We start from the raw sequence: 60,948 nt of genomic DNA, 5'->3' as shown, positions 1-60,948 counted from the left end.
CCTCCCGTGTTGAATCGACATCTTGTGATGACGCTGGAGTGTCCTCTCCAGTGAAGCTGAAGCTACAGAGCCTGGGCAGGGTGATATGGAGGGTCTGCTGTTGTATATTAAATTGTATATTAATAACATTACTAATTGTATGATACAATATAATAATTGCATTGTATATTAAAATTATTTGGTTGAACCAAGAATGAAGCTCTGGTTCAAAAACCCAGAAACCATAATGAAGGCATTACCGATTTTTTCGGTCAAGAACTTGAATGAAGGACAAGCAAAGGGTTGAACACGCACCTGCTGGTGTCTGGGGTTTCAACTAAGCCACAGGATGGCATTATTTCTTCAGCTGTGTCCTTCTTCTTTGTGAAGTTAGTGCTTGACACACAGTCGTGGCCTCTCAGGACAAATTTATTCAATTTGACTGAATTCGACTGAATTTCAGGTCACCCAAATCAACGATAAACACAGCCAATTCCCTCATAAACGGAGACAAAGAAAAGGAAAACCTCGCGCGTTGAGGACGCTGGGCATTGTAGTCCCACGCCCGGTTGCACAGGCGCACTGCCGTGCCGGCGGCCCGCCCCGCCGCGCCGGCGCCATTGCTGGACGCGTTCCCGCCCTGCTCTGCGAGCGCCCTCAGTCGTCCGCAGTCCCGCAGCCAGGTACTCGCTGCCCCAGGCGCCAGGGGCCAGTTGCCCGCCGCACCTCCCTCGGCGCGTCCGCGGCGTCCGGGGCGTGGCCGTTCCCCGCACAGCTCCGCCGTCGAGCTGCTGCGCCCTGGGAGGCGCTCGGAACGCGGCCTCTGGCCGGCCTGGTTTTCGCCTCAGTCTCCCCTCGGCCTCCTTGGGAGGCTGGTCGGTGGCCAGGGCGGCGGGCGTCGCCGCGCTGGGGCCGGGGAGCGCCGGGCGCGGGGCCAGGGCTGGGGGCTCAGCCGGCCCTTCCCGCTCTCTGCAGTCCCCCTGGCGGGCGGAGGAGGGCAGTCAGGGACGAGCAGGGCTGGCGGAGGGACCGCCTCAGCCCGGGCTGCTGCCCCCGCAGGCTGGTGCCCGGGCGGGTGGGCGGTCTCCCGCCCTCGGGCAGCCCAGGCAGCTTCTCCGAGGCGGCTCGCTTTGCGGCATTTCACATAATCTCTCTGAAGTCGCTCATCTCTCCGTGACATGACACTAGTATTGTTTTGTTTGGGAAATGCGTGTCTGGTCCGTGGCGCTGACGTTCTCATCATTTTTAAGTAACTGCGCTGGCTTAGGAACCACAGCAAGTGGTTTCTCCTTAAGTCTTCGGCACTTCTGCAATCGTTGGGAAGACAGGCCATGGGTAAAGTCGCAACATCCAGAAAAAAGAGACCCAGGAAATTATGACTCTGGGGAGCTCTTCTGCATGACGGCAAAGGCAAAAGTAGAAACATGCAACGTGGTTAGCTTCATTTGCGAATGTCTGGTTCATTGTGCCTAAGCGACTGGCTTATAATCCCACTTCCACAGTAGCCAGACCAAGCTGGGGGTGAGGTCAGCGACTCTGGAATTGTACTCCTGTACCGAACTCCTGTGTATGTAGAAATACTTCTTCTTGTCTACTTGGAGAGCATGCAAGAATACAAAGAAGGGTGAACATCACAGACGCAGGTCTCCGAGACCCCAGTAGTTTTGGCTTAATGACTTGCAGTCTTTCTCTGCATTATTTTACACAAATGAGATCAAACGTTGTATTACATTTCAAATAGCATTATTTATTTTTAAAAATTATTTGTTTATTTTATTTTTAGAGAGATGGGAAAGGAGAAAGAGAGGGAAACATCACTGTGTGGTTGCCTTTCACAGACGCCCCCAACTGGGGACCTGACGTGCAACCTACTCATGTGCCCTGACTGGGAATCGAACCAGCAACATTTGGCTCGCAGGCTGACGCTCAATCCACTGAGCCACAGCAGCCAGGCCAACATTGTTTATTTTGATTATAAAGTTAAAAATGTGTTTACAGTTTGGTGGTTAAACATATTAGACTAGCATTACCTACATGGCATGTTGACAAGGAGTTTATTAATCTTTACACACTTAAAAAGAAATGATAACTCATATCATTCTTACTAAGTTTTAACGATGCAGAAAATGTCTTAAGTCACTCTGTAGGTCTGCTTTTGTGTTCTGGAAAAAATTAGTTTTCACTTATTTTTTCTTGAGCCATTTTTTTTTTCTTTCCAACCTCATGAAACAGGACTTCTTAACTTGAGGTCAGTATATGGGTTTGGAAGGGTCAGGCTTCAGACTCCCTGAAATAATAGGCAACATCATATATTTATGTGCATTATTTTGTGGACAAGCTCAAAGTGTCAGATGGATCCCCCCAAAGTTAAGATCTACTAGTGTTGATATGTGGTCATTGTTAATATTTGTTAGACTAGCTTCAATTATTGTTTTAAATTGTTTAAACTTGGCACAAGTATTGCTTCTGCGCTGTGAGGTGGAGAATGGTTCGAGAAATGCCAAAATGAAGCAGCCTTGCCTGAACTCTAGGATCCTCCCGGTAAAACACTTCAATTGGATTTTCAGGTTTGTAAAGAAGGGTCTTTAATTTGGGGTTCAAGAGTTATCTTTAGAACAGTATTTCTCAATGTTCTGGTTGGAAATGTAGATTTCTGTGCCTCATATCTATACAAGAGATTCTGATTTAGCTTTTGGAAGGAGACAAATAATTTTCTTTTTAATAATTATGCCTTGTGAGCTTTTTCATTCCTCAGATGTGACACCCTTCTAGTTATATGTGAGAGTTTTCTGGGAGAAGAGTCATCATTTTCACTAGATCTGCAAAGGAATCCATTACCTGAAAAAAAGGTGGAGAAACACTGGTGTAAAGAAAAACCTCTTTTATTGGTAGCCTTGAGACTTCAATATAGGGATCGTCCTCCCAGATGATTCTTCCTTTATTCAAGTCTTACCTCCATGCTTTTTCCTCCCTCAACTTACTGTCTGTCTCCCACCAAAATCTTCATTCTGTCTAGTGAAACTACCTAGTGTCATGGAATAAACTACTCTACATTCTTAAGATAGTCACATTTTTTTCTTGATTTAATTAAGGCCTGCTCTCTCTTTCTCTCTCCTGCTTGCCTGATACCTTTAAAATTTTCTTCTGTGATCATTCACTCTATTAGTTAGGAATTTAATTTTGCAGCTTTGACAGAGTCCAAGTGGTTTGGACAAGAATGGCAATTTCTCATATAAAAGTCTGAGTTGGCAGGTGGCTGGCAGCACTGAGGGTGGGCAGGGGTAGGCAACTCTGGTTCATTAGGCCAACTAGAAACCCAGGTTTGAGCCATCTTTTTGGTCTACCACACTCTAGGGGTGTTGTCCTCCCTAAGGTGAAAGCTGGGCAACTCTTAACACTGGATTTCAGGCCACTGGAAACGGAGATGGAGAACTGGAGGGCAAGCAGCTCCCCTTTAGAGATGTGACCTGGAAGTGGCATACCGTCTTTTTTATTCTAATCGCATTTGCTGAAATTCAGTGACATGGCTCACCTGCCAGGGAGGAGGCTGGGACATGTTTCTAGCTGGGCGACCCTGTGGCCCCTGAGACTAAGCCTCTGTCAAGTAGGAGGAAGGCAGGGAGCTGGAAGGAAGCAGTTTGGCTACACTGGTCTGCTTAAGTTTTCTGCTGTTTGAGTCAGTTTTAGAAAATGTTTAAACAAAAATTGTTCTTTGGGAGATTTTATTTTTATTGCCATACAGTTTTAAAAAGTTTTATCTGTTATAGCCCCTTTCTTATTTCTATTTTCAGTTTATTGGCATTTTTTCTTTTTGACTGGTGTCTGGCTTGTGTATTTCGTTGTTTAGAGAATCAGCTAGTGCCTTTGACAGCTGTTTTGGTTTGATTGTTTTCCTAGCATTTGTTTCTTCCTTATGGCTTGTTAGTTAATTTTCTTCTTTAGTTGAATGTTTAATATTTTCATTATTTTTAAAAATTTTACTTGAAAGTATTTAGGGATATAAATTTATTCTCTTTAAAGCTCTGGCAGCAACCCATGCATTTTAAATCTATAATACTCTTATTTTCTAATTCATAGACAATTATATTTTAAAGTCTTCTCTTTGACTTACTATCTGTTCAGGAGGGTTTATTTTAATTTCCAGGTGATAGGAATTTTTTCCCCTCCCTTCAGACTTCCATTTACTTTTGTAATTCTACCACATCATGGTCAGAGAATGTAGTGTATTCAGTTTCTTCTTTTTTATTGATCTTTTCTTTGGTCAGTGGTAAATGATTAACTTATCAAATGTTCCATAAATGCTTGAAAATAACTTTTGAGCTTCAATATACTCATATCTGTTTATATTCTATATCTCTGATGTTCTTTGAATTTGTAATAGCCTTGCTTTATTTATTATAATTCTTGGTTTTTCAGAAGATAGCAGTATCATTTCAGATGAGCTTCTGATTGACACAAACTGTAAGATTAGATTAAAATCTGCTATGTTTACAGAGCAAAAGCTCCATACTGAATCCTATGGGAAGCGAGGTGCCCCTTCAGGGCAGGAGCAGACTTGGCATGTTAATTAAGCAGAGCAAAGTCTCTGATTGAGGGCCGTGCAGCTGCTGGTAACAGCTGCGTTGCTCTTCAGCCCCACATGGCTGGTTACAGGTTCTGTCCTAAAAAAGAGACTCCATAATCTTCAGTCTTTGTGGTCAGGATGTCTGCTCCTCCTGTTGGTTTTATAAACGGTTGTTTGTAAATGTTGCTGTGGCCCAGTCCAAAGGTTCTTTTACCCAGTTCAAAGATTCTGAAGGTTCAAGGAGCAAGAGGCACAACGTAGTTCCTCTGGAATGGCGCTCTGGCTCCATTTTTAAAAGGGCTCCGCATTTAACTTTTCACTTCACAACAAGCTGATTTATTGGAAAAGGTGTGGGCCTTGGAATTAGATGGATTTGGAGTCATGGCGGCGTTGGATAAGTAGGTTAATTTTTCTAATCCTCAGCGTCCTCAGCTGTATATATAATTCCCGTTGGGTTGGTGTGAGGATCAAATGAGAAAGTATTTAAAAACTCCATGTGCAAATGCCTGGCCTGCTAGCTGTGACTACGTTAGTAGTATTAAACATCTCAAGATCTCCAGGAACAAGAATCTTTTGCTCTCCCTGATCTTGGGGGTTACTCTTGCATTCTTTGGAAGTCATGCTTACTTGCATGTCGGGATTCCAACTTGGGAGTCTGAGATTACCAAAGCAGGACTGGTTTTCATGGCTTATTTCTCTTTCTCAGATATGTCTTTGTAGGACTCCACTCCTTCTAGAGAGGGGACAAAGAGGAGGATACAATGGCTGCCGTGCTTTCTTCAGTCGGACCTCTGGTAAGTTTGGGTTTCCTTTGTTTCTCATCTGCTGTGTTGGTTTGAGGACATGTCTGGTTTTGAAATCTTGTGATTGCTCTACCTTACCCACACCCCTCTGGTAACTGAATCAAATTGTTTGATTTGTGAATAAAGGAAGGCTGTAATCTATAGGAAGATTCACTATATATATTGAACCAAATTTCAAGATCTTTCAGAAAGTATCGGGGCTATCTTTAGATATGATAGGCAATCTGGGAAATGTACTTATGATGTTACATTTGTATTGTTCCCAGGAAATTTCAGTCATTTTTAGGGTAGTGAAATGGTATATTTTTCAGTTGGAAAATTTCATTTAGGAAATTTTGGGAAAAATACATGTACACACACCCTCATACTCTTTAATTCATAGGAATCATTTTCTTTCTGCCCACTCTCGGTGATTTCCTCTTTTTTACTCATTAAGAAGAGATCAAGCTTAATAGATGACATTAATCTGTTTGCCTGTCTTATACCAGTACCAGACTATTTTGATTACAATAGCCTTGTAGTATAGTTTGATATCAGGTATTGTGATCCCTCCAACTTTGGTCTTCTTTCTCAAGATTGCTGAGGCTATTCAGGATCTTTTCTGGTTCCATATAAATTTTTGGAATATTTGTTCCATAGGTGAAACACGCCATTGGTATTTTAATAACAATTGTACTGAATCTATAGATTGGTTTGGGTAGTATGGACATTTTAATGGTGTTAATTCTTTCAATCCATGAACAAATAATATGCTTCCACTTGTTTGTGTCTTCTTCTATTTCTTTTTTTAATGTCCTATAATGTCCTATAAGTTTCCAAGTGATTATTTTCTTAGTTTCTCTTTCTGAGACATCATTATTGATGTATAAAAGTGCCACCAATCTCTGGATATTAATTTTGGACCCTGCTCCTTTGCTGAATTCATTTATTAAATCTAGTAGTTTTTTGATGGAGTCCTTATGGTTTTCTATGTACGATATCATATCATATCATCTGCGAATAACAATAGTTTTACTTCCTCCTTTCCAATTTGGATGTCTTTTATTTCATCTTCTTGTCTAGTCACTGTGGCTAAGACTTCCAGTACTATGTTGAATAAGAAGTGAGAAAGCAGACATTCCTGTCTTGTTCCTGATCTTAAGGAAAACGCTTGTAGTTTTTGCCAATTTAGTATGATGTTGGCTGTGGGTTTGTCATATATCACCTTTAATGTGTTGAGAGTTTTTTTCATAAATGGGTGCTAGATTTTATCAAACCTTTGGTGCATCTGTTTATATGATCATGTGATTTTTATCCTTCAGTTTGTTTATGTGATGTATCACATTTATTGATTTGTGAATATTGTACCAGCCTTGCAACCTGGAATAAATCCCACTTGGTCATGGTGTATGACCTTTGTAATGTATTGCTGGATCCTATTTGCTAATATTTTGTTGAGGACCTTAGCATCTATGTTCATGAGGGATATCGACGTATAATTTTCTATCTTTGTAATGTCTTTATCTGGTTTTGGAATTAGGATAAAGCTGGCCTTGTAAAACGAGCTTGGAAGACTTCCTTCCTCTTAAATTTTTGGAATAGTTGGAGGAGGATAGGTGTCAATTCTTCTTTGAATGTTTGGAAAAATTCTCCAGAACTTCTGTTTGGTGGGATTTTCTTGATTACTACTTCAATTTCATTAGTTGTTGTTGGTCTACTCGAGTTTTCTGATTACTTCTGATTGAAGATTTTGTGTTTCTAGGATTTGTCCATTTCACCCAAGTGGTCCAATATGTTGCCATATAGTTTTTCATAGTATTTTCTTTTCTGTTTTTTTAAAGTATATTTTATTGATTATGCTATTACAATAGTCCCATTTTTTTCCCTTTACCCCCCTCTGCTCGGTACCCTCCTTCCCTCCAGCAATGCCTCCTGTCCCTTAGTTCATATCAATGGCTCATGCATATAAGTTCTTTGGCTTCTCCATTTCCTAGACTATTCTTAACATCCACTGTCTATTTTGTACTTATCAATTATGCTTCTTAGTCCCTGCACCATTTCCCCATTTCTCCCCCTTCTGCCTCCTTACTTATAACCCTCCATATGATCTCCATATCTATGATTATGATTCTATTCTAGTTGTTTGCTTAGTTTGTTTTTGTTTTTATAGATTCAATTGTTGATAGTTGTGTGTTTGTTTTCATCTTACTGTTCATAGTTTTGATCTTCTTTTTCTTAAATAAGTCCCTTTAATATTTCATATAATATTATGATGAGCTCCTTTAGCTTTACCTTGTCTGGGAAGCACTTTATCTGCCCTTCCATTCTAAATGATAGCTTTGCTGGATAGAGTAGTCTTGGTTATAGATCCTTGCTTTTCATCACTTTGAATACTTCTTGCCAGTCCCTTTTTGCCTGCAAAGTTTCTTTTGAGAAATCAAGCTGATGCTGTTATGGGAACTCCTTTGTAGGTAACGATCTTCTTTTGCTGCTTTTAAGATTGCCTTTTCATCTTTAACCTTTGGCATTTTAATTATGATGTATCTTGGTGTGGGCCTCTTTGGGTCCAACTTGTTTGGGACTCTCTGCTTCCTGGACGTGTGTATCTGTTTCCTTCACCAAATTAGGGAAGTTTTCTTTCATTATTTTTTCAAATAACTTTTCAATGTCTTGCTCTTCCTCTTCTCCTTCTGTCACCCCTATGATTCAGATGTTGGCACGTTTGGAGATGTCCAAGAGATTCCTAATTCCTCGTTTTTTTTGAATTCTTGTTTCTTCATTCCATACTGGTTGACTGTTTATTTCTTTTTTATGTTCCAAGTCACTGATATGAACCCAGGCTTCCTTCCCTTCACTATTGGTCCCTGTCGATTTTTCTATATTTCACTTAGTGTAGCCTTCACTTCTTCTCTCATGCATTTGCTGCACTCAGTAAGTTCTCTGAGCATCCTTATCAACAGTGTTTGAACTCTGCATCTGATACGTTGGCTATCTCCTTTTTGCTTAGTCCTTTTTCTGAAGTTTTTATCTGTTCTTTCATTTGGGCCATGTTTCTTTGTCTCCTCAATTTGGCAGCCTCCCTGTGTTTCTGTGTATTAGGTAGATGTACTTTGACTCCCTGTCTGGGCGCATCTGTTATTTGTAAGGAGTGTAGCCTTAGGTATTCATCAGTGTGGGGTGACCTGTTTTACCACTTTGTGGTGCTATATATCGGGGAGGGGTCAGAGAGGGAATAATGCCGCTTGCTTGGCACTCGTCCCTTTTCCAGTCACATCACCCTTTTCTCTTGTATGTAACTGGCACCCCTCTAGCTGTTCCTTTGGTGGTGGTTCCCAGAGTGGGTGAGTGTGTGTATATTCTAGGATGGCGGGGCCCTCTAAATGGAGTCTCCTGAGAGATGGGCAGTTTCTTCTGCTGCCTGAACCCTCACTGACTTTCACAGGCAAAAACTATGAGGCTTTAGTTTCTCGGCACTGGAATCTTGGGTTGCAAGGTCTGGCCTGGGGCTGGGATCACTTCCCAGGTGTCCCTCCGGACTTTATCCACTACACGTGAGTGTGGGACCACCTGTTCCACCGACTGCCACTGCCGCCTTGCTCCCACCACCTTGCCACCCAGGACACATCACACAGTGTCCTCTCCGCCCAGGCTCCCCATCTCCGTCCCTCCTACCCATCTGGATGAGTATTTCTTTAAATCCTTGGTTGTTGGACTTCCATACCGTCTGATTTTCTGGCAGTTCTGGTTGTTTTTGTTTTGAGGTTAGTTTTAATCTTTTGTATGGTTTTGCGAGGAAGCAAAGTATGTCTATCTATGCCTCCATCTTGGCCGGAAGTTCTTACATTCCCTTTTATTACTGTGATGTCCATTATTATTTCTCCTCTTTCATTTCCGATTTTGTTTTTTTGGGTCCTCTCTCTTTGTTTCTTGATTAGTCTGGCTAAAGAGACATCAATTGTTTATCTTTTAAAGAATCAGCTCTTGGTTTCATTGATCTTCCATATTTTTTTTAGCCTCTATGCCATTCATTTCTGAACTCAACGTTTATTACTAATTTTCTTCCTTCTACTTACTCTGAGCTTTTCTTATTGTTTTCTAATATTTTTATTTGTAGGGTTAGGTGGTTTATTTTAGGTTTTTCTTGTTTCTTGAGGTAGGCCTGCTATGAAATTCGTTGTCAGGACTGCTTTCACTGTGTCCCATAGATATTGGGCTGTTCTGTGTTCATTCTTGTTTGTTTCCAGGTAGTTTTTATTTCTTCCTTGAACTCATTAGTAACCCATTCATTGTTTAATAACGTGTTATTTAGCTTCCATATGTTTGAATGTTTTTGAATTTTTATTTGTTTTCTAGTTTCATGCCATTGTGATTCAAGAAGATGATTAATATTATTTCAATCTTCTTGAATTTGTTAAGACTTATTTTGTGTCCTAATATGTGGTCTGTCTTTGAAATTGTTCCATGTATGCTTGAGAAGAATGTATATTCTGCTGCTTTGGGATAAAATGTTTTGTAAGTATCAATTAAATTAATATAATCTAGTGCGTTGTTTAAGGTCGCTGTTTTCTTGTTGATTTTTTTGTTTGGATTATCTATCCATTGATGTTAGTGAGGTGTTAAAGTCCCCTACTATAACTGTATTGCTGTCAATCTCTCTTTTAAAATCCACCAAGAGTTTATTTTAATATGTTTAGGTGCTCCAATGTTGGGTGCATATATGGTCTATCCAGAATGTATCCAGCTATGTAATATGAAAAATAGAAACATTTATTGGAGAAGATACAAGAAACAAGAAACATTCTGCATAGGACAGTGAGCCTCCTTCCCCTTCAAAGTAGCACCTTGGGACCTTACACAGTTCTCCCAGTTGCCATCAGCTGCCCCATTTTATTTTCCTGAATTTTATTGTTGGTCTAAAATATCTTCTCTCTCAAAGGTGATTTTAGTTTTGGGAGAAGGCAGAACTTGCAGGGTGCCACATCTGGGCTGTAGGGGGCTGAGTCACCTGGGTGATTTGGTCTTTCACCAAAAAACTCGGCACGAGACGTGATGAACGAGTGGGTGCGTTGTTGTGATGAAGCTGCCCATCACCAGCTGCCCGCAGCTGTGGCCCCCTGAATCATCCAAATGCTTTCTGCAGAGGAATGCTCAAGCTTAACACAAATGTGATGCAGATTTGTTGCTCTACTCACTCAGTCATTTTGCATGCGATGGCCACATGCTCATTTAGTGGTGTCTGCCGCCCCCACTGACTAGTACAGTGAAGTCGTCATTGTTCACGCATGCACATTCCAGTCCACTCTCTTTGGCTTCCAGGTTACATTGATGTTGCGCGAACCGTTCTCATTATATTGATAGTGGCTGGATTTTTCCAGACAGACCTCGTATGTTTATCAGGATTATATCCGCTTGTTGGATTGATTCCTTTAGTGTTATGCAGTGACCTTCTTTGTCTCGTTATAGCCTTTGTTTTGAAGTCTATTTCATCAGATATAAGTATTGCTGCCCCAGCTTTTTTGTTGTTGTTGTTGTTGTTGCCATTTGCATGGAATATTTTTCCCATCACTCCACTTGAGCCTGTGTGAATCTTTTGATCTGAGGTGGGTCTTTTGTAGACAGCATATATATGGGTCATGTTCTCTTATCTGCTCAGATACCCTATATTCTTTGATTGGAGCAGTTAATCAATTTACATTTAAGAGTATTATTAATAGGTACTTATTTATTGCCATTTTTATTCTTTATGCCTATGTTCCTCTCACTATTTCTTCTTCTTACAGCAATGCCTTTAACATTTCTTGCAATGCTGGTTTGGTTGTAATGAACTCCTTTAGCCTACTTTTTGCCTGGGAAGCTTTTTATTTCCCCTTCAGTTTTACATAATAACCTTGCTGGTTAAAGTAATCTTGGATTCTATCCTTGCTTTTCACTTCTTTGAATACTTCATGCCATTCCTTTCTGGTCTATAGTGTTTCTGATGAGAAATCAGCTGACAGCCTTATGGGAACTCCCTTCAGGTAACTAACTGCCTCTCTCTTGCTGCCTTTAAGATTCTCTTTTTGTCTTTAACTTTTGCTATTTTAATTACGTTGTGTCTTAGTGTGGGTCTTTTTCAGGTCCTCTTGATTGGGAATCTCTGTGCTTCCTGAACTTGTGTGACTTTTTCCTTCATCAGGTCAGGGAAGCTTTGTTATTATTTCTTCAAACAGGTCTTCTATCCCTTGTTCTTCTATTCCTTATGGTACTTCTATGATGTGGATGTTGTTACATTTCATGTTGTCCCAAAGATCTCTTAAACTGTCCTGCTGCTTTTTAATTTTTTTTTCCTTTTGCCGCTGTGATTGAATTACTTTTTCTACCTTGTATTGTAATTTGCTGATTCAGTTCTGTGCTTCATCCACCCTATTGATTATTCCTTTCAGTGTATTCTTTATTTCATATATGATATTTTCTATTTCTACCAGGTTATTTTTCATGACTTCTATGTCCTTTTTCATGCAGCTGAGTATCATTATAACCAATTCTTTGAAATTTATGTCTGATAAATTGCTTGCCTCCATTTCATTTAGCTCTTTTTCTGGATATTCCTCTTGTTCTTTCATTTGGGTCCTGTTTCTTTGTTTTTTCCATGTTGGCTGTCTCTTGGTGCTTGTCCCTATGTATTAAATTGAACTGCTATGACTTCAGACTTGGTGGAGTGGCCTTCTGTGGTAGGTGTCCTGTGGGACCTGCTGGTACAGTCTTCCTTGATCCCCTGAGCTGGGTGCTCTAGGAATGACCCTTGTGTCAGTTGTGTGGACCCTCCTGTGGGAACTGGCTCTTGATTACTGTTGTCTGGACATGTATGGGAGGCAGCCGATCAGTGCTTTTCTCTCACATCGATGTTTCTCCCTCTTCCTTCCTCTCTCCTTTCCCCTTTCTCTAAAACAATGAAAAAATGTCCTTGGGTGAGGATTAAAAAAAAAGAAGAAGAAGGAAAGAAAACCAGATGTTGTACTTGATTAGTAGATCCTAAGTATCTGTCTAGTGTTGGCCTGATCAAACCTATCCCTAGTTCAGAGGTTGAAGTTCACATAATTGTACAAACTTGGGAGGACTAAGATAACATTTTTCTCAGTAAAATTTAAGTAAATACTTTCACCCATATTTTTATTTAATGGCAAAAAATCTAAAATTGAAAAGTGCTGTTAGAAGGTAGAGTAAGTTTCATTTTATTTATAAAATCAGGCCCTTGTAGGGACATAGTTTCTAAGGTTTGTAAGAAAACAATGTTATGAGAGGTCTCTGAAAATATTTTCTGAATACTGAGACATGTCTCCCTCTCAAACACCGTAATGATTCAACTGTAGAAAGCAGATGGTATTAGTAGGTTTTGAATATTATCTTTGAGCAAGATGGATATTTTCTGAGAAATAGATTCCATCCTCATATGAAAAAGGAGAATTATATAGCATCTAAAGGACCCTTAGTAAAAGTTTATTTTTGTTTTGGTAGGTTCTTTGTTAAAAACTTCCTTTAAACACTGCAGTTATATCTTTCTCAGTTTTGTGTGTTTGTTATTGTCTCAAACAAGGTGAAAGGAGATTATGATTAGATATTACTATGGGACCTTGATATCAGCTCTAAATAAAACAGTAAATGAAGTCATTTCTTATATACCATATCCACAGTAGATTCCTGGTGCTTTTTGAGTCTCTGCTATATCTCATAGGCAACCTATCACTGAGTGATCTTACCCTGTATCCCTCAGAGTCCTGAAGTTTTCCGGCCAGATAAAGATCTTCATTTTCAAGTAGAAGAACCAGAATTGGTAAAGGTTATGCTTATCACTGCATGCAGAGGAAATAAAGAGAATGCTCCTCTTTCACTGCTCCTGATTCTTAATGTTCCCAGTTCATTGCAAGTGATAGCTGTGGTAACAACAGGGCGGGTAGCATCAATTTGACAAGTTTCATTTCTTTCGGTAGTGGCAGCCCTAATTTGGTAGGTAGTCACATCATGATTACTAATTATGAAGTATCCTATTAACGCATAGGCTGATTCTTGCTTCACTTGTAAGACCCAGTACCATTAAAAATACCAAGAACACATCAACATCAGTTCCTATTCCTTAAGAATATTTCCATTCTTGCCCTGGCTGGGTGGTTTGGTTGTTTGGAGCATTGTTCCTGTGCACCAGAACATTGTGGGTTCAATCCCCTGTCAGGGCACTAATCTCTAGGTAAGTTGTGGGTTTGATTCCTGGTCAGGGCTTGTATGAGAGGCAACCAATTTCTATCTCTCTCTCTCCCACTTCCTCTCTCTAAAATACATATAATAATATTTCCATCCTTAAGATAAATTTAATTTGTTTAGATATTTTTATTTCATTATATTAAGTTTACAGAAAAATAACAAAATCAGAAATTAATAAATTGTGTTAAGAAAAATTATCCAAAACTTAGAAAAAAATCAAAAGATATGCCTTTTTAAAAGAATTTTTTATTTATTTATTTTTGTATGTTTTATTGATTATGCTGTTAAACTTATCCCAATTTCTTTTCCCTTTGTTCCCCTCCACCCAGCATCCCCCCTCCTTCCAGCAGTCCCCCACCCTTAGTCCATGCCCTTGGGTTGTGCATAAAGCTCTTCTCAGCATCCTCCTGTCTATTCCCCACCCTCCTACCTTGCTTCTTAATTCCTGCACCATTTCCCTCCCTCTTCCCCTTTTCCCTCCCAGCTGACCTCTGCCACATGCTCCCCATACCTATGATTCTGTTCCCACTCTAGTTGTCTGCTTAGTTTCCTTTGTTTCCATTCCCTAGCTTCTGTTGTTGATAGTTGTGATACTGTTTTCATTTTAATGTTCATAGTTTTGATCTCCTTTTTCTAAATAAGTCCCTTTAACATTTCATATAATAATGGCTTAGAGATGATGAACTTCTTCAACTTTACCTTGTCTGGAAAGTGCTTCATCTGCCCTTCCATTCTAAATGATAGCTTTGCTGGTTAAAGTAATCTTGGTTTTACGTTGCTTTTCATCACATTGAATACTGCTTGCCAGTCCCTTCCTGCCTGCAAAGTGTCCTCTGAGAAATCAGCTGATAGTCCTATAGGCACGCCCTGCCCCCGCGCCCCCCCCCCCCCGTAGGCAACTCTCCGCCTCTCTCTTGCTGCCCCCCAGGACTCTGACTTTATCTTTCATCTTTGGCATCTCAGTCATGATGCGTCCTGGTGTGGTCCCCTCTGGGTCCAGCTCGCCCGGGACCCTCTGTGCTTCCCAGACCTGTATGTCCATCTCCTTTGCAAAATTTGGGGAGTTTTCCTCACTTTTTCAATTCTTGCTTCCTTGTTCTGCACTGATCAACTGTGTTTTTCTTCCTTATGTTCCAAATCATTGATTTGAACCCTGATTTCCTTCCCTTCACCATTGGTTTTGTGTGGATTTTCCTTCGTTTCACTAAGCACAGCCTTCACTTCTCTTATGCGTTTGCCATACTCAAGCATATCTGTCAAGCCTTTGAGCATCTTTATCACCAATGTTTTGAATTCTGCATCTGTTAGTTTGTCTATCTCCTCATCTGTGAGGTTGGCTATCTCCTCGTCGCTTAGTTCTCCCACTGGAACCTTGATCCGTTCCCGCTTTTGGGCCATACTTCTCTGTCTCCTCATTCTGACAGGCTCCTGTGTTTGTTTGCCTCCACGTTCCAGGTAGAGCTTTTGCTCCCGTTACGTTGTAAGGGGCAGAGCCTTAGGGATTTGTCAGTACAGAGCGACCTGTTTCACCACGTTGTGGCGCTGTATGTGGGGGAGAGGTCTGAGAGGGAACAATGCCGCTTGCTCAGCACTCGCCCCTTTTCCAGGCACCTCTCCCACTTCCGCACCAGACTGGCACCTCTCTAGCTGCTGCCCTGGCCGTCGTTCCCAGAGTGAGTAGGTCTGCGGACATTCTAGGGCTATGGGGCCCTTTAAAAAAGCGGACTCTGCTGAGAGACTGGCAGTGGCAGTTTCTGCCTCCACCCCAACCCCCACCGGTCTGCACAGTCAGAAGCATTGAGGCTTGATTTTCCCCGGTGCTGGGACCGTGAGCTGCGAAGTCTGCTGAGGAGCTGGGCATGCTCCCCATATGTCCCTCCTGACTTTTTAAAATGTGTAACTGCGCTTTCTGCCAGCCTGCCACCGCCACCGCTGCTGCTGCTGCTGCTGCCACCACACCGCGTCCTCTCCACCGGGCTCCGCCCCTCCTACCTGTCTGGATGAGTATTTCTTCTTTATATCTCTGTTTGCTGGACTTCCATGCAGTTTGATATTCTGGAGCTTCTGGTTATTTCCAGTTTCAAGGTAGTTGCATTCCTTCTTAGTTGTGGAGGGAGACACAGTGTGTCTGTCTACGCCTCCTTCTTGGCTGGAAGTCCCTATAGTTCTGTTTTGTTGCTAGACTCAGTTTGCTAATGTTTTGTTGAGAATTTTGTGTAGAGTCATAAGAGATGCTGGTCTGTAGTGTTCTTGTGATATCTTTGTCTAGTTTGGCAACACTGGCATCATTGATTGAGTTGGAAATTGATTCCTTCTATTTTTTGGAAGAGTTGGTAAAGTATTGGTGTTAGTTTTTCTGAAAATGTATGGGGGAACTCACCAGTGAAGCCATTTGTACCTGGGCTTTTATTTGTGGGAAGTTTGCTTATATATCTATTCAGATTTTCTTTGCCCTGAGTCAGTTTTGGTAGTTTGTGTCTTACTAAGAATCTCTCCATTTCATCTATGTTATCTAATTTGTTGACATACAGTGGTTCATATTTTATTCCTTTATAATCCTTTTATTTTTGTAAGGTCTGTAGTAATGTCTCCTTTTTCATATTGGCTTCAGTAACTGAGTCATTTTTTTTTCGTTAGTCGATCTAAGGGTTTGTCATTTTTGTAAACTTTTCAAAGAACCAAAATTTGATTTTGTTGGTTTTCTCATGTCTTTCTATTTTCTATTTTGTTTATCTTCATTCTGATATTTTCTTCTGCTTTTAAAAAAATATAGTTCACTCTTTTCTAGTTCTTTAAGGTGTAAATTTAGGTAATTGGTTTGATATTTTCTTTTTTAATGTAGGCATTTGAGAGTCATACATTTCCCTCTGAGCACTGCTGTCACTGTATTTCACAAGTTTTGGTTTATAATATTCATTTTAATTTGTCTCAAAGTATTTTCTAAATTCTCTTGTGATTTCTTCTTTGAACCATTTGTTGTTAAAAAGTCTGTTTAGTTTCTACATATATGTGAATTTTCTAGTTTTCTTTATTGATTTATAGTTTCCATTGTGATCATAAGTGATATGTTGTATGATTTCAGTCTTTTGAAAATTTTAACCCATGGTCATTGGTGCCAATTCAACACCAACACGAGTCCCCAGTTTGGGGTGCAGTGTAGAAATGGCTGGGCTCTTTCTGTTTTTGTTTTTGGTTTTTTTTAAAATTTGAACCCACTTAGCCACCAGAAGTTCCTCATAGTTGGTAGTTCTTTCTGAGGGTCTGTAAAATTTATAAGGACTTGTTTTGTGGCCTACGATATGGTCAGTCCTGTAGAATATTCATATACACTTGCAAAGAATGTATGCTCTGCTATTACGGAGTGTCTCAGTGTTCTGTGGATCTCTAGTTTATAGTATTTTATTTGTTATCTCTTTTCTTGTTGATCCTCTGCCTTATTGTTCTATCCATTACTGAAAATGGAGAATTAAAGTTTTTAACTGTTACTGCTGAATTGTCTTTGTCTCTTTAGTTCTATAAATTTCTGCTTTCTGTATTTTGAGTTTCTTTTGTTAGGTGAAAATATGTTTAAACTTGTTGTCTTATTGATACATTAACCAGTTTATCATTAGAAACTATCTCTTTGCTTCCAGTAAAAATGTTCGTCTATTTTGTCTGATACTGGTATTGCCACTCTAGCTCTCTTTTGTGTACTGTTTACAGAGTACCTTTTTCCATCCTTTTACATTAAATGTATTTGTGGTCTTCAATTTAAAATGTGTCTTCTGTAGACAGAATAAATTTATGTCATTTTCACAAAAATCCTTTCTGCCAATCTTTCTCTTTGATTGCAGTGTTCAGACTATTTACTTTTAATTTAATAGCTGATAAGAAAGAATTTGTATCTGCCATTTTGTTCTTTGTTTTTGTATGTCTTATGTTTTTGCTCATTTATTTCTTCCTCCTTTACTGCTTTTTTTGTGTTAGTTATCTTCTGGTACCCCATTTGATTAACCCTTCTGATTTCTTTAACAATATTTTTTGAGGAAGTTGTTTCCCAGAGGATTATATTGGGGCGACCAAAAAGTTGTTGAGTTTTTTCCATAAGATGACTGTGGTAGCACTTAGTTGTCTTTAACTTCATTTGAAACAATTTTGTTAGATTGTATTGTGACAGCTGTCATATCAGCCTGCACTTAAAATAACATCAAAATTGGTGAATTGTTGTGTAGCCATTTTAATATTGAAGATGAAGGAAAATACACAACATTTTTGGCATATTATGCTTTATTATTTCAAGAAAGGTAAAAATGCAACTGAAACACAAAAAAAATTTGTGCAGTGTACGGAGAAGGTGCTATGACTGATTGAATGTGACAAAAGTGATTTGCAAAGTTTTGTGCTGGAGATTTCTTGCAGAACGATGCTCTATGAAGTTGATAGCAATTAAATCAAGGCATTAATTGAGAACAATCAATGTTCTACCATGTGGGAGACAGCTGACATACTCAGAATATCCAAATCAATAAATTTATTGGTGAAAATGAAAAATGTGTCTTTTATGGAAAAAAACCATATGAACTTTTTGGCCAACCCAATAATTAGCATCTTGATAAAAAAAATGTATCTCAGATTAATGCCAACTTAGTTTTAATAGTATATAAATCTTTCCTCCAATATAGCTCCATCCCCTTCTCTCTCCTATTATTGTCATACAAATGACACTTTTTATACGTTATAATTCCATCAACACAATTTTATAATTATTTATAGTTTTCTTTTAAATAAGAAAAGAAAAAGTTACAGACAAAATATATATTTTTATTTAGCTACTTTTATTGGTATTATTTCTTTACGTGGATTTGTTTCTGTCTAGTGTTCTTCCATTTCACTTGAAGGACACCCATTAATATTTATTGTGGGCCAGATCTGCTAGTAGTGAATTCTCTTAGTTTTTGTTTATACTTTTTGAAGGATAGTTTTGCTGCATGTAGTATTCTTTGGTGGCATTTCTTACAATACTTTCTGAATTCTGGATGTTATACCACTGCCTCCTAGTCTCAATGGTTTCTGATGAGAAATTAGCTGATAGTCTTACAATTAGCTGACTCCCTTGTACGTTAGGCGTCCCTTCTCTCTTCCTCTTTTACTAGTTGACTATGCTGTAACTAGGCATGGATCTCTTTGACTTTATCCTACTTAGTGTTCATTGAGATTCCTGTATGTGAAGATTAATGTTTTTCATCAAATTAAGGAAGTTTTGGGCCATTATTTCTTCAGATATTCTTTCTGCCTCTTTCTCTCTGTCCTCTTCTTCTTGGATTTCCAATATGCATATATTGGTATTCCTGTTGACCCATAGATCTCTGAAGCTCTGTTCATTGTTTTTTTTCTTTTTCTTTTTTTTTTTTTTTTTTTTTTTTACTTCTGTTCTGCAGTCTGGATCATCTCAGTTGACCTGTCTTCAAGGTCACCAGTTTTTTTCTGCCTGCTTATCTTAGTCTGTTCAAAACACAGCAGACTGGATGACTTGTAAACAACAGAAATTTTCTGAAGGTTAAAAAAACTTCTATTTATTGATAGAAAGACTGAGATGGTTGTATGCTTATTTGAACTGTTACTTTGTATGAGAAATTACTTAAAAATTCCCTTTTTGATATCCTCCAAGAGCTGGAGTCATGCTTTGTTCTTTCATTAGATATGGAAAAATATACAATGATTTTTCAACAAGTGAGTTATTCCTCCCTTTTCCATGTTTAGAAATCCTTATGATTCCTCAGATAGTTCTTTCTGGAACAAACTTTCCTCTTCTTCCTCAGCCAGCCCCAATGGGTTCATCTTTATAGGCTCTGGGACTAGGACAGGAGGAAAGATGTAGATATTCCCTCAGCAGGAATAAATTTGTTTCTCACAGTTCTGGAGACTGGAAGTGCAAAATCGGGGTGCCAGCATGGTCAGATGAGGAGTCTCTTCTGGGTCACAGACTTCTCATCGTATCCTCACATGGTGGAAGGATTGAGGTTTCTCTCTGGAGCTTCTTTTTTTGTAAGATGCTAATCTCATTCATGACAGTCCTCCTCTCATAATTTAAGCACCTCTCAAAGGCACCACCTCTTAATGCCATTACATCAGGCAATAAGATTTCACCACATCAATTTGGGGGGACACAAACATTCAGTCCATAGTACTGTTCAAATTTGCTGTTCCCTTTCACTGAACCTTTCTAATGAATTTTTTATTTCAGTTATTGTATTTCAACTCCAGAATTTCTATTTAATGAGATATCGTTCTCATAGTTTCTTTTAATTCTTTAGACCTGGTTTTTTTTAGGTTTTTCAACATATTTGTAATGGCTGATTTAATGCCTGTATTTAGTAAGTACAACTTCTTCTTGCCTTCCTCAAGAACAGTTTCCATTGACTATTTTTTTCTATTTATGGTCCATGGTTTTCTCTTTCTTGTGTGTCTTCTAATTTTTGTTGAAAACATTATATTTCAAATAATACAATGTCTTAACTCTGGAAATCAGATCCCCCTGACCCCAGGGTTTGTTGTTGCAGTTTTTGTTTTTGTTGCTGCTGCTGCTGCTGCTTTGTTTGTTTAGTGACTTTCCTGGACTAATTCAGTAAAGTTTATATTCTTTATCATGTATGACTACTGAAATCTCTGGTTAACATAATGATTAGTTAATGATTAGACATAGATTTTCTTAAATCAGTCTTCCAGCATTTACCAAAAGGCTTTTGTTTGCTTTGGGCATACCTTCTATTCTTCGGTAGGCAGTTTACCACTCTGCCTTACCCTTCCTTTACTCCTGCTTACAGAGAACCTCAAGGGAAGCCAGCAATGAGAGTTGAGGGCCTACTTCGATTTTTCCTGGGGCTTAGCTCTCGGGTGGAAAAAGAAAACAAGCCCAGTAAATTTATTACAATTTATGTGTGAAGTGATTAGCAATAAAGTTTATAAACTTATTATTTCCCACATTAGCAATGTTTTATTATTTGCAGAATTGTACAAAACATGCTTTACAAGTTTTGAGGCCCAAATAAAACTTTAAACAATTTGACAGGGATATGGCAGGACAACATGGCTGAGGAAATCTGTACTGCTATAGAGCAGACCTTAGTCAAATATTATGTAAGTGGAGACCTTTGCCTGACTAGTCAGCTAATAGGGGATCATTGAGTATAGTGATTACAAGCTTGAATTCTAGAGCCAAACTGTCTGGATTTGAATCTAGCCTTTGCCTCTTTTGCGAATTTAGGCAAAGCACCTAACATCTCCATGCCTCACTTTCCTTATCTGCAGATAGCATCTTCCGGTTGTGGGGATTCAGTCCTTACATAAAAAGTTCTAGGTCGGCACCAGACAAGTAATACGCATTACACTTACACAGGCACCAACACACAGACAGCTGTATTTTGTCCATAACCCTTCCCTCCCTCACTGAACATTTTGAAGCAAATCTAAGACATATAATTTTACCTATAAATATTTCATTATATAATCTATAATAGATTATGTTTAAATGTTAAGAATACAATTGACTCTAACAGTGCAGGGGTCAGGGCCATCAACGCCATGCTGTCAAAAACCTGCATGTAACTGACTCCTCGAGAGCTTAACTACTAACACAGTCAATTAACACATTTTATATGTTAGATATATTATACACTGTATTCTTAAAATGAGCTAGATAAAAGAAAATGTTATTAAGAAAATGATAAGAAAGAGAAAATACATTTATAGCACTATATGTGTTTATTGAAAAAAATCTGTGTATAAGTGGATCTGTGCAGTTCAAACCCATGTTATTTAAGGGTCAACAGCTAAAAAACGAACAGCCTTATATGATCAAATATTGAGTTGATGTTTATTTCCTTAGTTGATTACTTAGTTATAATTAGTTAATGTCTCTTCTGTCACTTTTAATCTAGAGATTTCTGCCTCCCTCTTTTTCCTCCCCTTGTAATCATCATTTATTGAAGAAACCATCATCTGAATTTTAGAGCTGATTCATCTAAAGCAGTAGACACAACCCACATGTACATGTGACTGTTGAGCAGTTGAAATGTGACTTTCCATTTACAGATGTACTATAAATTTGAAATACTCATTATGTTTCAATAACATAGTATAAAAAATAAAGTATCTTGTTAATTTTACAGCAGCCACTCATAGTTTTTTAATTCATTAAAGATTGCAAAATGGTAATGTTCTAATTCTTTTGTTCTTCATGCACTATCTGGAGTACTTTCATAGAGAGAAACCTCCCCATATCAATTATTTGATTACACCTGAATACTATACAAACTATATATACTTTGTATAGAAAAAGGACAAAAGGTTGATACTTTCTCCTTATTTACCAATTTTCAAGGATGACCAATGAGTATTTTTATAATTTTATTATGAAATCATGAATTTAAATGTATATTTTTGAAATCCATTATAGTTATTATCCTTATTAATGCTCGCATTGTCCCACCTTTGGTCAATGGAAGCCTCTTCAAATTGTCTCATGTCTTTGACATGACCCTAGCCGTGTTTTTTGTATGTTTTATTGATTATGCTGTTACACCTGTCCCAATTTCCTTTCCCTTTGCTCCCCTCCACTCCTTCCAGCAGCCCCCCCTTAGTCCATGTCCTTGGGTCATATGTATAAACTCTTCTCTACACCCCCCCTACCCATTCTGCACCCTCCTACTATGCTTCTTAATTTCTGCACCATTTCCTTCCCTCTCCCCATTTCCCCCTCCCAGCTGACCTCCCCTCACATGCTCCTCACTCTGGTTATCTGCTTAGTTTGCCTTTGTTTCCATTCCCTAGCTTCTGTTGTTGATAGTTGTGATACTGTTGTCACTTTAATATTCATAGTTTTGATCTCTTTTTTCTTAAATAAGTCCCTTTAACATTTCATATAATAATGGCTTGGTGATGATGAACTCTGTCACCTTTACCTCATCTGGGAAGCGCTTTCTCTGCCCTTCTATTCTGAATGATAGTTTGGCTGGATAGAGTAATCTTGGTTGTAGGTCCTTGCTTTTCATCACTTTGAGTATTTCCTGCCAGCCCCTTCTTGCCTGCAAAGTTTCTTTTCAGAAATCAGCTGACAGTCTTATAGGTACCCCTTTGTAGGTAATTCTCCTCTTCTCTCTTGCTGCTTTTAAGATTCTCTCTTTATCCTTAACCTTTGGCATTTTGATTATGATGTGTCTTGGTGTGGTCCTCCCTGGATCTAGTTTGTTTGGGACTCTGTGCTTCCTGGACTAATATGTCCATTTCCTTCCCCAAATTAGGGAAGTTTTCCTTCATTATTTTTTCACATCATTTTTCAATTTCTTGCTCTCCCTCTTCACCTTCTGGCAACCCTATGATTCAGATGTTGGCACATTTCCAGAGGTTTCTAAGCCTCTCCTCCTTTATTAAAATTCTCATTTCCTTCTTCTGTACTGGTTGACTGTTTGTTTCTTCTTTATGTTCCAACTTGTTGATTTGAACCCTGGTTTCCTTCCCTTCACCATTGGTTTCGTATGGATTTTCCTTCATTTCAGCCAGGATAGCTTTTATACTTTTCCAAACTCCTGTTTAACCTTTGCTGTCAAGTCTGTGAGTGTCTTTATCACCAATGCTTTAAACTGTGCATTTGTTAAGCTTGCTGTCTCCTCATTCATTAGGCGTGCTATCTGCTCATTGCTTAGTTGTGTCACTGGTACCTTGATCTGCCCCCTCTTCTGGGCCATACTTCTCTGTCTCCTCATCATGACAGCTTTCTGTGTTTGCCTCTGTGATTTGAGTGGGGCTGTTGCACATCTTATATTGTAGAAAGCAGAGCCTTGGGTATTTGTTAATCCTGGTGACCTATTTCACTGCACTTTGGCACTGTATGTGGGGAAGGGGTCTGAGATGGAAAATTGCCAGTTGCCGCAGCTTTTCCAGGCACTTCTCCCCCTTCTCGTACTAAAGCAAGCTGCCTCCTTTTCGAGACTAGTGGCTTCTTCCTCCGCCCCAGCCCCCACTGTCTTTCACAGTCAGAAGCAATGTGGCTCTATTTTCCCCGGTGCTGGAACCAGAAGCTACGTGGTCTGGTTTGGGGCTAGGATTGCTTCTCAGGTTTAAATTGTTTGTGTTTTTTGCCCCGGGTACAGCTAGCCGCCCCACCAATCACAGCTGCCTGCCCAGCCCTGCCCCCGCAGCCACGCTTCGCTCCTCTTTCTCTCCATCCCGTCTCCGCCCCTCCTACTTTTCTGGCTGATTATATTTCTTTATTTCTTTGCTGAACTTCCCAGAAGTTTTGGTTTTCTGGATTTTCTGGTTTTTGTTTATTTGTTTTTTGTTTTTAGTTTTGAAGTGGTTGTAAATTTCTTAGTTCTGAGGAGATGCAGCGTGTGTATTTATGCCTCCATCTTGGCTGTAAGTCCGATCCTAGCAGTTTTTGATAGATTCTTTGCTTTTTAGTATGACAGAAAGTTCCACGCCCTGATTCCTTTCAGTGGGAAGTAATATTTAGAGGTCACAGTCTGGCCTGCAGAATATTACTTTATTGAATATTGTTTCTTTTCAGTGGACCAAGCTAGGAAATATGATTTTTCCTTAAAAATAAAATACCTCAGCCCTGGCCACTTTGGCTCGGTTGGAGCATCATCCCACAGACCAGCAGGTTGTGGATTCGATTCCTGGTCAGGGCACATACCCAGGGTTGTGGGTTTGATCCCTGGTTGGTGTGCCTGTGAGAAGACAACCAATCAATGTTTCTCTCTCACTTGGATGTCTCTCCCTCTCTCTCTCTGTCTCTCTCTGTCTCTGTCTCTGTCTCTCTCCCCTCCTCTCCTTCCCCCTCTCCCTCCCTCTCTGCTTTCTTCTCTCCCTTCTTCTCTTTCTTCCTCTCTCACTAAAAAGCAATGAAAAAATGTCTGTACATGAGGATAAAAAAATTTTTTAAATTAAAATACCTCAAAAATTTAGACTGATATTTCCAACTCAGATTTGGACCTATAAAGCTTTGTCAATATTACATTTATATTTTATTTTTCCTGTGCCAAATGTATTAGTTTTCAATGACATCAATATACTAATTTCCTTTATCTGACACTATACAAACAACACTTATAAAATAGCATTTCCATCACTATCACCAACAATATGATTTTTTAATTGAAATATTGTTTTTGTTATTTGTCGTTCTTTTCCTCCTTGAGGTGTATCTCACAGGGGATATTTAGAAAAGTTACTGTGTTTTAAGTCACTCAAAATAGTTTTTTTTTTTTTTTTTGATGAATGTATATGCTACCACCTAGTTTCATTTTACTTTTAATTTTGAGGGATTGCTTTTGTTGTTGGAAACAGATCTTTTAAAAAAATACACCAATTAAAAAAAATCAGTTTAGCAAATCTTTAAATAGACATCCACATTACTTGGATTTTTAAGGTTATTTGGAAAATGTGGTAGGGAGGATTACAAACATATTTGGGGTCATGTGCTGAGAGAATGAACCTTTTAAAAAAAACATTTTATTTATTTTTGGCGAGGGGGAAGGGAGGGAGAAAGAGGGAGAGAAATGTCAATTTATCGATCAATTGCCTCTCATACGTGCTCTGACCGGGCACCGAACCTTCAACCCAGATATGTGCCCTGACCAGGAATTAAACCAGCGACCTTCTGCTTTGTGGGACGATGCCCAACCATTTGAGCCGTAACCATCAGGGCAAGATATAACTTTTTGCTTAACTTTTTCTGCTGTGGTTTCATCCTGTGGTGTAGAAACTGACTCTGGACTGCTTGCCTTGTGCAGCAGCAGTTCCTGCAGTTGCTTTAGATATCGCAGTAGAGGTGCACCATCTTCCCACTGTACTTACATTTTGTTTTGTTTTCAAACAGGTTTGTAGATTATTTTTAAATTTAAATATATATATATATTTTATAAATAATATATAGTATTCACATGGTTCAAAAGTCAGATCTACAAAACAAGAAATATTCAGTGGAGTCTGGCTTCCATTCCATTTTCTGTACTCTGCTATCTTCTTCCAGTAGGTGACCATTAAAGTTTTTATGGTTAATTCTTCCATTTTTTACACAACTGCATATATATTTCATATTCTGAGCAAAGAAGTCCCACAAAGTTCTGTGATTTCTTATTTTTATTTCTCAAAGAGCAAGCTTATAATCTTTTTTCTGTCATCTGAATGATAAACTGTATTTTTGGATACGCCATATTTTATATGTTGGAACTGAAAAAGTTGTTATTATGCATAAGCCAGGGTTTTGAAGAAGAAAAGATAATTTAGGTGGAAACTCCTACCTGCTATCAAATATTTTAAGGACTTTCTAGGGAAGGATGAGACTATACTGTTTGACTCCAGATAATATAATAGGAGCAATTTAGAAGTTATAGAAAGCTATATTTTAATTAGTCTGGAAAAAACTCCTGCTCTTAGGTAAAACTAAAAATAGAATGGGCTTTCTCTTGTGGTTTTAAGTTCATGGCCCTGGGAAGACGCGTACATCCTTTAAGGGTTGAACTGGTTGACTTACACAGTCATTTGGTGATTCTGATTTCTGGAGTTCTTCCCCAGTTTTGTATGAATTATTCTGCCTAAGAGGTGATCCCAGTGTATTTATTTTAGGACTCAGTGACATTTAAAGATGTGGCTATAGACTTCACATTGGAAGAGTGGAGGTTGATGGACCCTACACAGAGGGACCTGCACAAGGATGTGATGCTGGAGAATTACAGGAATCTTGTCTCCCTGGGTAAGGATAACTTTTATGTTTGTGTATCTACCAACTGGGCCAGACTTGCTGAAGATACAGAGCCTCTGAAGTACTTAACTGAATTTTGGCATTAAAATCTCATAATCTTAGGAACATATTATTAGGAGTTATGCTATTTCTCACTCTTAACTAAATAGTCTACCCATTGTAGAGTATGAAATACATATTTCATTGGAATCTTGGAGATTATTGACAATTCCTCAGATTTAGAACTAAAGTTTTTTTCTTGTCATTTTCATAAATGAGTTATCAGTGCCTCTAGAAATAAAACAAACATATTTGTTCCTTTTCTTTCTAAAGACATTATTCTCATGCTCTACTATTGCAGCAAACTTGGGGTCCTAATGTTGAGATTCTTTGAGATACGTTTGGAATTCTCTGTGGCACCCATTGCACAGTAGAATATTCTTTTGTAATGGGAGCGTCCTTTATCAGCGCTGTCCCATGTGGCAAGCTCTAGCAACTTGTGGCTCCTGAGCACTTGAAATGTGGCTAGTCCAAATGAAGAACTAAATTTTAAATTATGTATAATTTTAGTTAATTTAAACTCAAATTTAAATAGCCACACGTGGCCATTGACAACTGTATTAAACAGCACATCTCTAGAACTTCCTATACTAGCCACTTTGCACAAGAGACTAAGAATTGAGACTGAATTTGGCAATAGTTCTTGCTCATAGACAGTCAAATCCTATTAATTTTTCTCTGAACAGGGCTTGCAGTTTCCAAACCAGATATGATATCTCATTTAGAGGATGGAAAAGGCCCATGGGTGATAGTGAGAGAAATTTCAAGAATTCCCTATTCAGGTGAGTTCATAAGGACCAGGAAGATGGGATTTATTCCATGGTCAAATCAGAATACCTGAAATGTTTTGGAGAGTGTCTTTTCTCAAAGCTATCTCAAAGGAAAAGATTTTTCCTCTTCTTCTCTCCCTCTGTCTTCCTCCCTCTCTCATTCTTCCCTTCTCTCTCCCTCCCTTTTTCCCCTCTCCCCTTCTCTCTGTCCTCTACTTTTGATTCCCATCTGATCCTACTTTGCTTTCTTGGATTTATGATTTTAACGATTGTTCCTTTATTCTTTCTTCATTTAAATATGCATAAATATCCCTTTCAGTTCTACTGTCTCTAGTTAAATTTACATTTTTTTTTCTTTGACCATTATCTGGTATCTTTTTTCTTCATTAATTTTTCTGCAGATGCTTTCTTGAGAATCAGCACTGATTTCTTTTAAGCTAAACCTACTTGGTCATTATTTAATTTACTTGATCTATAAACCTACTAACACTTTGGGGGTTCTTAACTAATTGAGAATACAATCTTGGAGATCCTTGACACTCCCTCAGATTTAGGTTCTCCTCCAGGTTCTTAACTAATTGAGAATATAAGGAAGAAATCAGTTGAGAATCAAGATATAGTATTTATTTAATCAATGCTTATTAGATATCTGTATACTGTGAACTGGGTTAGTGTGTCATGAAAAGGTCGTGCATGCAGAGCAGCCCCCAAATGCCAAAGGATTGAAGTGGCCAAAGAGCAAGACAGACAATTCTAGCTCTTCAGTTTAAAGAGTTTTAATAAGGAACTTATAGAAACACAGTCCCAGGCGGCAGGCAGCAGGATAGAATGGGTCCTTGCCCCGGTTAACACCCAGACCACCTGTTTTATGCCCCCCTAAGGAATGGGCCTGCGTGCTCTCAAAGGAATGCATGGTGATCGAGGGGAACAAAGAGACCAGATACTGGGGGCTCTGGTGCCAAGGCAAGATAACATTGAGGACACCTTGCCCAGGAGGAAGGATTAATGGTAGTGAGTAATTAACCTGGAATCTCTATATGCATTCATAGTCCACCCGGAGGGAAAGGGTTAAAAGTTCAGGAGGATTAGTTTTAAAATGGCATGAGTTATATATTCACAGTTATATATGCACACACACAATTGCTAGATCTACAGCAGTAAGATCGACCAGATCCCTGCCCTCATGAAGACTGATTTTTGAGAAATAGATAATTAACAGATAAACAAAAACAAGCTAAACAGTGATTGTAATAACTTTTAGCTGTGAGATGAAGTGGGGGGTATGAAAGAGTGACTGGCATGGGGAATGAGGCTGCCTCCTTCAGATAGTGTGGTCAGGGAAGGCTTCTGAGCAGATGACTTTCAGCTGAAACATGAAGGTTTAGAAGAAGCCAGCCATGGGGAGAGGAAAAGAGGAGCGTTCCAGGCAAGTAACCTGATACAGAAAACAATGTAATGTAGTCTAGAAATCAAAGGGGGCTTCTGTGACGGAAACAAACGAGAGGGAGTCTGCTGTAGAATAAGATTAGTGAGACAGGGGACTGCCTAGTCAGGCATTTGTAGGTGATGGTAAGGAGTTGGATTTTGACCAAAGTGAATGTACAGTCATTTGACAGATTTTAATCAAGGATTTTTAGAAAATAGCCCTGTTTATGGAAATTGAATTTAAGGGCATAAAGCAAGTAAGAGTAAAGAGGTTGTTAAAAATAGTCTAGGCAAGAGATGATAGTAAATTTGAGTAGTATGATAGTGGTAGAGATGGAAAGAAATAAGTGGGTTCTAGTTCATTTGAGTATTCATTTTATGATGTCATCCATAACTTGTGTATGTGCTACTTACATTGTTTTCATATATCAAATATTATACATTTTTAAAGAGAGTAAATGAAAAGTAGACATGAGAGATAGTTTTAAATGACTCTTTAGAAAAGGATTCCCTCCCCACCCTGAAAAAGGAAAAAGAAATGGAGCAGTGACTAGAGGAAAGTATGGAATTAAGGAAAAACTTTTATTTTTGAGATGAGTACTTTTATGGCTTGCTTGAGTGTTGATTGGAATGATGCACCAATGGAAAGGGAGAAATTGATGTTGGAAGGCAAAGATGGGATCACTGAAGAACTGAAGTGTCTGAAAAGGTGAAGGGATGAAAATCTAGAATGGAAAAGGATGGATTTACCTTTGATAGGCAGGGAGGCCACCTGGAGAAGATGGGTACAGATAGAGGTCAGCTGGTAGTGGGACCATGGAGGCATTTTATTATGATAGCATCTGGATTCCCAACAAAGTACAAAGCAAGGCCATCAGCTTATTGTGATGACAGCAAAAAATTGTGAGAGAGGGAAAGTTACATATTTTATGGTACACAGAATTCACCAGGGAAGCCATGTTGACCTGAAGCTTTTATTGTGCAAGTGTTTAATTATAGATTTTATTCCTTTTGTAGCTATAGAACTAGTTCCTGTTTCTTTTTGTTTCAGTTTAGTAAATTGGGTTTATCTAGGAATTTATCTATTTAATCTAAAATTTAAATTTTTTGGCATACTGTCCTGTTTATCTTCTAAATGTCTATGTGAATCTGATGTCTCCTTTTTCATTTCTAAGATTAACGTTTTTTGTCTTCCCTCTTTTATCGTAATCAGTCTTTATCAATCTTATTTAGCTTTTAAAGAATAATTTTTTATCATTTCTGTTGTGTGTTTGATTTGTTTTATTACTTCTCTCATTTCATTATTTTTTCCTTCTTAGTGTTTAATTTGCTGACATTTTCTAACCTTTTGAGTTGGATACTTGTACCATTGATTTTCAGCCATTTTTTCTAATATATTTAAGACTATCAAGACTGCATCACACCTTTTAAAAAAAAAGATTTTATTTATTTATTTTTTAGAGAGAGAGCAAGGGAGGGAGACAGAGAGGGAGAGAAACATCAGTTGGTTGCTCTTCAGAGGCCCCCAACTGGGGACCTGGCCGCCAACCCAGGCACATGCCCGGACTGACCAGAAATTGAACCAGTGACCTTTCGGTTCACAGGCTGGTGCCCAATCCATTGAGCCACACCAGCCAGGGTGCATCACACCTTTTTTAAAATGTAACTTCAAAATTATTGAGTTCAAAGTATTTGATAATTTCCAGTGTTATGTCCTTGGTCCTTGGGCTATTGAGAAGTATTTTACTTAATTTTGGACCATATGGGGGTTTTCTAGTAATCTTTTTACTTTAAATGCTATTGTGGTCAAAGAAAACGCTCTATGATTGCAACCTTTGCAAATGTCTTAAAACCTGCTTTACTGCATGGCCAATTTTTAAAGACATTTTGTGTGCACTTGGAAAAATGTGTAGTCAGTAAGTATTGAGTGCAATTCTAGATATGTCATTTGTTAATTATGTTGCTAAAATCTATGTACTTACTGATTGTCAACTTATTCTATTAGTTATTGAGGAAGATTTTTTAAAAGTCTCCCAGTGTGACTAGATTTTTTGCTTATTTTAGTTTCTTTAATTTCTCCTTTATGTATTTTGAAACTGCATTATTAGATAAATACAAAGTTAGAACTTTTATATCTTTTTGGAAAATTGGAATTTTTGTCATTATGAAGTGCCTTCTTTACCTCTTAATGGTTTTTGCCTTAAAGTCTATTTCGTCTGATAATCACTATTACTATAGCATCATTCTTTTAGTTAATGTTTATATGGTATATCATTTTTCAGCTGCTCACTATAATACTTTTATTTTGTGTTTTTCTTATAAGTTGCATTTTTTTAAAACTAATCTGACAGTCTGTGTATTTTGGAATATTTAGTTCACAGGTACAAAATATGATTACATAATGTTAAATTTACCATCTAACTGTAAGTATCTTATCTGTTTTGTATTCTTTATCCCCATTCACATCTTCCTTTAGATTTATCATTTATTTTTCTATTTTCCCCTATAATTACTTGGTAATTATAAATTTTAAATTATTTTTTTAGTCGTTAACTTTGAGATTAAACCATGCATTTTTGACTTGCAGTGCAATGTGTTGGGTTGGCCAAAAAGTTTGTATGTTTTTTCTGTAAAGTAAAAAACAAAATTTTCATTTTCACCAGTAACTTTTTTCATTTAGGTATTTTGAGTATGCTGATTTTCTGGTATAACATTGATTGTTCTCTATTAATGTATTGATTTTATTGCTGTCAACTTCAACTGGTCTGCCCAACTGTGAAACGTCGTTCAGCGTGAAATCTCCAGCACGAAATTTTGTAGTCCATTTTTGACATGTTCAATCAGTCACAGCATCTCCACACACGGCACAAATCTTTTCTCTTTTGCTTCAGTTTCAGTTTTTCCCTTCTTGGAATAATAAAGCACAACATGCCAAAATGTTGCGTATTTTCTTCCATCTTCAATGTTAAACCAGCTACACAAAAATTTACCAATTTTGATAAGTTTTTAAAAATGCACACTGATATCACAATACCATCTAAAAAAGTTGTTTCAAATGAAATTAAAGACAGCTAAGTGTTACTAGAGCCAGCTTATGAGAAAAATGAATGAACTTTTTGGTCAACCCAATAGATATTTTTCCCTCCTCTTTCTAAACACTACAAAGATTTTTAGAACATTTTATTCAATTCAATCTTATTTCATTTATATGTTATTGAAGTTGTGTATTTTAATTCTATATGCATGTCAAATCTCCTAAGACATTATTATGTGCAGTCAGTATTCATTAAGATTTACCTATATTTTTACCTTATCTTTCTCTTCATTTTTTTTTTTCTTTATTTCTGGGCTTCTACCTAGGATTATTTTTCTTCTGCTTAAAAAATGCCCTTTAATGTTTTATTGGGATCTGCTGGTGTCATATTCTCTCCATTTTTCTTTTTGCCCCCTAAAATGTCTTTATTTAACTTTTTTTAGCCTTGTCATGTTCTAAAATTGAAATAATTTTTATTAAAATATATTTGCTTTAGGCATTCATCATTAGTGAGTGTTCTTGACTTTGAACAGACATGCCTTATTGGACCATGGTGTTTATTTTATGGTAACTTCTAGTGCCACTATAAATTAATAGAATATTGGCACCTGTGGCATGGCTTTCCTATTCAGAAGATCAAATGGAAGACAATGGATGACTTTTCTGAGGGCAAGATTTCCCAAGGTTTATTCTGTGTTATGTGGGGATATTCGTATATAATTTTAAAGTAAATGTACCAAAGAATATCTTTCTACCTTTAATATGCTTACATTTTTCACATCTCAAGGAGTCATGCCAAAATACATTGGTCAAGGGACACATTCTTTTCCCAAGTAACTTGGGTCCATACATGAAGAAAAATATATTGGAACAATGACAGTAACAACCAAATTTATTAGATATCTACTTCATTACTGGCATTCTGCTAGGAAATTTACTTACATAATTTCATTGAATGTAACCCTTAAAACAGCTCTATACAGGAGACATGTATATGTTCAACAGCAAGAAACTGAAGGTCAAAGAAATTAAATACATCCCAGTTATTGTTAGAACTGGTATTTGGAAATTAGTATGTATAACTAAATCTGTTCTTGTCACTATGGTTCAGAGAAAAGGAGTTAAGACCAAAACCTGGAAATAGGTTGAAGAAGGGGTAATTCCAAGGGCACAGACCCCAAGAAAGTCCAGGAAGAACAGTATGTCTACCTCTGAGTGTCTAATGTAACCGTGAGGTCCTACAAGGCAAGATGTCTGAATAGGTGGTATATTTCAAACAATTGGGCTTTGTTTAGAGCAGAAGTCCTGCCTCTTAAGAGGAAAAGAGATAGGGAAACTTAATAAGAACCTTCAGGACCTGGCAACTTAAGTGAAGAACTAGCTGGAGACTAGAAAGAAAATGGCTGGATTCTAGCTGTAAGAACAAAAGAAATAAGAGGCTTCATAAGCACAGGTATCTGGAACCATGGTGATACTCAGTTGTGGAAGAGGAAGGATTGTAAAGAGGGTAGAGTTCTTACTTTAAATACCTGGATTCAAACCTGCATCTGCCATTTTTACCAGCTTTAATTGATCATGCTGAACTTCAGTTTATGAATCATAAAGTGAGAATTATATCTCCCTAACCATGCCTGTGGTTGTTGTTAAGAACAGAGATAAATTTATAAATATGTTGATTATGGGATATTTAACCTTCATTTTTTAATAATATTGTTTGATAAGTTTAGAATTTTAGGTTGGCATTCATATTCTTTCAACATTTTAATGGTGTCAATTCATTGTTTTCTGTCTTATTGCATGCAATCTGTTGTAAGTCAACCATCTATCTAATTCAAGAGTCAGGGAACTTTTTGTGTAAAAGGCAAGACAGTAGATATTTTAGGCTTTGTGGGACTGTAATGTCTCTGTATCATCTACTCCATTCTGTCATTGTAGTACATCATATGCTCTTTAAAATAATGTTTTGAAGTTTTTCATTATTCTGTGCTTCAATACAGATATTTTCTATTGATCTATTTTCCATTTTGCTAACACTCTTATGTGCCATATCTACTTTTAGCCTGTTCTTTGACTTCTTAATTTATTTTCCAATTCTAGAATTACCACTTGGTTTTGTATTTGTACTTTCCAAATATTTGTTGAAATTATCAATCTTGTCTTATTTTCTTGATTGTAATAATTCTGATTCATTTAAAAGTTCATATCTGAGACCTCAATTATTTGGATCCCTTTTATATCAGTTTTTATTATCTGTTTTTTTTCTTTATTTTTTTCTCATATGATTTTTATGTCCTTGTATGCCTATTATTTTTGCTTGTCAGGCATTGGATTTGAAAACATATAACAATAATTTGAGGTTCTGGGTTATGTAATTTTTTCATAGAGGATTGTTTGTTTTTGGAAGGCTGCTAGGATGTGGGCCTCTTAACAATCCTCAGTCACTTTGATTTAATTAGACATTTAAATGAGCTGAGATTTAGTCCTTGAGTTATAGGGTTTTCTTCTTTGTTGGCCCTGAATTCAAATCTTTGTCCTGCCCTGTGAGTTCATTGAAAGTTCTACTTACCTTGAGTTTTAAAGTCATAGAACCATTCTACTATCAACAAAAGATTTAAATACAATTTGTTTATTTAAAATTATTATACCTAAATGTTTAAATTTAGGTGTAATTATCCTAAAGTCAATTAGAAATATAAAATAAGTATAAAATTGTTTTTAGAAAGTCAGATATTAACTTGCATATACAAATGGGTTTATGACTACCACCATATAGAATAATTTTTTTAAAAAAGGAATTTTGACAAACTCTCAAGTGTTCTTAAGACCTGTAAGAATGTTATAAAACTATTCTTGATAATAGTTATCACTATTTGAAATATCAATAACCATAAACATTAATCTTGACTAGTTAGTTGTTCATCCTACTTTCTGAAAAATCAGTGTCTTTTTCCATAAGAATTGTATTAAAACGTGTATATAAAGACTTGAATAAGCTACTATGACAGAGAAATTTGTGAATGTCTGATAAAATAAAAAAAATAAAGCTAGTCAACAAAGAATTAGAATAAATAGAAAGTATGGTTGGGGACAAATATCTGGTTTGTGGAGTAAATGAGAAGCAAGGAAGTAATCACAACTTACAAAGAATGCTCTGTAAATAACTTGACTCTAAAAGGAATGAGAAAAGAAATATTTGAGAGACTTAGATTCTAGGACCATTACCATGAATTAATTTTTTTAATAGAGTAAAAACTCCTTGAATTTACTACTTTGATTCTTTGCAGAACCAGATTTCCTTAACTTAAGCTCCTTCTTCCAAAAATTTCAATCAGTTAAAACCACATTTTCATTGTCAGCTCAAGTTTTTCTTTTTATTATTCAGTTTAGTGAGTTCTTCCTAACTTAGGAAATTGAGTCATTTGATTTTTCTTTCCCCATTCCCCAGAGTTGGAGACCAAACTAGCAACCAAGAATGCTATATTAACAGAAGATAACTCTGAAGATTTATCACAGGAGAGCATAATGGAGAACCTCACAGAGAATGGTCTATGGGACTCCAGAATGGGAGAATTATGGAAATGGAATGACAGGATATTGAGACTGGAAAATAGTCAGGAGAGTCAGAGCCGAAGAATAGTTACACACAGGAAAATTCCCACCAGTCAAAGAGGCATTAGATTTGGGTCTATTTTTTGTTCAGAACCAGGAGTTATCACGGAAGAACTCCACAGAAAGTGCCAAACACATGAGGGAAATTTTACAGAGAATTTAGATTTGAATACAGATACCCATTTGGGGAAGAAAAATTGCAAGGATACAGAATGCAGCAAAGACATAAGGCCTACTTCAGAACTTTCTTTAGGGGAAAAACTCAATAATAAAGAAAAACCCTATAAATGTAGTACATGTGCAAAGGCCTTTCGTTATAGGTCATTACTCATTCAACATCAGAGAACTCACACTAAAGAAAAACCTTATGAATGTAATGAATGTGGGAAAATGTTTAGCCAACCTTCATATCTTAGTCAACATAAAAAAATTCACTCTGGAGAAAAACCCTATAAGTGTAATGAATGTGGAAAGGCCTTTATTGCTTCTTCATCACTTATGGTACATCAGAGAATTCATACTAAGGAGAAACCTTATCAGTGTAATGTCTGTGGAAAATCTTTTAGCCAATGTGCACGCCTCAATCAGCACCAGAGAATTCAAACTGGAGAGAAGCCCTATACATGTAATGAATGTGGGAAAGCTTTTAGTGATAAATCAAAACTTGCACGACATCAAGAAACTCACAATGGAGAGAAACCCCACAAATGTAATGATTGTGGGAAAGCCTTTAGGAATAAGTCATATCTTAGTGTGCATCAGAAGACCCATACTGAAGAGAAACCATATAAATGCAATGAGTGTGGGAAATCCTTCAAGAATACCACAATTTTTAATGTTCATCAGAGAATTCATACTGGAGAGAAACCCTTTAGATGTAACGAATGTGGAAAAGCCTATAGAAGTAATTCAAGCCTGATTGTACATATAAGAACTCATACTGGTGAAAAACCCTATGAATGTAATGAATGTGGGAAAGCATTCAATCGCATAGCAAATTTCACAGAACATCAGAGAATTCATACAGGAGAAAAACCTTATAAATGTAATGAATGTGGTAAAGCATTCATTAATTATTCATGCCTTACAGTACACCATAGAATGCATACAGGAGAGAAACCTTATAAGTGTAGTGAATGTGGAAAGGCCTTCATGCGTTCTTCATCTCTAATTATACACCAACGAATTCATACTGAAGAGAAACCTTATCTATGTAATGAATGTGGGGAATCTTTCAGAATAAAATCACACTTAACTGTACATCAGCGTATTCATACCGGAGAGAAACCATATAAGTGTACTGACTGTGAGAAGGCATTCACCAAAATGGTAAATCTCAAGGAGCATCAGAAAATTCATACTGGAGTGAAACCCTATAAATGCTGTGATTGTGGAAAATCCTTCAGGACTAAGTCATACCTTATTGTACATCAAAGGACCCATACTGGAGAAAAACCATATAAGTGTAATGAATGTGAGAAAGCTTTTACTAATACATCACAGCTTACTGTGCATCAAAGAAGGCATACTGGAGAAAAACCCTATAAATGTAATGAATGTGGGAAGGTTTTTACAAGTAACTCAGGATTTAATACCCATCAGAGAACACATACTGGAGAGAAACCATTTAAATGTAACGACTGTGGGAAAGCATTTAGCCAGATGGTACATGTCACAGAACATCAGAAAATCCATAGTGGAGAGAAACCCTATAAATGTGATGTCTGTGGAAAAGCGTTCAGGAGGGGTTCATACCTGACGGTGCATTGGAGAACACATACTGGAGAAAAACCCTATACATGTAAAGAATGTGGAAAAGGTTGTATTACTCTATCACAGCTAACTCTACATCAGAGAATTCATACTGGGGAGAGGCCCTATAAATGTGAAGAATGTGGAAAAGCCTTCAGAACTAATTCAGACTTTACTGTACATTTGAGGATGCATACTGGAGAAAAACCCTATAAATGTAATGAATGTGGAAAAACTTTTAGGAGTAGTTCAAGCCTTACTGTACATCAAAGAATACATCAGAGAGAAACTCAGCTAATATAGGTAATAATAAACATTCATCCAGATGTCTATTCCACAAGAATAATTATAATCTGTATATTTAATGAATGTTGGAAGACTTTCAGAATCAATTTGCCAGGAAACACAGAGAAAAGACACTATGAACATATGAATGTGGAAAAGCATTTAATCTTATTAAATCTTAGAAGTTATAAGAAAATTCACAGTAGAGTACAGTAATGGACAAATGAAAGCCTTCATCCAGATTTCATACTTTATTCATTTCATAGATTATCTTAAATGAATTGCCTATTTATTTTTGCCTATTTTCCTATTGGTTTGTCTGTCAAATAAATTTGGAGGTGGTCTTTATGTATTTTAGATATTAATTCCTTTGTCATGTGTTTTGCAGATGTTTTTCTTTAGCATATCTTTATACTTTTTTATGTAGTAAAAGAATTCACCATGGTTTTATTTTTATAGTAAAATATTTTTTCCATTTTTGTTTTTTTCTTGATTTACTATTTTAGTTAAAAGGATCTTCTTAATTCCTAGGTTATACATAGTCTAAATTTGTTCCAGATTCTGATAATTTTATTCTTTACAATGAAGTCTTTAACCCATCTGGACTGGAGGGCTGTTGGTAGAAGAGCAACTCCAAATGGCCATTAACCTATGAAAATATTATGAACCTAAATAGTACTCAGGGAAATGCAAATTAAACCATCCAATGAGATATCACATTTCACTTCATGGAGTTAGCAAAATTAAGAGATCTTTTGCTAGTGGGGTTTGGGAAACCATGTACTCTATCAAAAGGTTATATCAGCTTATACTTTCACCAGCAATACAATTTTAAAATATTTGATATTTGAAAACAAATGCTTTGACTCAGAAGTTTACATAAATGAAAGCATCAGTGAATAAGTACACAAAGATGTTTACTGAAGTATACTTTTAGAGGAAAAGAAGAAATTCAACTGAGACAAAATGAATGGCCACTAATAGGGGAATGGTTGGATGCATTGGGATATATCCTGATATATGGAATAGCATGAGAGTAATTTTTAAAAAGAGATATCTACACTAGTGTACCTCAAGGATTTTCCACAGTTTTTTATAGATCACTACTTTAATATAGATATGTATATGTATACTATTTCATTTTTGGTAAACAATTAGATCAACTTCTTATTTATGCGTATATGTGATTAGATGAACATGGAAACAGGTTTGAAAGAATATATGCCGGCCAGTTAACATTGGTTAACTTGAAGGGAGGCGAAAAGGAGAAGGAGGTAGATAAGTAAGGGAAGAAACTGGGGAAAAAAGAGAAATGTAAGGGCAGCATGTATGGTATAAAACTGTGTAAAACTATATATTTGTATGAACTTTGTGAGTCATGAATGAAGGGATGGTCTCCAAAACTTAATGTTGGTTGTTTCACAGTTGGTGGAGAATCAGGTGGGGTTTTTTTGTTTGAATTTTCTGCACTTTGCTATATTTTTAGGTTTCTGTCCAATGAGCATGTAATATTTACATTAACATGAAAAACCCATTTTCCTTGTGAAGCTAATTTATTGGACACCTCTTATGCTGGGAATCACTGTGGGTGCTGGGTATGCATTGGTGGGGGAGGGGTAGTCATGGATCTAAGAACATGGGAATTGGTTTTGATCCTGCCTATATTTTAAAGTTACCCGGCACCTCACAACCCCCACCTGTGTGTTTTATTTGGAGGAGGTAATATAATTTTTATATAGATGGAAAATATCCAAGAATATTTAGATATGTCCAGGTTGTAGAGAAGACCATAAGCCTCAGAGAAAAGTTCCACTTTCAACATGGTGCCAAAGTAAAGGTTACAGTGGTAAAAAGTTCTTTGTATAACCTCACAGAACACTGGAGAATAGAGTGGAAATAGCCAAGGATTCCCAAGTCCACAAATGAAGGCTGGGAATACTACAAGAGTCCTAAAGTTGAAGTGGAATCCAGAAGCCAAGGACCTGATACCAAAAGGCTCTAACAGACCATGGACCTCATACCCCAAAAAAACAAGACATGATAAGCTATGCTTCAGTGGAGATTGAAGGAAAGAAAATCAAATGCCCTTCTTACAGTGTATACAACAGACAAGTATCTAATATTGGGAAGGGGGATATTGAATAAGTGATACAAGCTGTCTCCCATTATAAATGAATAATTTGACACTGGTTAAAATGACCATTTCTGATTAAATTTTAATAGTGAGGTTTATTAATTATTACCAAGAGACTTACATTCTTTGGATATAATGTACCACTTTCTGATCGGAAATTCTGAGGATTAGATCTTGAAATACTACCCTTAAAAACCCTGCTGTCACTACAAAATAATCACAGGGATGTAAAGTACAGCACAGGGAACATGGTCAGTAATACTGTAGTAACTGTTTGGTGCCAGGTGGGTAACTAGACATTGTCAGGATCACCCATAAGTTATATAAATGTCTAACCGCTATGCTGTATGCCTGAAAATAATATAATTTCGAATGTCAGCTGTAACTGAAAAATAAAAAAATATTTTAAAAAGCACCCTGCTGTCAAACTGTTGACATGATGATGCCAATTCTATTGACTGCTTCTTTCTACCTCCTAACACTCACACACACACCTAGGCCCTACCTCTTGTCCCTGCTTTCGAGCCAAGCATTTCAAGAAGAGAAGCACAGTTAGCAGGTTCAAATGACATAAGAACTGAAAAGTGTCCCTCGAGTTACGGAATGGAGATGACACAGGCCACCTTTACTAGAGCCGTTTCAATGGAGTGGGAAGGCTCCAAAGCCTGGTTCTTGTGTGTAATGGTATCTCATTATACGTATAACTTCCATTTCCCTAGTGGCTAATAATGTTGAGTCCCCTTTAAGGTGTTTACTGTTTTTTTTGAATATCCACTTTTGAGATGTGCATATTCAAGGCTTTTGCCCATATTTTCATTGGGAACTCTAGGTTTAAAATTCTGTATATAAGGCATTATTAGATATTTGTATTACAAATATCTCCTCATCTGCAGCTTGCCTTTTATCTCTAAATGATGTCCTTTGATGAATAGGTGCTTTTAATTTTGATGAAGAGTAAGTCATCAACTTTTTAAAAAACAATGAGTACTTTTATATTTTTATTTTTAATGTGTTATTGATTATACTGTTACAGTTGTCCCAATTTATTTTCCCTTTGTTCCCCTCCACCCAGTGACCCCCCTCCCTCCAGTTGCCCCCCACTTAGTCCATGCCCATTGGTTGTGCATATAGTTCTTCTCAACATCTTCCTGTCTACTCCACTCCCTCCTACTATGCTTCTTAATTCCTGTACCATCTCCCTCCCTTTCCCCCTTCCCCCTCCCCGCTGACCTCCCCCCAATATGTTCCCCATACCTATAGTTCTTTTCCCACTCTTGTTGCCTACTTAGTTTGCCTTTGTTTTGATTCCCTAGCTTCTGTTTTTGGTTGTTGTGATACAGTTTTCATTTTAATGTTCATAGTTGTGATCCTCTTTCTCCTAAACAAGTCCCTTTAACATCTCATATAACAGTGGTTTGGATCTGATGAACTCCTTCAGTTTTACTTTGTCCTGGAAGCACTTTCTCTGCCCTTCTATTCTGAATGACAGCTTCGCTGGATAGAGTAATTGTGGTTATAGGTTTTTGCTTTTCATTACTTGGAATATTTCTTGCCAGTCCCTGCTTGCCTGCAGAGTTTCTTTTGAGAAATCAGCTGATAGTCTTAATGGGACCTCTTCTCTTCTTCTCTCTTGCTGCTTTTAAAGTTCTCTCTTTATCCTTAATTTTTGACATTTTGATTATTACGTGTCTTGGTGTGGTTCTCCCTGAGTCATTTTTTTTAGAACTCTCTGTGCTTCCTGGACATGTATGTAAGTCTTATTTCCTTTCCCAAGTTGGGGAAGTTCTGCTTCTTTATTTGTTCACATAATTTTTTACTTTCTAGTTCTTCTTCTTCACCTTCTGGCAACCCTCTGATTCGGATGTTGGCCAGCTTATAGCTGTCCCATAGGTTTCTGAGCCTCTCCTCATTTTCCTCACTTCTTGTTTCCTCTTTCTGTCCTGGTTGACTGTTTGTTCCTTCCCTCCTTATGTTCCGATTTGTTGATTTGATCCCTGGTTTTCTTTCCCTCACCACTAGTTTCATATGTGTTTTTGTTCATTGCAGCAGGACTAGCCTTCATTCCTTCCCTGTCTTGTTTAAGATCTGCTTTTAGGTCTGGAAGCGTTCTTATAACCAAAGCTCTGAACTGAGCGTCAGAAAGATTTCCTATCTGCTGCTTTGTTAGATTAGATATTTGCTGTCTGGTCAGCTGCGTCACCGGGATCTCTATCATGATCTGTGCCATCCTGACAGTTCTGTGTTCACCTTTGCTTTCTGGGCAGGGCTATCAGACCTCCTACACTATAGGGGGCGGAGCCCCGTGCCCATCACAACCAAGCGACCCTTCTCACCACGCTGTGGCATTTTCTGTGGGGGTGAGGGTACAAAATTGATTCCTGCCATTCATTCTTTGCTGAGAGACTGGGAGCCTCCTCCTCCATCCCCACCCCCTCTGGGCCTCACAGTCCAAGGCAATGGAGGTCTGCCTTCCCTGGCATTGGAATCACAAGCTGATGGGTCTGGCCTGTAGTCAGGGGTGCTCCCCAGGCGCTTCTCACCTCCCCTTAAATACGGGTGTCTGTGCTTACTGCCGTCCCACCACTGTTGCCACTGCTCCTGCTGCTAGCACAGCTTGACCTCTCCACCCCGGCTTCGCACCTCCTACCCGTCTGGATGAGTAGCACTTCTTTATAACTTTATACATTGGACTTGCATTTTTTTTCTGGGACTTCTGGTTATTTCTGGTTTTGTGTAGTTGTATTCCTTCTTAGTTGTAGAGGGAGATGGAGCATGTCAGTCTAGGCCTCCATCTTGGCCAGAAATCCAAATGATGAGTAGTTTTAGGCTCAGTTTAAGAAATCTTTTTCTAACTTAAAGTCATAAAGGTATTTTCCTGAATTTTGTTTTGCATATCTGCTGTTTTTACTTTTAAACCTACAATCTAGCTGAAATTAATTTTTATGTATAGGATGGGATAGAGGTTAAAATTAATATTTTCCATTCAAATATACAATTTATTCAACATTATTTAATTAAAAGACCATCTTTTCCCCTCTTCCTTGGGTTGAAATAGAACCCTTATGATAAATCAGATGATCATTATTATGTGAGGATCTATTTCTAGATCATCTATTCTGTTGCGTTGTTCTATTAAACACCAAAAGTTTTAGTAAAAACAGATTTAGAGTAAGTCTTGGTATCTAGTGTAGAATGTCCTCAAATTAAAAAAATATATATTTTTTATTGTTTTTCTGTTATAGTTGTCCCACTTTTTCCTCCATATGTCTTTCATTGCCTGGCTTATTTCGCTAAATGTAATTCTGTCTAGTTCCATCCATGTTGTCGCAAATGGTAGGAGTTCCTTCTTTCTTTCTGCTGCATAGTATTCCATTGTGTAAATATACCACAGTTTTTTGATCCACTCATCTACAGATGGGCAGTTAGGCTGTTTCCAGCACTTGGCTATTATAAACAGTGCTGCCATGAACATAGGGGTGCATAGGTTCTTTTGAATTGGTGTTTCAGAATTCTTCAGGTATAATACTAGCAATAAAATTGCTGGATCAAAAGGCAGTTCCTTTTTTAGTTTTTTGAGGAAATTCCATACTGTTTTCCACAGTGGCTGCACCAATCTGCATTCCCACCAACAGTGCAGTAGGGTTCCCGTTTCTCCACATCCTCGCCAGCACTTGTTGTTTGTTGATTTGTTGATGATGGCCATTCTGACTGGTGTGAGGTGGTACCTCATTGTGATTTTAATTTGTATCTCTTAATAGCTAGTGATGTTGAGCATTCTTTCATATGCCTAGGGGCCCTCTGTATGTCCTCTTTGGAGAAGTGTTTGTTCAGGACTTTTGCCCATTTTTTAATTGGGTTGTCTGTCTTCTTGGTGTTGAGTCATATAAGTTCTTTATATATTTTGGAGTTCAGTCCCTTGTCTGAGGCATCATTGGCAAATATGTTTTCCCATATGGTTGGTTTCCTTTTCATCTTGCTGATATATTATTTTGCTGAGCAGAAGCTCTTTAGTTTGATGTAGTCCTATTTTTTAATTCTTTCCTTTATTTCCCTTGCCTTAGGAGATATATCAGTGAAAATATTGCTACTTCAGATATCTGAAATGTTCCTGCCTATGTTTTCCTCTAGGACTTTTATGGTGTCATGGCTTACATTTAAGTCTTTTATCCATCTTGGGTTTATTCTGGTGTATGGTGTAAGTTGGTGGTCTAGTTTCATTTTTTTGCATGTACCTGTCCAGTTCTCCCAACACTGTTTGTTGAAGAGGCTCTTCTCTATTTTATGTTTCTTCCCCCTTTGCCAAATATTAGTTTATCATATAGACCTGGGTTTATTTCTGGGCTCTCTATTCTGTTCCATTGAGCTATATGTCCTTTTGCCAGTACCAGACTGTTTTGATTACCGTGGCCTTGTAGTATAGTTTGATATCAGATATTAACTTCAGAAGAGGAAACACCTCCCTCTACTACATTGTTCTGCAGGAAGACTCAACAGATGTCAAGAAATAAGTGCATCAGGCTAGTCTAGATTGTTTCACATTTCTAATCCTAGTTCCACTCGTTTAATTCAGGAGTCACTTATGGGCGTCTACTATGTGCCAGGACTGGGACAGATGATTGGATGAATGAATGAATGAATGCTGAATGAGTGAATCATGATTCATACCCATGGTACAACACAGACTAGCTGAAATCATGGGTACACAGTCATAATAATACATAAAGCTATGGATGTAGGAAAGGAAAACAAGACTAACCTTGCTTGAGGCAATTGGAAAAGGCATTCCAGAGGGGCAATCTTTGAAGAGGACATGAGGGGGGAACAGGAGATTTCTAGGTGGAGCAGGGGAGAAAACACAGAAAGGATGGTCTCTAGAATTGGAGGAATGGTGGTACCTTGGATCGCAGTGACCAGCTCTGTGGATTGGGGCCTGGGTCATGCAGTCAACTAGAGGAACTGAGGTTAGGATGATATAAAAAGGGTTTTGGGCCAGGCGAAAGAATTTAGAATTCATTCTGTAGGCAAGGCTAAGAGTAAATCATACTCCTGGAAGAGGCAGAGTGAAAGCATTTAACCAAGGACTAACCCTGAGGTGAGCAGGAATGTCAGACATTTGCAATTCTGAATTCTTTCAGGTCTAAGTTTCTCTAATTCTGTGAATGGTCTGAAGTGTTATAACATGCCATAAGCAGACAAATGTAACAAAAATGAAGAAATGAGTCCATGATTAAGGATGATCATGTAGCATTTACATATGCCAGAAAGAAGGAAGGACTTTTCAGATCAGATTCAGTTGGCATCCATTCTTTCCAGCAACCAGAGGCATTTCTGAAACAGGGGACTCAAGCTGGGAATGCAGTGCAGACATCACTGGCCAGACAGAGGAGGAAAGAGATCATTTTTCACCTCTTCAAAGGCAGTACAGACTCCCAGACCAGAGGACACCTTTGCCAGGGGTTCACAATAGCATAGCATGGAAACTCAGATTCCCTGAGTCAACGTGGAGGAGAGCGCAGGAGACTGGGCACAAGCAACTGTCTAACCTTAACGCACAACCTAAAATCTCAGCATCCATTGTTTTACAACTTTTTTGGCCCACGTGACCTATCTGTACATTTTGTTCTTGTTTTTCTTTCCACTCTATGTTCCCTGAGGACAAGGAGAGCATATACACCATTTTAGAACACCTTCCCACCCCGCTCTATATAATGTTGTGTATAATAGGTGCTTAAAACTATTTCATGACCTAACAAATGAAGGAAAATGCTTGTATTTCAGGGGCTCAGTCAGTTGTACCCTGTGCTCAGCTGTTAGCTAAGGGATCAAAGTAAAGGATGCTGATCTGCTCTTGCGACTTATTCCCAGTCTATCAACCTGCCAAAACATTCCTCTTGCCATATACCCCAGGATTTGAGATCAGTAAGCTCTGAGCCTTGAGCCCTGATGATCTGATTGGAGCTACTTTAAAGGTAGTTCTCTAAGAGAGTGTCAGCACCCTTGGCTAGGTAGGAAGTACCTACATTTCTCATGACCATTGGGTTCCTGAAAAGCAGACACTTTAAATATGTCAATGTTTACAAATGGACTATTTGATGATCTGCTCTGGGCTACTTACATGCAGAACTTAAAGGCTGTGTATCAACTTCAGGATTATTCTTGGTTACTTTATTTGTTTCATTTGTCTGTTAAAAGGGTTGAATTTGACGCTTTTCAGTTAGTAAACATCTACTTGTCTAGGACCTACACAGTACTCAGAAAACAAAGTATAAGTGATTTTATTATGCATTTGTACGATAAAAATGATCATCAATGGAATAGACCACATGTTGTATGAAATATTGTAGAAGGGAGTCAGATAGTAAGAGTGAAATACTTGTAAAGATATTTCTGATTTCACCAGTCAGTATTAAAGGAGGGAGAAATCAAATTATGGAAATTAATTTACTACAAGTTGTTTGGAAGACAGATATTTACAACTGATAACATAAGCCATACAGTATAAACTTACAAACTCTAAGTGGATGCTAGTCAAGGCCTACACACAAGCCTTGAGACACCTAGGAAATGTCATCAATATAAATCTGTGCAGGTAGAAAACCTTAAGCTGAATGCCACTTCCAGGCTTAAATGAAACCTGGGCAGTTCTTATAGGCCCCAAATCACTAGCAAACCAAAGATTTCTTGATATTAACTTGTGTATTTAAAGAAGAAAGAACCTATGAAATCACAGGGGCTGCCTTTCCAATCCCTCTCCCTGGCCCACCCCCATTTAGGTTCTTATATAGTGACTGTAACCTGGAGAATGTGTCCCTGCTGCATTTCTTGTGTCCTTTGTCACTGAAAGTTGTCCTGACAGCAACACACGTGCTCAGGACCTTCTGGTTCACAGTAGTAATGACTGTGTTGACAGTTGCTCCTATGTTAGGATTCTTTAGCTTGGCTCTTTGGACAGTTTCTTTCTGCACAGACTTATACCTTTAATTGAAAGAAAAGCCACTTTGTCTTTCACAACCAAAAGGTTTTTTTAAAAAAATTTATTTTGAAATATTTAAGTCATTCTTTTTCTTTAATCCAAAACGACTGAGTGGTCTTTGGTCCTTTTTGTCTTCTGATGTTTGAAACGCCAAGCATTCTGTTTTCCAAAGAATTTGAGAGTCTTCCCTATTCATTACCTCATTACCTGTGGCCATTAGCATGTGAGAGGGGAGATACCAACTGCATCTTCAGGCTCTTGCAATGGGAGTTATTTCAACACCTTATTTTGCTGAAGTTTAGGTACAGAGTTTCTGAATTGAAGTTAATATAAATCATATTCATTAGATCCAATGGGGCAGCTACCAGGCAGCAGTTTCCACTTATAGAAACAGAGAAGTCAAATGCTCACAGATTGTTCGCAGTTCAGAAGCACTGAATTTAAATGTCATCCTCATAGCTCCGTGGTTGGTGAGATAACCAAGCAGATTCCAGGAGCCTGATCTGATGTCCTAAACCAAAACTCGAATGCCTACAGCAGCCTGGCAGACACAGTGACTGAGCGAAGTGGGCCAAGATCAAGATGAGAGATGGCTCCTGACCCTCATCCTCAGTGATGGCACACTCAGGGCCATCAGAGGGGGTAGCAGGTACTCAAACCCAGCTAATTATTGCCACCAAGGAAAACAGGCTTGCTGTTCCCAGACCTCCTGCCCCCATGCCACCCTACCCTTGTCCCTGCCAGAGCAGCTAGAGATGCAGATATTTGTGTGGTTGATGATTCCTTACTTTTAAACACTGACTGCCAATCCAAATGTAAGAGCCAGTGCTGATCAAGACTTGGGCCAAAGGAAAGCTCACCCATGGACAACGGGCACTGAGGGCTGACTCTCTGCCATCTTTTCGCTAAACCTTCAGGCCTAACTAGTGTTTTGCAACTTAGATCTCACTTAAAATTTAGGGCTTTTTCTCTCCCTGGCTCTAAGTAAAGCTCAATTTGCAATATAAAATTGAGTGACTTCACTTAGTTTTTCCTGCTGTTGTTTTTTCTGTTTGTTTCTTTGATTGTTAATTTTATGTTTACCAGGAATATAATTATGGTTAAAATTTCCATTCATGCATTCATAAAGCAACTTGAATACCTTTACAAAAAGTTATTATTCTTATCAAATAATATTTTTCAAAAATTTTAAAGGTTTTTATTTATTTATTTTTAGAAAGAGGAAGGGAGGGAGAAAGAGGGAGAGACGCATCAATATGTGGTTGCCTCTTGCATGCCCCTAATTGGGTCCCTGGCCCGCAACCCAGGCATGTGCCCTGGCTGGGAAATGAACTGGCGACCCTTTGGTTCAGAGGCCGGTGCTCAGTCCAATGAGCCACACTAACCAGGGCTCTTATAAAATACTATTGAAAGTAATACTCTTAAGGCCATTATAGAACATTTAAGATCATCCATATAAAAAAGCAATTGGTAAACTTAATGTATAAGATTTGATAGCATAAAATTCAAAAATTTTATGCATTAAAAGCAAAATTAAATGACAAAGGAAACTGGGGAACTTTCTTTTAGCAAATATGATAGACAAAGGGTTAATGGCCTCATTTTAAAAAGTTTTTACAAATCAATGAGGAAAACAGTAAGTCTCCTACTGATAACTGAACAAAAGAAATGAAGAGACAATTCACCAAAGTGGAAAATAACTATTTAAGGAACAAATGGAGAAAGAATTCAACCTCACTAGTAATTAAAGAAATGCAAATTGAACAGCAGATGCTATAGTTCCCAGTGCAGACATGAGTGCAATGAACAGGTACCTCTATGCATTGCTGAAGTCAAGCATTCAGTTCTGTTAAACAAATATTGAGCCTCTCCTCTGTGCTAGGAATTATGTGTGCAGATGACAAAGGCCCAGCCTTACCCCCGATGAGTGAGTGAGTGAGTGTATCCCGTGCGGGAGACACAGGTGATTCCATCACTCCGTGGTAAATGGCAGAGGCACCCACAGCACGTAGCAAGTGCAGGAGTAAGGCCATAGCTCAGCCTGGAGGGTTGGGAGGATTATTTGAAGAAATGATCCTGAGTTGAGTCTTAAAGGGTGGCTAGAATTTAGCTGGATAAAGAAGGGCAATGAGAGGAAGAGAAGTGTAGGCAATGTCTGCAAGAAGGCTGGAACTGCTGCAGCATTGACATCAAGCAGAGAGGCTCAAGGGAGGCCTCATGAGGTACAGAAGCGGGGAGAGGACTCAATCAGATATGTAGTTTTTAAAATTCTACATAACAGTCACTGTGGTTTATCTTTTTAATTTAAATGTACGAGATGAAAACACACAACCCAGTTAAAAATTGGGCAAAGGACTTGAATAGACATTTCTCCAAAGAAGATATACAAATGACGCATCAGCACATGAAAAGATACTCATCATAAGTAGTCATTAGGGAAAAGGATATCGAAACCAGAATGAGATGTCACTTCATATTCATTAGGATGACGATTTGTTTTTAAGTAAGATAAATGTTAGTATTTAGAGAATTTTGAATTGTTGCTCATTGTTGGTGGGAGTGTAGAATAGTGATACCAGTGTGGAAAACTATTTGTCACTTCCTCAGAAGCTTACACTTAGAATTACCACGTGACCCAGAAATTTCACTTCTCAGTGTATACCCAAAAGAATTGAAAGCAGGGACTCAAACAGGTATTTGTTCACCCATGCTTATAGTACCATTATTCACAATAGCCAAAAGGTAGAAAACCATCCTACTGTTTATTGATCAGCCAATGAAAAGATAAACTAAATGTGGTACATGTACAATGGAATATTACCCTTAAGAAGAAATGAAATTCTCACACATGCTATAACATAGATAAACCTTGAAGAAATTAGGCTAACTGAAATAAGCCAAGCACAAAAGAACAAATACTGTATTATTGCACTTGTATGAGGTGCCTGGAGTAGTCAAATCCATAGACAGAAAGAATAGAGCTTTATGGGGGCTGGGGAAATGGAAATATGGGGAGATTCTGTTTGGGATGATGAAAAAGTTCTGGCATGGGGTAGTGGTGATAGCTGCACAACATTGAATCTCTCTGATTATATACCTTTAAAAAATGGTTAAAATGGTGAATTTTATGTTCTGTATATTTTACTACAATAAAAACATAGAGAAATGTAACATGTTCTGGAAAATTCAAAGAAGTATATGGAAAAATATTCTACCATCCAGAGTTATCCATTTTACTTTTGGTAACTACTCTCAAATATTTTCTTTTCCATACACATGTTCATATATATGTTATATTTTGCTAGATTGGGGTCACACTCTCCATGCTGGTTTGTAGCTGCCTTTTCCACCTAATGAGAGATGGCGAGAGTCCCAGGCACTCCCACAGCACAGTGGTGAAGTGCATAAGCCCTGCAGGCACACTGCCAGGCTGGGTCTTGGTCCCACTGCTTACTGGGCTACCAGCTGTGTGGCCTGAGGGGCCACCTCACCCTCTAAGCCTATTTTCCCTTCTATACAAAGGAAATGAGTGACAATAATAGTACCAAACATATGTGGGGTTAACGATGAAACCGTATCCTTAATATGTATGAGCACAGTGCCTGGTACCCAGTAAGAGAAAGCTGCTGTAATTATTAATTATTAGTAACATTGATAATCCTCACCTATTCTTTAAGACAGCATGTTGTATGGTGTGCTGCGTGGATACACCATCCGTGACTTAACTCGTCTCCTGCGTGCGACACTTGCCATTTCTAAATCTTTGCTCAAAGAAAGAGAATTGTTGGGTCAAAGAATAAGCAGAGTATAAGGTTTTGATACATGTTGCTGGACTGTCCCTATAGATAGACTGTCATATTCAAAAGCAGGAGAACAGCTTTATAATAGCAAAAAATGGGAAACAATGGCCCAAACTAAAAAAATAGCTTATACGTTGTCCAGCAGAGTCCACGGCATTGTGGATGAGGGAATAAACGCACAGCGACTGCAAGAATCCTGTGGAGAAGAGGGGACAGAACTGGCCACTTTCAAGAGGAGAAAGTGTAGTTTGTCCCTGCCTTAACAGGCTTTTACTGATTTCTTAGGTGGGTTACATCCAAGAAAATTGTGAATCATAGTGCCCATCATTGCCTTATATGATTATTACTTTTACATATTAGAGAAATGTTAGACATGCATGGATGATAAGGGTAACTTGTCTAGCCACATCCTGTTCTTAGACCTTGGCCCAGAATAGGCCCTAAGAGACTGGTTCAAGGTTACATGCTGAACATCTGTTGTTCTTAGCCCAGGATGAGGGAGTTCTTTAGCAGAAAGCAAGCTTTTTAACCATTATATAAACACAGGCCTGGTCCCCCGCGGGAAAACTGGTGTGTGGAGTGGGTCCTGCGTGCCACCACGCTCCCATTGGTTTTCCACTCTGGGGCTGAGCTACATTTGCCACTACCAAGCACCCCGGCTTCCCATAATACATGATTTCACTTATTAGCATATTATACAAATATTTATAAATATTTTGCCAAGAGAATGCTTAAGACATCATTTTAAGTGGAAGAGCAAGTAAAAAAGTATATTTATTATAATGTTACATTTTTTAAATCCTAGGAATAGGGAGAAAAAAAAGACAAGAAAGTTTGAGTAATAGATCTATACATTGTTTCCTCTTACCATTTTTCCCAAGTTGCATTTAATGTGTATACAATGTTTATAACGAAAGGAAAAAATTTCACTGCGAAAGCATGATTTGTGTCTATATATTAAGGTTGTTATATAAATATAGTTTCACATTGCAGATAGATCTTTAAATAAGCACCCATAGCATGAAGCCCATATTTCAATTTTCTGGTTGAAATTTTTTAGATACAAAGTCACTTCCTTGAGTCTTATCCATATATTCAAAGGTTGGAACTTGGAGATTTGTTCTGTGTGGTATGGAATCAGCAGCAAGATCAACAGACATTATTTCCCAGAGGAAGTGAATCTAACAGGACTCTGGGAGGTACAGCCCCATGTTCCCCTAAACAGAGCCCAGCTGCTCTCCTGAGGGCCACAGTCCAGGGAAGGACCCTAAGTGTTCAGTCATTTGCATGGACTTCCTAGACCCAGGGCTCCTCCATCTACACCACCTTGAGGTGATAGGCAGGTTAACTGATATGTGTGAGCCTCAGTCTCCTCATCTGAAAAGCGGGTATAATAATCTTCTACCTATCTTACTGTGTTGAGGTAAAATCAAAGGCAGTAAACCTTGTAATGTGTAAACCCAGTGCCCAGGACTTACTAGTCACTCCCGAGATGTTAGCCATCATTACCGTCATCATCCTCCAGTTCTCTCATGTTTATAAAGGACCGCCAGGCCTAAGGAGAGGTAACTAGTAATTCAGGGGAAGCAGTCATGGATGTCACGGATTTGGAGTTAAATGACCTGGATTGTCAAAGTGCAGCGGTCCCCAATCTGTTGGGCACCAGGGAGGGAGAGCCCAGGTGCGCTTCCCTGGCTCACTCACCTCAGATGCCTGGGAGGGGGGCGGCGGGGGAGGGGCAGAGGAGGTGGAGCTCTGGTGAGCTTCCCTCTTGGTCTAGTTCCTACCGGGCCTCAGGCCTCAAACTGCTACCAGTCAGCTGCCCGGGGTGGGGGGTTGGGGACCCCTGTCACAGTGGTTGCAGGACTTACTCATTCAGTGGCCTAGGGCAAGACACTTAATCCTTAGAGATGTGCTGTGCAAGAGAAGTGGAACATGAGCCAGAAAGGTAACTTTGAATTTTCTAGAAACCACATTACAGAAAGTAAAAAGAAACAGAAACAGGTGAATTTAATTTTAATAATATACTTTATTTAACCCAATATATCTAATATCATTTGAATATGTAATAAATATTAAAATATTCATAAAATATTTATTTTAAACTAAATCTTTGAAAGCCAGTGAGCAATGTATACTTACAGTACATTTCAATTTGGAGACTAAAATTTTAACTGAAATATTTGATCTGTATTTCATAAAATGTATAGTTGAAAAATGAGATTCACATGCCAAAGTTGTTCCAAACATATTATTCTGATAACTGGGTTTTAGTTTTTAAATGTAAATTAATTACAATTAAATAAAATGAGGAATTCAGTTCCTCAGTTGCATCAGCCACTTTTCGAGTTCTCAGTAGCCACCTGTGGCCAGTGGCTGCTCTCGTAGACAGTTACAAGGGGAGGTAACATCTGCTTCACCGAGTTGTCATGAGATTGTTTGTACTAGAGAGATTTCTAAGTCATGCAAAGCTGTCCAAGTACATTACTACTCCCAAAGTCACCCAGCTAATGAGAGTGGCTTAGGGACCAGACTTAGGCCAGTGTAATTTCCATATATGGACATATGAAAATTGAAAAATACATAATGAGCTTCTCAATTTTTTAAAACTGTGATCCACAGTAAGAAATAAATCTTTTCACAATACCATGGTATACATAAATGTGTGTGTGTGCATATAGATTGGCAGCCATTGTTTCTGAAAGGAAAATTACAATATGGATATTTTAAATTCCTTTTTATTTTTTTTCCTTGTGATCCCCACCTCCCTCTCCTTCTCTTCCTTTTAATTTAATGCTGGCCATGACCCACTAAACAGAATTCATGGCTACTAGTGGGTTCCAAACCATAATTTGAAAAACACTGATCTTAAGAGTCTACACTTACGAGCATTTTAAAAATTGATTTGTTTTGCATCACAAATAACACCTCTTTATAGCTACCAGTCAGTTCAAAAAGGAAACATATTCTCCCCAGTTAAATAAGAAGGATGATATTATTTTGGATAAGATACAAGGAAATAAGCAACTTACCCATTTGCTGTTGTTGCTGTTGAGTATCAGCAAATGTGTATTAGGAGGCACGGTCCCTGTCACTGGGTTAGGCCCTAGACAGCTGGCCCAAGACTGACAAGATCCCTGATCACAGAGCTTCTTGCTCTAAATTTCAAAACTCTGCTCTCAAATCAAACTCCTGAGTTGTGGCTACCTAGGTAGTAGAATTAGAACTTGTAAAATGAACAAGGGAACTCTTTCAGTGACCCCAACTTGATCGGGCCACTTCATAAGAGCACATGAACAGGGGAGACCCTCAAACCCTGCCTAGCCCTTGGGGACCACACTGAGACCCATGAGTAATTTTCAAGGGACGACTAGTCTGTCTGGGTCCTACCTGCTCAGGTCTTATTCTGTGACCTCTGGGAACAGGCGGGTGGGCATGAGAGCTACTGGGCCTGTTCCTCAGAGCTGTGACAGTGCAGAAAAAGGAGAGTGAGGCTGGGGCAACCGGGGACCAAAACCATGGGACATTTGATTGGAAACATCGTAGATTTCTATCATGGGCGGGCAGGGACTGGCTTTCCACTGGACAGGCAGTGGAAACTTTGCTTCTAATCCTAGAGCCACCACTAATATGTGTATGGCCTTAGGCAAGTCCTTAGCTCTGTGCCTCTTGGTTTTCTTCCCTGGACAGCAAGGGACTGAGCAGTGTAACCACCATGTTTGTTTCTAGCTCTGACTTCTCAAAAGTCAAACATGGAACGTAGCAATTCTAAGTTGCTTCGGGTAAAAAGACCAGTGCAGTAACTCAGAGGAGACTTTCCAAAAGCATTATTTTGCCATAGGGAGCTTAGTTCCTGATGAGAGGATAATTTGAAAGTCATGCAAACAGAGAAGACATAAGATTTAAGAGATGATATAAATGTAGGTATACATATAGATATATAATTCCCCCTCTAGAATACCCTTTTTTCCATACTTTTTTCTCCTTTCTTACTTTCTGCAAATGGTCTCTAGAGAAGAAATGGATTAGAGGGGGTTTCCAAAGCATATTACATGGTACATTAGTCATAATGGCAGAGGAGTTCTGTGCCGAAAGTTTGGGAAATCTTCATTTTATGTTCCACTCTTGAAGAGTCACAACTCTTACTGGCATAGTAAGGTACTAAGAGTCCTTCAGTAAAAGAGATTGTTGACTTTTGTTTAACCCGGGAACCCTCAACCGTGCTTGATGCCAGAGCCTTCTCATAATGCCCACTAACACCTCGGGCCAGTGTTCCCTGGAGCATTGTTCCCTGACACTGCATCCCTGGCAGAGGCCTGGCGCATCACATTGCTCTCCTTTGCTTGTATTCCAGCCCATTAAACTTTTGCTGTTCCTTAGGTGCCACCTGATGTGAATGGCATCGTGATCTCTTGAATGAGCAGTAGCTTGTAGTAATGATCTAACAGTTTCAATGCAATATGGACAATTAGCCAATATGCCAGAACCATGTGTGATTTACTGGGATGGAAATCGGTCCACTCATGTATTTGTTTATTCAGACTCTCACTCAGAGAATGATTATGAGGCTTCTGGTTCTGAATGGTGGAGCGAGTGCACATTTGTCTCCTCTCCTGCAATCCCACTAAAGTGATAATAAAGGATTTAGTGGAGAAATAAATTCTGAATCACAAACAGAACAGGGGGGGAGCCATGAGTGCTTTCTAGGCACCAAGAGGAAATGGAAGCTATTGATGGAGCAAATATAGTGACCATGGCTGAGATGATCCAAAAGGAGTTAGAGCAGAGGAGGGAGCCCATCTGCTAGGATGTACTGATAAGTCTCCTGCGGAAGGAAGTATGAGACAGAGGAGGAAGAACTTAGGGGAAGGTTTTCAAGGGAGCTATGCATTGTAGCTGAGCCGGGGTTCTTTTATCAAGAACTTGTGACCAAGAATCGACTTCTTCCCAACCCTTATAAACAGTACCAGCAAATCAGTTCAGAAGAGAGAAGACATAAAGGAGGAGCCCGGAAGAGGAAGAAAAAGAAGTGACAGGGAGACAGAGCACTGAAGAGCATGGACAGGCAGGGCCAGAGCGGCAAGGAGCCCGGGGAACAGAGGGCGGCCGGAGTGCAGCGCTGGGCAGCAGGTGTCCCGCGGCTGCAGCTCCCCAGCGCCCGAGCACACGTCGCGGATCCGGAGCGCACTCCACGGCGGCCGACGCCATCCAGTAGCCCCAGGCTCCTCGTTAGTTCTCTGAGCAGCAGTGCCTCAGGAGGGACAGGTGAGGAACCAAAGGGCGGCCTACGGCTGCGGCGCGACCGCAGGGGAGGGTTCCCAGGGAGCTGGCTCTCTGAGAGCAGAGTAGGAGTCTGGAGGGACCACGGCCCGGCGCCCCCCCCCCCCGTGCATCCGAGCCGGAAGACGCCCGAGGGCACCGAGGGCGAAGAGGCCACGTGAGGACGCTTCCCTCCACCCCTGCCCACGCACGCCGCCCTGTCTCTTACCCTGCTGTGCTGCGGAAGAAGGAAAACGTTTTTAGCTTGGGTAAGGAATGGCTTTGCTTTGGGGATTTAAAGTGGGTCCTGGAAAGGGAAGAGGGAGCTGGTCTGTCAATTTGGGGGTGGGGCTGGCTGGGGCTTCGACCTGGAGAGAGCAAGGTCTGGTGCAGAGTTGAGCTCTGGGAATGAGAGTAGTGGTGACTGAGCGACACCAACTGCCAGCAAAGGCACGGGAATGGCGCGATCGGTAGCCAGACTGTCCCCCTGACCTCGCCCTCCTGCACTGGGTTCCTTCTCCTCCTTGCCTGATCTGAGGCACGAGGCGTGCGGACGGGAGTGGCCCCTAGGCTTGGTGTCTGTTGCGCGCGTGTGTTGTCCGGGACGCTTTTGAGAAGCTAAAGCAGACACCCACAGACCTTGCAGTGGGCAGTGCTTTTGAGTGCATTTCAGGGGGGAGAAGCGCATCGAGAGTTTAGTGTGGCACCTGCCAGGGTACACTAGGTCTGCGCCCCCTTACTGATGCATAGTGTCCACGCTGGCCAAGCGGCTGCATAGCTGTCTCACGGCTGCAGTAGTTTCTACGTGTTTTCAAAAGGTGGGCGTAGGACAGGTGTGCCGCAGCGGGAGTCACTCAGCTGCCTCCTGCTGCTGGGTTGCGGTCGTTCTGGTTGCAGGCAGGTGGGAGGAGGCAAAGGCGCCAGGGGTCTAGCACTTGCATCTATATGGGCGCATTTCAGGAATTAAAAAGGCGTATTTGAACCTGCGCACAATCCGTGTTTGCAATGCGAAAGGAGGGCTCTCCCTAGGACGCGCACGTGTCGATATGGGCGCGTTTATGTTAGAGAGGGCACTGGTATTTCACCGGATGCTTTGCGCAGACCTTTCCTTTCTCCCCTGTCCCCTGAGTGCCAACGAAACAGGTAGTCTGATCCCCCAAATTGGGTCTCTCATGGTTACTATATGAAAAATAACCTTTCTTGAAAAGTATATTTGTTGAATACGTAGTCCCAAATAATTTCATATCCTGAGTCATTGTATTGCAAGAAACATTCATCACCATTTTCTGTGTTTAAAACAATGTTCTGCATTTACTTTAGAAATAGACTCCACATAGAATATGCACTTCAGAAAGGTTAGAGCCAAGGTCTAGAACGAATACATACACACAGACAAGATGTGATAGGAGCATATTAATATAAAACGGAGTACTTTCTGTTCACAGATGTGGCTCGGGTGCGCCCTCTTTGGCATGAGCTGGTATCGCCCAGTGTACATAGACCGTGTCTGCCTCCTCCGTGTGCTCTCAATACACCCGGAATGTGGCTGAGATCACACACTCTTCACTGAATAGCATGCCTTCAGGTGTGTTTACATGGACTGTCTCATTACCTTGATATATAAGTAGCTATCGCTGAGCTAGAAAGCACGTTAGTTTTGAAATGGGTTTCCATACCGAAATAAAACTTTAGCTTAAATTATTAATTTAAAATTAATAACATTGGATGTCTGCTTCAGACTGTTTCTGTAGGCTGAGGGTGACCTAAGATTGAATTTGACATGAATATAGCAGTGTTGAATACTATTTTCAAAACAACAAATATTTATTTATATGGATTTGATATTTGAAATGACAATGAGATAAATAGCGGATTTTAAAAAATCTTTGAAAATGAATGTCTTTTGCATGGAAAATTATTGTAAGAGAAAAGTGTAATTTGCAAAAAAGGATAGATAGCATGTGTGTGGAATTGGTCAAGATTTACAGAAAGATTGAGAGTTTTTAAAAAATATTTTATTGTTTTTGCTATTACAGTTGACCCACTTTTTTCTCCTCCGTCCCCCTCCAACAGCCTAGCCTGCCCTCACTTCCATAATCAATCCCCTCACGGTTGTCCATGTCCCCGGGTCCTTCATGTGTTCTTTGCCTAATCCCTTCACCTTCTTTCAATGAGTCCCCTCCTCCCCCCTTCACTCTTACAGCTGTCAGCCTGTTCCATGGATCCATGCCTCTGGTTCTATTTTGCTCAATAGTTTATTGTTTTCATCGGATTCCTTTTATAAGCAAAATCATATGGTATTTGTCCTTCACAGGCTGGCTTATTTCATTTAGCATAATAGTCTCCAGTCCTAGCCATGCTGTCACAAAAGGTAGGAGTTCCTTCCTTCTTTCTGCTGTGTGGTATTCCATTGTGTAGATGTACCACAGTTTTTTCGTATGTCAGTGAGGCATCTGTATGTCCTCCTTGGAGAAGTGTCTATTCAGGTCCTTTTCCCATTTTTAAATGAATTATTTTTCTTCCTAGTGTTGAGTCTTATAATTTCTTTATATATTTTGGAGATTAAACCCTTGTCTGATGTATTGTTGGCAACTATATGGTAGACCAAAAAGTTTGTTTCGTTTGGCACTATTAGTGCTTAGTTGTCTTTAATGTCATTTGAAACAATTGTGTTAGATTTTATTGTGACAGCTGTCATATCAGTGTGCATTAAAAAAAAAGACTACAAAAATTGGCGAATTTTTGTCCAGCCATTTTAGTATTGAAGATGAAATAAAATGCGTAAGATTTTTGGTGTATTATGCTATATTATTTCAAGAAAGGTAAAAACAAGTGAAAGGTAAAAACAAGTTTGTGTCAAGATATTTCAGGTCAGGACAGGATTAATAAAAAATAAGTCCATCCCATTCCTGTCCTTGCACAAGAACTGGCTTCACTGCAGAGCAGAGGCGCTTGGGCCCTGCAGTGTTTTCACGGGTTGGAATGGAAGTCCCCCTCACACTTTGCATTTCTGCACATTTCTCCCCTTTGTGTTTAGCTGCAGTCATTTGAATGTGCTTGACCATCTGGCTGTCCTGTTTTATGGGGTTAGGTGGGAGAGCTCAATCCCAATTGGTTTGCTCCTGGTTTGGTATAAGTAAGGAGCTGCCTGTCTAGGGAGCCCTGGCCCCTCTGGTGAGGTGAATACGGCTGCAGACATCTAGCCAGCCCCAGAGCCAAGGTTAAGACAAAGAAGATACAAGTCAGTTTAAGTATTAGAAACAGCTTTCACTGCCCAAAGGGGACTGAGCAGAGTCTATAAACAGGAAGCGGCCCTCTGTGCCATCTTTTCCGTCTGGGGTGTGGGGCGAGGATCCTAATGAAGACAGTAGGCCCCCACCAGGCTGACAAGAGGCCCTTGGGCAGGAGAGAACATTTGACTGCCATGTGAGTTAGTCCGCATCCTTGCTCTAAGAGTTCAAAGTAAAGCACTACAGCCCACTCTCTCCAAGAATCCCGCCCTTGGTTTTTTCATCTTCCTTTTTGAACCACAAGAGCACGCAAGCCTCTTGCAGCCAAGGGCCCCTGCTGCCCTGGAGAAGGTGGATCATCACTGCCCCAGCTGCCCACTGTCTTTGTAATTCGAGTGATGTCCACAGTGATTTAGGGACATCGTTTCTCCAAATGACTTACTTTCCAGGATGCTTGGAGGATTCTAATCCGACCCCCACCCCCCTACGTTTCGTATGATTTCCTCTCTACGACCACAAGCCCAGGTTTCCCGCTAATAACGAAAGGCATCCAGTGCCAGCAATTCCTACAGCAGGGGACGTGAAGAGCAAAGGCAGGGGTTGGTTGGAGAAGGGGCTGAATGTTGACCACGAGTTGTAAATGTGAAGAAATGTGATGCTGAACTAGGAAGTTCAATCTGGAGCTTTAAAAGCAAAGATGGTAGTGCTGGCTCCTTTGCAGTTTAAACAGATCCAGGTTCTTCTGCCTGTTAAAGCAGCGGCCTGCAGGTGCAGATGTATAGGCATAATACCAGCACATGCAGAGACCCACACATCACCAGTACCACCCAAAAATCCCACCTGCCTTATTTCTGTATAATTACTAAAAGTTTTAAAAGAGAGACCAGTAATAATTTATTCCTGATACCTCTGAATCCAATTGAGAGGTATAGTTCAAATACTGTAAACTAATCTTTCATATTTATTTTTTCATCTTGCCTCATAGAAGAAATTTCCAAACCTTTACTTTTTCATGATTGTAAGATCAATTAAAGAGGAAACACAGTTTGGGTTTAATTAAAGTTTTTAAAAACTGACTTTAGAGGGAGAGGAAGAGAGACCAAGAGAGAAACATGGGTTGTTGTTGCACTTAGTGATGCAGTCATTTGGTTATGCTTGTATGTGCCCTCACCGGGGGTAGAACCTGCAACCTTGTGGGTTGGTATGACATTCTAACCAACTGAGCTACCAGCCAGGGCATCCTTGAAGTTTTGACTGATTTAAAGAATAGGCATATTTCCCAATTCTAAATGCTATTATTCAGGGAAAAATGCTAGCATTCGCATGGCTTTAAATGTGAGCCATGTCTTTGGTGCGAGAAGGCTGCTTTTAGGTGAGTGAGTTCCTTTCACTACTTTTGCCAGAGTCTCTTTTGATGTGTTTTTTTGTTTTGTTCTGTTTTTTTCTTTTTAAAGTATATTTTATTATGTTGTTACAGTAGTCCCAATTTTTTTCCCCTTTGCTTCCCTCTGCTCAGTACCCAACTTCTGTCCAGCAATTCCAGCCCCTCTCCCTTAGTTCATGTCCATGGGTCGTGCATATAAGTTCTTTGGCTTCACCCTTTCCCACATTATTCTTAACTTCTCCTGTCTATTTTGTACCAACCAATTATGCTTCTTAATCCCTGCACCATTTCCCCATTTCTCCCCTTTCCCCCTCCCAGCTGATAACCCCCCCCCCAATGATTCCCATACCTATGATTCTATTCCTATTCTGGTTCCTTAATTGGATTTTGTTTTTATTTTTTAGATTCAGTTGTTGATAGTTGTGTTTGTTGTCATTTTAATGTTCATAATTTTGATCTTCTTTTTCTTTAGTAAGTCCCTTTGACATTTCATATAATAATGGCTTCGTGATGATGAACTCCTTCAGCTTTACCTTTTCTGGGAAACACTTTATCTGCCCTTCCATTCTAAATGATAGCTTTGCTGGATAGAGTAATCTTGGTTGTAGGTCCTTGCTTTTTATCACCTTGAGTACTTCTTGCCAGCCTCTTCTTGCCTACAAAATTTCTTTTGAGAAATCAGCTGATGATCTTATAGGCACCCCTTTGTAGGTTACTCTTTGCTTTTCTCTTGCTGCTTTTAAGATTCTCTCTTTATCTTTAACCTTTGGCTTTTTAATTATGATGTGTCTTGGTGTGGTCCTCTTTGGGTCTAGCTTGTTTGGGACTGTCTGTGCTTCCTGGATCTGTATGTCTATTTCCTTTGCCAAATTGGGAGTTTTCCTTCATTATTTTCTCACATAAGTTTTTAATTTCTTGCCCCTCTTCTTCCCCTTCTGGCACCCCTGTGGTT

The 60,948-nt window shown here is 39.0% G+C and overlaps 1 protein-coding gene and 1 non-coding gene across 3 annotated transcripts; one reads left to right on the top strand and one right to left on the bottom strand.

The window, feature by feature from the left end:
• The first annotated feature begins 589 nt into the window (after window positions 1-589).
• On the top strand, window positions 590-39,758 carry ZNF624 (zinc finger protein 624). 2 transcript variants are annotated; one of them, XM_090291880.1, is made up of 6 exons: window positions 590-662; window positions 5,250-5,337; window positions 13,076-13,141; window positions 26,167-26,293; window positions 27,028-27,123; window positions 35,016-39,758. In XM_090291880.1, the coding sequence occupies exons 2-6, from the start codon at window positions 5,305-5,307 to the stop codon at window positions 37,232-37,234; spliced, it is 2,541 nt and encodes an 846-aa protein (XP_090148006.1). In that variant the 5' UTR covers window positions 590-662; window positions 5,250-5,304; the 3' UTR covers window positions 37,235-39,758. The 2 variants fall into 2 exon arrangements, with proteins under 2 accessions (XP_090148006.1, XP_090148005.1); XM_090291879.1 differs by lacking the exons at window positions 590-662; window positions 5,250-5,337; window positions 13,076-13,141; window positions 26,167-26,293; window positions 27,028-27,123 and adding an exon at window positions 27,997-28,122.
• Window positions 19,311-19,434, bottom strand: LOC149997404 (small nucleolar RNA SNORD22). The gene has a single exon (XR_016507306.1). It is a non-coding gene; the product is annotated as a small nucleolar RNA SNORD22 (small nucleolar RNA).
• Window positions 39,759-60,948: the final 21,190 nt, after the last annotated feature.

The sequence above is a fragment of the Furipterus horrens genome, unplaced genomic scaffold (genome assembly GCF_987537825.1).
Source record: "Furipterus horrens unplaced genomic scaffold, mFurHor1.1.pri manual_scaffold_11, whole genome shotgun sequence".
In the NCBI taxonomy this organism is placed as follows: domain Eukaryota; kingdom Metazoa; phylum Chordata; class Mammalia; order Chiroptera; family Furipteridae; genus Furipterus; species Furipterus horrens.
Note: the sequence above shows the minus strand (reverse complement) of the source record. Positions and strands in the feature narration are given on the sequence as shown.

Coding starts and splice junctions, on each gene's coding strand:
- ZNF624 (XM_090291880.1), top strand. CDS start 5,305: ATGGCTGCCGTGCTTTCTTCAGTCGGACCTCTG. Junction 13,142..26,166: donor AAGAACCAGAATTGGTAAAG/GTTATGCTTATC, acceptor TATTTATTTTAG/GACTCAGTGACATTTAAAGA. Junction 27,124..35,015: donor TTCAAGAATTCCCTATTCAG/GTGAGTTCATAA, acceptor CCCATTCCCCAG/AGTTGGAGACCAAACTAGCA.